Genomic DNA, 67540 nt, shown 5'->3' with positions numbered 1-67540 from the left:
GCTCACCGTGGCCCCAGTGCAGGGGGGGGAGCAGAAGGCTCCCTCCCGCCCGTGTATCCAGGCGCCCCCAGCACAAGGCCCCCAGCGTGTCCACGCTCTGCTCCTGGAGGAGCTGCTTTGCGGACTGGCTCCAGGTGTCAGCAGAATCCGGGAGCGGGCAGCGGGGAGGGGGGTTCCCAATGTCCCGGGCCCGCTGCACTCCTTCTCCTGCAGCGCCCCCGCGTCCCGCAACCGAGCGGAGCCGGGCAGGGGCCCTGGCGGGTCTGGGGGGTCTTGGGGTGTTTATCTCCCAGGCTTCCCGCTGGCTGTCCTGTGTCTGCACCCCCACCCTCATTGCCCCACACCCCTGCGCGCCCCAGCCCAGTACCCCACACACTCTGCGCCCCCAGCCCCAGTACCCCACACACTCTGCGCCCCCCAGCACTTTCACCCCAGCCCCACACCCCTGATAACCCCCCGCCCCACTTGCCCACTGTCACCGGCACAGTCCCAGGGCGAGAGCCAGCGCCCTGGCTCCTGGGCCGGGCTGGGCCGGGCCGGGCCGGCGCAGAAGAGCCCAGCGGGGCACTGCCTGTCACCGTCACACGTGGGGCTGCGGGCGGGGATCGCCCCCGGCGCTGGGCGGAACCGGGCCGGACCGGGCTGCCGGGGAGAAGCCGCGGATCTCGGGTGGACAAGTCAGCGCTGATCCCCCCTGCCCACCAACAGCCAACTGGGGGGACACAGCGTCCCTCCGTCCCCCCCCCCCGGGGCTCCCGGCATCGCTCCACGTCCCCGCCCCCATTTCCCCCCACCGGGGTTCTGTACGCCTCTTTTCCTCCCACGGGGGGCCCCCATTCCTCCCCGCTGGATCCCCCATTCTCCCTGCACCAGGGTTCTGTGTGCCCCTTTGCCCTATACCAGGGTCCCCCAATACCCTCTTGTGACACGCCGTACCCCTGTACACCCTTATGGTGTGATCCGTGTGTCATGCGTGCTCACGCTGACAGTGCAGCTGTGCATGGTGCAATGCAGCGTGGGCTGTGTCAGGGGTTCAGGGACGCTCACGCACACTGAACGTTACTGTGGTGGCCGCGTGTGTCCTGCCGTGTCCCACCCATGTGCAGATACGAAACCCGGCCGTGTCACATCCCCGGAGGTGTGTCTGACAGGGTCGGAATGAACACACGGCTTTTTACCCCACACCCGCAGAGACCTGCAGACGGAACGAGGGGCTGGCCTGGCACCTGTGAGCACTTGGGCTCAGGTGGCAGAGATCAAGCCAGGGGGCGTTGGGGAAACTTGTTAAAAGCGGAGGCGGCTGTGGCCCAGGCTGTCCCCTGGAATACATCTTCTAAGCAACCCACAGACAGAATCTACCCCCAGGGAGCGGGGCCTGGCTACAGGAGACATCGCCCCCAGCCTGTGTGGTGAGCTGGATACAGACTGATTGTTAATCTGAGGTTAAACTGCACGTTATCTAGTAGTTAATTGTGATTAGCTCCTGGATTTATTAATAATCTGACTCGGATTCACTTAAAATCTCGCTACAATCAAACTTATTTTGATAACACGGTGCCTGTGGGTGGGTGTGTGCAGAGGGACGGAGCTGGGTTAGATCCATGTCTTTGATAAATTGACGGAGGCGTGTAAATGAGTGTGCAGGGTGCAGCACTGAACCCTGCCAGACGGCAGTTCCCGGGGTTGCATTAGGACTGGGGGTGTTTGCTGGGGAGTATCCCATGAGCGGCTGGCCAGACGGGCTCCTTCACTAGGAGGGGGACCAGTTACATGCAGGAGGCTGGGCATGGGCCGACCCAGGAGTGGGCGGTTCACACAGCAAAGCGGGGTAAATGGGGGCCCAGGAGTGAGGAATTGGGGTGACACAGCTACACACCAGTCTGGAATGCAGGGGGGGAATGTCACACCGCCCCCACTGGGGGCTCTGTGTGCCCCATTCCCCTGGACCAGGGTCCCCCAATTCCCCCCATACCTGGGGTTCTGTGTGTCTCCTTCCCCCCTTACCAGGATCCCCCCATTCCTCTCCCCACCAGGGTAGATGGGCCCATTGTAATCCAGGACAGTGGGGACGGGGCAGGCTGGATACCAGGGTCGACGGGCCCCTCGATGTACATTCCCGTACGTGTACGCCAACACTCCTGTTCCCAGCAACGGCGCTTCCCCCCAGCTCGGGGGAGCTTCCGGCCGCGCTGAGGGTCCGACACCTGCTTGTCTCCTTGCGATCACACGCCGAGACCTCCCCCCCTCGGCTGCCAGAGCCCCTGGTCGCTGATTGGCTGGATTCCCTGTGTGGGGCACAGGCTGCTGTGAGAACGGAGGGGCTGAGAAAACCACCAGGGTTTCTCCCACGCCAACCACGTGCCGCCTCTGCTGGCTCTAGGGCGAAAGGGTCCGCCCCGGGTGTGGGGCCCGCTGCCCCAGGGCTGGAGGGGGGCTGGGCCTCGTGGGGGAGGGGAAGGAGCTCGGTGGGGGGTTGGGCCGGAAGCGAGTTGGGGGCCGACGCGTGTGAACGGCCGGCGGCGTTGATGGCGGGAGTCTCGCTGAGCGAGCGCGCGCGCTGCGTTTGTCTTGGGCGGGGAACGGCGCGAGAAGCGAGACCCGCCCGGGGCCGTGTCAACGCGGGAAGAACCGAACCGTGCAAACCCGGCCCGAGGTGGGGCCGCCGGCTAAACCGAACCGTGCAAACGGCACCGACCGAGCAGGCTCGGGTTCCTGCACCCCCGTGCCCGGGCGCCCGGCTGCTGGGAACAAGCGAACGGAGCCTCCTCGGCGCCTTCTCCTCCGCGCTCCGTGAGCGCGTTGCTGCTACAGCTTCCCACGGCCCCGCGGCTGAGGACCGGCTGCTTGTGGCGCTGGTTTGGTGCTCGGGGGTTGGCGAACTGCTCCGCGCTTGGTCAGGGCTGATTCCCCCCGGCTGACGTGTTCCCCTCCCCACCAGTCCCCCCAGGCATTTCGGTGACCTACGGAGACACCCCCGACGGCTCCGCCACCCTCTCCTGTCGTGCCAGGGGCTTCCACCCGCGTCCCATCCACGTCTCCTGGGTGCGGGGCGGGGAGCAGATCCTGGTGCCCGCGGATTCCAGCGGGATCCTGCCCAACGCCGACAGCACCTACCAGATCCGGCAGTCCCTGGAGATCCCCCCGCAGTGGGGCCACAGCTACGCCTGCCGGGTGGAACACAGCAGCCGGGGGGAGCCCACACTCAGCACGGGTCAGGGGGCGAATGGCGAAGGGGCCCCACGTCCCAGTCACCAGGGATGTCTGCCTGCGAGCCAGTGCCCAGCGGGAGTTGGCGGGCTGCAGCCCATCCATCTCGTCCTGCTCTGCACCGGACAGCTGCACGCTCTCACCGGCGTGAGCGGGTCAGTTTGCAAATCCGCTCCGGTAACCCCCCGTGTAGACGTCCTGACGCTGGTTTAACCTTCGCTGCTCTCCGGGCAGCTCGTGTCTAGGACGGCCCGGGAGCCTCTGTCGCTCCCGCGTGGGGAGTCCGCGCAAGAAGCGGCTTCTCCGCGGCCGATCGGTTCACCTGGCTGCCAGCAAAGCTGTGCTCGGAGAACCTCGGCAGGTGTCTGGACCCGCTCGTTGTGACGCGGTTCGGTGGCAGCTACGCTCCGGTCTGGGCCGCAGCCGGCCGGGTACGTGGGGCGGCTTTAGTGGCTGGCTGGTGCCTCTGCCAGTGTTTATATTGTGGTGATGTTGTGGGGAAAGTCACCATGGGGTGTCACACCGAATCAGGGGCCCGCCCGGCTATGGGGCACGGGGGCCGTACCTCCGCCCCCCGCTCTGCCCTCCTACCCCAGACTTTCCGTGCACCTAAATACTCCACGTTTTGTGCACCCCCCCCCACACACACACACACCTCGCGGGATATGACAGACCCACGTGACATCAGCAATGGGCTGACACGATTCCTGCCCCGTCGCCGGAGTTTGTCTGACGCGAAGCCTCTGCTCATAACCCCGCACGTGAGCGTCCGGCCTGAGCTGCCTGCGAGGAAGGGCTGCGCTGCTCCGGGTTTTTCAGGAGAGCTGGTGCCGGCAGCAGGAGTTCCCTTGTGCCTCAGTTTCTCTACCTGGAGTCAGTGCCTGGGACAGTTCCTTGCTGGGACTGGCCAGTGGCAGCGGGGCTGAGATTTCAGACGGAGGGTTTCCCTGGGTGCCACCGGTGACCGGCTCTGTCCCGGGAGAGGTGTGAAAAGACTCCGCTCTGCAAACACCGAGACCCCGCGTCTCCGGTTCCTGCTCTGTCTGGTATCTGCTTCCACGCCGCAGATGCGGAGAATTCACCTCACGTTGCTAAAAATGGGGAAGTCGGGCCCGACCTCCGATTCTGGGGCCCCGAGGGAGCCCGGGAGGAGCTGGGCCGTCCAGGGCTGCGGGGCAGAGCCTGGCTCGTGGTTGCAGGGCGGAGTTACCCTTTGGAGCATCTGGTTAGCGAGGAGGCAGCAGGGACGTGTCCCTTTCTAACCCGTGGGTGTAAATACACCCGCGTCCCGTAGCGGATGACATGGGGAGTTGGGGGTGGAGACGGCTCGTCCCCTTCGATACCGAAACAGCAGCGAGAACGTCATGTTCAGAGCAGAATAAACTTGTGGTGTCACCTTTTCTCCACCTGCCCCACCAGTCTTCCCCGAGGTCTCGGTTTCCCGCAGCGATGCCCCTGACGGCTCCGCCACCCTCTCCTGCCGCACCAGGGGCTTTCACCCACGGCCCATCCGCATCTCCTGGGTGCGGGACGGGGAGGAGACCGCGGGATCCTGCCCGCCGCCAGTGACTCGTTCCAGCTCCAGAGATCCGTGGCCATCCCGCAGCCAGGCGGAGACGGGCACAGCTACTCCTGCCGAGTTGAGGACCGCAGCCTGCAGGAGGCGCTAGCGACCCCGGGTACCGGCCTCTCTGAGGGGGACGGAGTGGGGACCCCCGCTGGCAGCGCCCCGTGGGACCCCTGCTGACACCGCCCCACGAGCGGGTCTGTAGCGTGAGCTATTGCTGAGCAGGTCCGGCTCCATCTCCTTCCCCTGGGGGGGGACGGGACCTGAGCGATGCCCACCCACGTGGCAGCGATTGCCAGGTGACAAATTGCGGGCGCCTCTGCCCCCTGCCCCCCATCTCACCCCATTGGCGGCACCCCACAGCCAAGCCCCCCGGGGACTCCGACACCAGCCAGATTTGCTCCCCAGCTGAGAGAATGAGACGTCTCGCCCCCCCCCCCCCCGAAAGGAGCCTGCCCCAAACTGCTCCGGGGCGGGGGACAGCTCTGCCCCCAAGGCAGCGACACAGACGGGGAGAGGCCAGCATCAGCCGGGCGGTAAATCCCCCCTGTTCACCCCAGTAACCATCTCTCCTCGTCCCCGCAGCACCCGGGGAGACGGGGGGCCTGGCCCCCGGGATCCTGGCCGCCCTCATCCTCACGGCGCTGATGGTGGCTGGTGCTGCAGTGGCTGGTGTTATGCTGTGGCGGAGAACACACCCGGGTAAAGGGAGAGACTGGGGGGGGCAGAACCTGTTGGGGGGGCACGGAGAGGCAGAGAGGGTGACAGTCTCCCCTGGGGGGGCGGGTTGGTACCATGCCATGGGGCTGGATCCTGCCTTGGCAGAGACCTTGGATGATGAGCTGGGCTGGGGCGGGTGGGGCCAGGATCGCTGGGGAGGGAGTATCATTGGCTGGCTGGGGGGTGCGTGGAGATGGGTCATGGGGAGGGGGGGTAGGAATTGCTGGAGTGGGGGACCCCCAGCCAGCTCAGCTCCCCCCGTGCCCGGTCGTGACCCGCTCACACGCTCTGCTTTTATTTCAGACTCCAGCAGAAGCAGCTACACCCTGACGGCCAGTGAGTGACCCCTAGGGACACGGGGCCCAATCCCTGCCCCCTGGGACTGCCCCCCGCAGTGCAGTGTGGGTACACAGGGGGTCCCAGCGGGGGGGAGCCCAGCACTGATTGAAGGTGGGCTCTCCCACCCCGGCACATCTGCACCCGGCCGCCACCCAGAGGCTGGGGCTCCTGAGACAGGCCCTGCGCCCGGGCTGCTGGACCAGCTCACCACCCCCATGGAGACGCCTCCCTATTGCCCAGCAGGGGCGGCCAGTCCCTCTGTGCCCACCCCGACTCCAGGCCGGCTGGGGCTGGGCTTGGCGTTATCCGCCGTCCATTCGGCAGGGCCCCCGAGACTCGGTCTGGGGCTCCAGGAGCTGGGAAGCCCTGCTGGGGTGTGCGGGGGGGTCACATCGTGAAATCTGGGAACATGGAATAAACCTCCCTCCGTCTCCCCAGGAGCAGATCCCACCTGCAGCCAGCGTCGGACCACGCCCGTGTGACAGGCCGGCCGCCCAGCCAAGCAGGCTGGGAATAAGGCCTGCATTGTCCCCCGTGCGGGGGTAACCAGTGGCACAACTTCCCCGGGGTGCCGGTGGAGTCTCCGTCCCAGGCCGGGTGCACATCACGACTGGCTGTTTTCTCAGAGCTCGGCTGTGGGGATTGTGCTGGGCCCTTCGCTGCCCTGTGCTGGGCCCCGTCTGGGCCTTGAACCTACGACTCTGAGTCCAGCCCCTGGCCTGCCAGGAATCACCCAGCGCAGAGACCCGGGGACGCGGCTCACGGATCTTTCGCCTGACCCTGCGACTGCCCAGGGCTCCTGGTTGTTCTCGGGCCGGCTCGGCTCCCCGCAGCTCGCTGGGCTAGTGCAGTTCCCGGGGGGCTCAGCTGGGGCGAGCTTTGCGGGTCTGACTCCCAGCTGTGTGGGGAGCCCCTGGGACTCTGCTGAACAGCCCCTCCCCACGGCACTGCCCTTCCTCCTGGCCAGCCACGGGGAAAGGCCCTGAACCGGGGACAGCCGGGCTCTGTTTGGGGGGGAGCCACATAGCAGCCCTAGAGAACCCGGGGCACCGTGCCAGAGCTGCGCATGGAACTGGCTGAGGGCGGGACGTCCCTGGGCTGCTTCCCATCATCCCAGCCTCCCCCTTCCCCCCCGCCCAAATCCATCATCAGGCACACGGGGGGAGGAGTCTAATCCCTTGAGGGGCAGCCCCCCCGTGCCAGCTAGCTAGCAGGCTGTGCGAAGGGCAAGGGGGCTAGAGAAGAGCTGTGTCTGCACTAGCTGGTGGGCGGAGTCCCCCCGTGTCACAAGCCCGGCGTCAGGCCCTACAACTCGTGATGTTTTTTATAAAAATACAATAAAGTGGGGAGTTGTTTCCTCGTTTTGCCTCCAGCTCGCGCTGCCTTTCGATCACCCGCCGGCCGTGGGCTCCAGCGTCTCTTCACAAACTCAGCCTGGAAACTTGCGGTTTTAAAACAAACTCCAAGGGTCTCCCCCTATCCCAGGACTCCCTGAGCTGGGGCTTTAAGGACTAGTGAGAGGCTGGTGGGGAAGCCAGGAGCGTGGGCGACACGAGTCTCCAGCCGCTCCCGCTTCCAGCCACCCATGCCCCTGGTTAGAGGTCAGCCCACGGGCAGGAGGCTGTGCAGATGGGGATTAACCCCCTAGGCGCTGGGTCCCTCCTGCAGCACTTAGTTTGCGCCAGGGCTGAGCCCCGGCCCCTCTGGGCCTGGCAGTTCAGAGCCGCGGCGCCTCTGGCCCGGCTGCGTCAGTGATGAAAGCAAAACCCCTGCTGGAGCCGCGGCCCCGCTTTCAATGCAAAGGAGGCTCTGGGCGCTGCAGGTGCTTCCCGCCCGGGGCCCCAGGGGAGTTGGCAGCGTTTCCCGGACGCTGGGGGAAACCATGGGAGCCGGTTCTGCCAGACAGACGCTGCCAGGCGAGAGCCCTTCCCTCCTGCTGATTGGTGGAAGCAACGGGGGAGGTCCATGTCTGGAGCCGGAGCCGGGGAGGGCTCTTCTTTCTGGAGGGGGGAGACCCCCGGACCCAGCCCAGGATCCATGGCCCTGGGTGTCGCCTTGGGGCTGTGCTGGGGGCAGCAGTGGCTGGTGGTGAGTAGAGACGGGCGAAGGGGATCAGGCACAAGCCGTCCTAGCAGCACTGGGGGGCGGGGGCGGGGGCGACAGACAAGGGAAAACCAGCTAGAAACCTTTTCCCAGGCCTGCTTGTTCCTGTGCCAGGGGCTCTGCCGCTTACCTTGCCTCTGTCTGCGGCTGCAGGCTCCCACTGCTGGGCTGTGCTGGTCCGAGCCATCACCAGCGAGGACGGATCCCACGGGTACGCCATGATGGGGCGGCTGGATGACTTGAAAATGATGGATTACAGCACGGCCAGCCGGGCAGTGAAGCCCACCCGGGGGTGGATGGCAGAGGCCGTGGGCGTGACGTATTTCCAGGAAAAGACCCAGGATTTCCTGCAGCACGAGAAAAATTCTAAAGTGGCAATGGACCACTGGATGCGTCTGAACAATCACACGCGTGGTGAGTGTTTCTCCCCCTCCGGACACGGTGATCACGCTCGCCTCTGGAAATCGTGTCCTACGGCTGCCCGGGGGGTGTCTCTGCAAGGGTCACACACACTCTTGTCCCACTACCTAGACTTGTGCAACACACAGGGGAAACTGAGGCACACACTGTATTCAGATGAAACAGCCAGAAAATTCCCGCTTCGTCACACCCGCTAAGGCCTGCTGCACTGGCTGGGCTGTGAGGGGGCAGGGCACATTTGTAAAAGAGACACTGCAGCCGCACCGGGGTGCTGGGCTGGATGCAGAGATCAGGGGGTCCTGGGTTACGCAGGAGCTGAGACGAGACGACCGGAACGGCCCCGTCCGGCCTTGAACTCTGCGTAACGTTCAGGCCGTGCTTTGCTGGCTCGGGCATTGGCTGGAGGAGGGCGCGGAGATCAGGAAAGGGCTGGCGGCAGCTCCCACCATCTGGGGTCTCTCTCAGGGCCCAGCTCTTGGAGTCCTGGGAGCACGGAACAAGCTAATGTGAGTTTCTGGCCCACGCAGGCAGAGCAGAAGAGCCCCAAAATGTGAGCCCGAACGGTGCAAAACCCGCCCCTGGTAATAAACAGAACCCGGTGTAGCACGCTCTGTGATCGCAGGGGCCGAGGGTCTTGGAGCACTTCTGTTTGGGAACACCCACTTGTGACGATTTACAAGGGGAGGAAAGTGCCCAGTGCGTGTCAGGAATGTGGCTGCTTTGTGAATCATGGGGCAACGAGAGGGCAAGTGAGATTTCTTGTCTTTTCATGTAGTATAATTACTGTTGATAGAATTGGTGTAAGGATTTTATGATGTTAGTGAGTGAGTATACAATGGGGTGCCAATGTAATGGGATACGGAGGTAATGATTTTTAGAAAGTAGGAATCAGGAGTGAATGCAGTTTGAGTCAGTGAAGTAATTGCTGAGATAATAGTTCTCAACCTTCAAGGGCAGGAGGGAGAGAAGATGCTCTTGTTTAAAGAACTTTTACAACCCAGATGGCCGAAGATCAAGATAACCCCGGAAAACAGGGGAGTTAACACCCACGGACAGGAACAAAGTGTGAAACAGGAGTGAAGGGATGATGAGAACGCTGTCACACGTGCGATACCAAACGTCATTGATGATTACATCAAAGAAGGAGGCAGGATGCATAGACCCAACTGGGGATGGATAAGTATAAAAATGGGGTGAAGAAATCTAGACTTTGGGCTCATTCTGCAAAACCCCAAGGAGCATCGTGTCACGACCGACAGAGCCCGGCTCCACCCTCGTGTCTGAATCACCTGGCCAGTGATTTCAGCTTGGGCAACGCAGGGACTGGTAATTATACCTCTCCTGCAGAACTGTGTGTGTGTGTGTGTGTGTGTGTGTGTGTGTGTGTGTTAGGCAATTGCTTTTTAAAATGTTTTTTCTTTTTTGTATTCATAATGAACGCGGCATACTGCCTTATCCCCTGAATAAGATCCTGCTGTTTATTTTATAAGTGTAATGGGGGGGGTCCCCACGAGGGGAGAAGGGACCCCAGCATTGACTGGTTGCAGGCACCGATTCCCCTCCCCCATGGAGCCACGCTGGGCTGCATGAGTTCCCCATGTCACCCCAACGGCACGTTACTGGCTGGACCAGCCGTCCGGGAGCTGCCGGAGTGTGAGAAAAAGCCAGAGCCGTCAGGGGCACACACGACCCCTCCCCCGCCAGGCCAGGGTGACAGGCTGCGTTTGGGGTTCGATCCCCGTGTCTGTTGCCAGCCGGGGGCAGGTGACTCCCCAGCACAGGTCGTCTCTCTCCCCGCCCCAGCTGGTCAGGCACAGACCAACCGCCTCGCTGGCCAGGGAGATGTCTGGCTGGGATCCCCCCAGATGACTTTCTTCTCTCCACAGCAGCTACTGGAGAAGATTCTGGCTCAGGGGCAGACCCCAGGGTCTGAGCACAGACAGACCCTGCCCAGCTGCTGTCCCCTGACTCCCCCCTGCTCTTGGGGACAATCGTCACAGTAATTTCCTCCTCTGGGTGTGGGGGCCCCAGGCTCCTGCATTGCGGGTTTGCGTTCTCACCTGCAGCGAGTTGATTCCAAGTCCCCGGTCACAGGAGCCTTCTCCAGCCAGGGCTTCACCTCCGCTTCTCTCCTGGGCATTTCTGTATCAATCTACATCCTTCTGTGGCCATCACCGTAGTGTCCAGGCACCTCCCAGGCATGTAAGAACTGAAGCTTGGTGTGGGCCTGGGCGTCTGTACATGTGTGAGAGTGAAGAGCTGGCCCTGGAGACGCTGGGCGAGGCGGCGGGGTGTGAACGCAGTGAGGTTAGCGCTTGGTCTCACTTCATGGGGCAGGGAGTTCCACAGGCCCTGGGGAACGGGGGGTTCCCAGCATAATTCACATGACTCCCCCTGCTGGTCGACAGGGGCATGGTTCTAGGGGAGCAGGGCTGTGAATGTCCATGGGCTCTGCTGACGGTGCCGGGTACCGGGGAACCGTCGCACCTGCTGGTACCGCTGCCGCAGCCTCTCTCCGGACACGGGGCTTGGCCCCGCAGGCAAAGAGAGATGCCCTGCTCCACTCTGCCCCTCGCCCAATGTGGGGCTGAACTCTGGGCGCTCGTCCGGGCAGGTACGGACAGGGGTGACCGGCGCCTGCCTCCACGATGAGGTACAGGGGCCCCCCGCTCTGCTGCCGGATGTTACAATCTGGGGCGGATGCCTCCGCTGGTCGGGAGAGCTCGTCAGCATGGAGAGCTCGTCAGCGCGCCTGCCCTCTGCCCACCAGCATCACCCGAGCCAGGTGAGAGCCTAAAGAGTCAATAAATGTGGGACCCAAGGGATTGCCTCACTGCGGGAACCCACGGGCCCATCTAGCCCAGTCTGTGGGCACCGCAGCAGCCAGCGCCAGCTGCATGAGCAGCAGAGGCACTGTTAATCATAATAAATTGTTTTAGGGGAGCGCATGGGAGCCCCAGCCAGCGTGCCAGGCACTGTACATTTTATACTAAGTGAATTATGGTAGCGTTTAGCAGCCACGACCACGGCCCAGGCCCCCAGTATGTGGGGCGCTGGACAGACATGGGCCCTGCCCCAGTAGCTCTGGCGAGGGCAGTTATGAGCTGACCCATCCCCAGGGGCACTAACCCCCTCCCCCATCAAGTAGCCACTGACTCATGCCCGGGAGCATGGGGACTTGTATTCCTCGCAGCCCAGCATGATGCTCAGCGAGCTCTCGGCCTCACCAGCGCCCCAGCTGGCACCTGGGAAGCCCTAGGTGTCGGCGACAAGGGGATAGTGCACTGAACTGGCACTCAGGAGAGCCAGGGGCTATTCCCAGCTTGGCCAGCGGGGTCACCTTGGGCCAGCCGTGGCCCTGCCCCGTGCCTCAGTTTCCCCATTTGTGCTACGGGGGATGATCTGCCCTCCTTTGCAAAGCACGTTGCGGTCTGTGGGGGACGAGCGCGACGTACGAGCTGGGGCTCCTCGTGGGGGCGTGATGCTGGTTTACGCAGCAGGGCCTGTGTTGGCAAAGCAGGATTCCACCAGCGATGGGGGGGCTGCACGGTCCTGGCGGCGGCGGTCGCGTGCCCATGTAGCATCGTCCCCGCCTGTATCCGCGCCAGCTGGGACCCGCACCGCGGGGGGGGCGTCCCCAGCTCAAAGCGGGGCCTGCTGCGCCCGGGTTTTGTCCGATAAAGCTGCTGGGAACTGAAGCTCTGTGGAGTCCTGGATTTTTGGGGTGACGTCGCTGCAGGGCCACCCCAGCGGGAAAACGCAAACACCCCGTTCACGCCGCCGGGGGGCCGGCCTGGGGCAGGGGATCTTACCAGGGGCGCTGGCAGCGTGTCTCAGCCTTCTACTTCGTGATGTGTTGCTTGTGCATTCCAATATAGGTGTGTGCACGCCACCGTGCACGGGTTCCTGGAACTTTTTTCCCCTCAGCAGACCCCCCCAGGCTTGGTTCTGGTGCTCCTGGAGTACTGTGCTCATGCCGTGGTATATGGGGCACCGTCGACCCTGTGGGCCCTCAGTCCCTTCTTTCTGCCCGTGATGGTTACTGGAACGTCTCCTGCCTCTCGCAAGTAGCTTTCCCTTACTGACTTTGTTGTTGTTAGTTTACTAGATAAGTAGAGTAGTTTAGGTTTGAATAGAAGCCCTTAGGGCCGGACCATGCCCGGCTCACCTGGCTTTAAGCGTGCGACAAAGCTTTTCTGATTAGTGACCCTTGAGCACTGCCTCAGTTGCCTGGGAGAGCAGCATCAGAGGGAGAAATGCAAAATCTGCAAAGCCTGCAAGCTGAGGACTCTGAAGGAGCGGGATATCCAGCTGAAGGTGATATCCGTCAGGAGGGCGAACACCCTCAATCCTCCTCCTCCCCCCCCAGATGAGGCGGCTTCTCAGGACCACAGGGCTCCACTGACAGACTTCAGGGCGCACCAGGAGCTCCTGAAGTGGGTGGCCACCAACCTCAACCTGGAGGTCAGGGAGCTCTTGGAGGAGGAGGATCCCCTCTTTGGTGTGCTGGGGTCAGAGGGACCATCACGGGCGGCCCTGCCCGTGCACAACAGGATCCTCAAACTTGCCAAGGCCCTGTGGCAAGCCCCTGCCTTGGTCACCCCCACATCTAAGGGTGCTGAAAAAAAAGTACTCTGTACCTGCAGAGGGGTTTGAGTTTCTGTTTACCCACCTGGCACTGGGGACCCTGCTGGTGGACGCAGCAAATGAGAGGGACAGGCAGGGGCACCAAAAACAAAGACGATAAAAAACTAGATTTGTGTGGGAGGAAGGGGTACTCCACCAGGGCCTTGCAGGTCCGTATAGCGAACCACCAAGCCCTTCTAGGGCGCTATCACTTTAACCTCTGGGGCTCCATGCGGAGGTTCGCAGAGCGGTTGTCCCAGGACCAGGCAGCGGAGTTTGCCACGGTCCTGGAGGAGAGTATCGCGGTGACAGGGCGGTGCTGCAAACCGCCAGTGATGCTGCAGACACTGTGAGCAGGAACATGGCCTCTGCGATCACTATGCGGCGGTGCTCGTGGCTGCAGTCGGCGGGCCTGTCACAGGAGGTGCAGCAGTCCATACAGGACCTCCCCTTTGGTGGGTCAGGCCTGTTCTCGGACAAGACTGACGAGAAGCTGCATGCTCTTAAGGATTCGCGAGCCACGCTGCGTTCCTTGGGCCTCTACACCCCCCCAGGCCTCGAGGCGTCAGTCTCAGCCGGCCGCAGCCATAGCATCAGCAGCAGCAACAACAGCCTAGGCCATCGCTATCACCCGCTAGGCGCAGAGAGAGGAGCAGGGGGTGCGGGAGACGCAATCGATCCAGCTCGTCTGCAACCTCCCAGCAAGGGCCCTGCAAGGGGCCAAGTCACGAGAAGGAGTTTTGATGGTGCGCCCAAGGGTGGCACTCGTACTTCTTTCCTGGATCTGTCCCTCACATTCCTGGACAGGCTAAGACCATTCTACGCTGAATGGGAAGGCATAACCTCCGACTGGCAGGCCCTCGCAGTAGTTCTCCGGGGCTATGCCTTCCAATTTACAGCCTTCTCTCCAAACACCCCCCCCCCACACTTCAGAGACCTCTCCCACGAGCAACTCTTCTTACAGGAGGTGAACACCCTCCACAGCCTGGGGGTGGTGGAAGCGGTCCCCCCACACGAGATAGGGAGAGGATTTTATTCCAGATACTTCCTCATCCCCAAAGCAAAAGGGGGCTTGAGGCCCACATTAGACCTACGCTGACTGAACAAGTTTCAGGCGTCTCAGGTTCCACATCGTCTCCCTAGCCTCCTGCTCTGGATCCAGGAGATTGGTATGCCACCCTTGATTTGAAGGATGCATATTTCCATGTTTCCATCCTTCCCAGCCAAAGGCGCTTCCTCCAGTTTATGGTGGCTGGGTCCCACTGCCAGTTTACAGCCCTGCCCTTTGGCCTCTCGTCTGCTCCCAGGGTATTCACCAAGTGCGTGCCCGTGTTGGCGGCCCACTTGAGGCACAGAGGGGTGCAAATTTTCCCGTACCTGGATGACTGGCTGATCAGGGGCAGGTCCCGGTCCCACGTTCAGGACAGTGTGTCCCTCACCTGTGCCACATGCACCAAGCTGGGGCTGCTCATCAATGAGCAGAAGTCGCATAGAGTTTATTGGGGCCACCCTGGATGCTTCCCAGGCCAGAGCCTTCCTCCTGCAGCCTCGGTTCGAGGCTATGGCTGCAGCTGCACCGGCGCCTCATATACTGCGGCATGAGTGCATGGGTCCAGGGGGCACCTGAGCCGACCCTACGGGGTCTGCTATGGGGAAAAAAGTTCCGGGGACCCATACACGGGGCACGCAGTCACCTATAGTGGAATGGATATGAGCAACACATCTCGAAGAACAACAGTTACTGGTGAGTCACCCTGTTTTCCTGTGCCTCTGGCTTCTCCCCTTCCTTGGCGGCTGCATTGGCCACCTGCTCCCCACTCATGGGGCGCTCTCCTCTCCCCTGGGTGCTCTGCTGCAGGGGCCACAGGTTGGCGGAGCCCGAGCATGCAGCGCTCTGCAGGCCTCTTGCTTTCCCAGCCGGCTGAAAAGGAGTGAACCTCGCAGAAGGTCCGAAGAGGAAAAGCGGAAAGTGGGGCCATGGCTCTGGCCTGGGGAAGGAGTGAAGGGCCCCAGGCAGGGGTGGGGGAGAAACCCCTGCGGGGGCTGTGCAATAAAGTCCTGGGAGAGGTGACAGAGAGAGGCTGATCCCCTGCGGGCACGGCCCTGGGAAAGCTCCTGTCCAGCCCTGGTGGGGGAAGACACAAATTAATGGTGGGGGTGAGGAGAGAAAAGACTTGTATACAGGGGCCCCACAAAATCTAATAGCCCCAGGCCCACAGGAGAGTTAATCTGGTCCTGGTCAGGAGAATCCCAAAGCCTGGGGCCCTTGTGAGGTGTGTGACCTGGGTACTAACACCCTTGCTGTGCAGAGCCCAGCACAGCCTAGGGCTGGGGGTTCAGAGGGGCTGGCGAATTCGCCTGCCAGAAGTAACAGCTGCACGTATCTGTGAAGAGTCGACGGGCTGCAGGGAGACAGCACAGCTGGGTGGGAAGGCGCTGGACAGACCGAGTGAAGTTTTACCCATGAGGGGAAGTAACCATTGGAACAACTGACCAAAGACCATGGTGGATTCTCCATCCCTGGCAGTTTGTAATCCAGGACTGGCTGATTTTCTGTAAGATCTGCTCCAGGAATTACATAGGGGCAGTTCTCTGGCCTGGTTCTCCAGGGTCAGCCTGGTGATTGCAGGGCCCTGCTGCTTTGGGCGCTATCAAACCGGCTCAGGTGGTGGGGGTTCAATCCCAGCACTGCTATCAGCTGCCTGGGGATGTAAGGAAATCACTCACATTGTGGTGTGCAGCCCTTTGAATGCAGTCTGTATATGGGCCACACAGACACAGCCAGATCTGCACTGATAGATGTAATTGACCCAGCCTTTCTCCCATGGGCTGAGTATGAATTGGGTGCTCTGAGGAGTCTCCCAGTATCACAGATCCTGAGTGTTCAATAATTATGAGTAAGGCCCCAAAAATCCTGAGTTCAGCTTTAGACTTGTGAGATTTTAAAAAAAATGAATTTGTGAGGTTCTTTTTCTGACCTGGTTTCTGAGCATTTCAAACCATTCTCACTTCCCAGCTTTTCTTCACACGCACACACGCGCGCACACACACACACATGGGCTAGGAGCTTGTTTGTTACACTACAAGAGGAGTGTCTCCCTCTCCCATGAGCACAGGACTCCAGGAGCAGGGGCTTTAAGACCAGGCTCCCTGTCTGCAGGCGGGATGTGCTGCTAGGAGATCTGCTCTAGCCCAGCCCGCAGTGATGCTGTGACCTTTGCCAGGCGGGGGACAGACAGACAGACAGACAGACGGACGGGTCCATCTGGCCCGGCGCTCGAGGGAACTGGGAGAGTGGGCGAGGCCGGTCCCCCAGCTGCACGAGGTTGCGGGGGGGCTGACCCGGGGCGCTGGGTCCCCCCCGCACAGCAGCAGCGAGCAACGCCTGCCTGGGACGCTGCCGGGACTCGCCCATTGCTCCTCGCCCGGCTCTGCTGCAACCTCGAAGAGCAAAGTTTGCCTGGATACTGTGACGTCACATCCCGCCCGGTGTCTGATTGGCCGCACGGCCTGGTCTCGGCCCCGCGTGGGAAAGGGAAAGTAAATAGGGCTCGCGGGGTGGGGCGGAGTGGCGCAGCAGCAGGTCCGGCTGTCTGGAGCTGGGGGGTTTCTCTGAGCCAGCGCAGGAGCCATGGCCCTGGGTGTCGCCCTGGGGCTCTGCTGGGCGCTGCTGGGGGCGGCAGCGGCTGCTGGTGAGTAGCTGGCGAAGGGGCCGGGCACAGACGGTGCGGGGGGTGCAGACAGGGCAATGCGCTGCAAACACTGGGGGGCGGGATGAGCTGCCAGCCAGAACTTCATGCAGGGCCTGACCCACTGCTAAGGGCTCTGCTCCTTAACTGGGTTTCTGCTCTGTTACTTCAGACTCCCACAGCTGGGACGTGCTGGTCACAGGGACCCACAGAGAGGACGGGTCCTACTGGTTCTTCATGATAGGGAAGCTGGATGACTTCAAAATGATAGATTACAGCATGGACTCACGGGCGGTGAAGCCCTCCGGGGAGTGGGTGATGAAGGCCGTGGGCGAGACCTATTTCCACGAAAAGACCGAGGATTTTCTGCACTATGAGAAGAGTACTAAAGAGGTAACAAACAGATGGACACGGCTGTACAACCAGACAAGCGGTGAGTGTTTTATTAGGTAGGAACCTCGGTCTGTCTGTGTCCGGAAATCAATTCCTATGACACAGGGGGAGGTGTCTGGGGAGGGGAAAGCTCTGGCTGAGGTTTCAGCTGAAAAAAGCACATTATTGCGGATGCATTGGCTTGGCTGTGATGGGACTGCATGTCAAGATGGGTGTATTACTGAGAGTTAAACTACACACAGCCCAACCAGCTCAGCCAGTAGCTCTGGGCTGGATGCAGGAATTGTTGGAAGTGAGTCTCTGGCTTGTGTTGCACAGAGGGTCAGACTCACTAAATGATTGCAAGGTGCCTTCCAGCCTTGGAACCTACGAATCTGCTGAACGTTAAAGATGCACTTATGTGCTTTGCTGACTTGGACAATGCAGAAACTGGAAAACACAGCATAGCCAACTCTCCTGATTTTATTACACTATCTGGTGTCTGGCAACATCTGGCATCTTTCTCAAAGCCCCAGCTCCTGGAGTCCTGGGAGCATGGAAGTATCTCAGCTTTTCATCTAAAAAGAACAAAAGTGAGTTTCTATCCCTCGTGGGCAGGGGAGAAAAGTCGGAAAACATGACCCTGAAAGGTGCAAAATCCAGAGGGCAAATAAAAAACTCCCAAATGTAGTAATTTTTAAATAATTTCATGATTTGGGGAAGGGACAAAGGGAGCCGACTCATGATCTCCGAGCGCTTGTGGCTGGTGATCTAGTTCTGTTCCTCTCCTCCCCCAGAATTCCACACAATGCAGGTCCACGTGGGCTGCGCTCTGGATGGGGACACCTCTGTGGGGAAGAAGTTCCAGTACGCCTACGATGGGGGCGACTTCATCAGCTTCGACGTTCAGACGGGCACATGGGTGGCAGCCGTGCAGCCGGCATTTATTCAGAAACACCTGTGGGACACTGGGCAGAACTGGAACCGCTTTGCCCAGTGGTACCTGCAGAACGAGTGCCTGGAGACCATGCAGAGCCTGGTGCGGGTGGGGAAGGAGACCCTGGAGCGGCAGGGTGAGGCTGAGTTGCGGGGCTTCGCAGAGAGATGAGGGTGGGATCTGTAGGTCCCCAAGTACCCAGCCAGTCTTGGCTCTGAAGTGTTCAGTATCTGGCTCTGTTTCATGGGGGTCAGAGCCTTAGATTTTCCCTAGGTCTGCCCAAAGCTGAAAGTGATCTAAGCGGCCATGTGAGGGGACCATCTGGGGACCTCTTGGACCAAATGACCTCTTGTCTATCACATAATCTCTACACCAGACCCTGTTGTGGCTCACCACAACCTCCCATGCACACAAGCGTTAGATCATTAAAACTAGCGTCTCCTGAGCGTGGCTGTGTCTCAGGAAGCCCTGGACCAACTGACCCCACACCTGCCCCATAACTCCACCCTGGCTCTGATACTCCGCAGCAGCTCTCGGAGCGACGGGCTCTGGCTGTGACCCCAGGGATCGCTGCGACCCCGGCTGGCAAACCCGCAGCGCCGAGCTGACGGCAGAGCGTCCCCCGTCCTGCCGCACGTGCCCATCTCACTCTCTGGCGCCTCCGTTTAGCTCGACCCGGGCTGGGGCTCCCAGCGCCCCCATAACGGTTACATTCTGGCTTCCCCAAGGGGCGGCGGTGGCTGGGGGCGAGCTGGCGTCCGTCCCGCGGGATGGGCTGGGTCTGGGGAGGGCATAGGCAGGGTGCACAGAATTCGTTAGAAGCACTGGAAAATGCTGGTGTCACGTGGTATTTGGGGGGGTCTTTGTGTGAGGAACCCCTCAAACACCCTCCGGTTTGCACCACCCACCCCAGCCCGAGACCCACCGGGGCTCAGCAGGGTTCCAGCCACTCTGAGTTGGCAGGTGGATTTGGGGGCACTGAGGAAAACCAGCGACTCTCAGCCTGGCGTCTCAGGGCTGCTCCCAGCCCGCTGCGATGGTGGCGCTCGCTGGCCAGGGTCTCGCCCCACGGCCACCCCAGCTGGACGTCCCCCCAGGCCTCCAGTGGGCAAGTCTTGGGAAGGGGCGGGGGTGCCCGACCTGGTCCAGGGGGGCACGCCATGGCTGGGATACGATGGCACCAGCAAGATTAGTCGGCCACGGCTGCACCTGTATCTCCTGCCTGCCACATGGTCACAGCCCTGGCATGTGGCTCATGCTCTGTGTCTCCCCTAGTGCCCCCCGTGGTGTCAGTTTCCCGCAGAGACACACCCAGCAGCTCTGTCACCCTCTCCTGCCGCGCCAGGGGCTTTTACCCACGTCCCATCCACGTCTCCTGGGTGCGGGATGGAGAAGACATCCTGGCGGAGAAGCACTCCAGCGGGATCCTGCCCAACGCCGATGGCACCTACTACACGCAGTCGTCCCTGGAGATCTCCCCGCAGCAGGAGGACAGGCACCGCTACGCCTGCCGGGTGGAGCACAGCAGCCTGTCAGAGCCCACGCTCACCTGGGGTAAGGGTGGGGTGACTGGCAGGGCCCGGAGGTGGGGGAACAGCCCTGTGGGAATCACAGAGATGGGGTGAGGTCCTGCAGCAGACAGGTCATTATCCCTGCCCATCGTCAGTGTGAGCTGTGCTAGTCTGGGTATTCGTGTGACCTACAGAAATGGCCGATCCCTCAGTGAATCTCATTACATTCCTGGCTGTGGTGATATCCTGTGGTGGTGAGTTCCACAGGCTGATGTTACAAAGGAAGGGCCAGTGGCTGTGTGGTGGGCAGTACCTGGCAGAGTGCCCAGCTTCTGTGCCCTATTCCCGTCTATCTCCCGGCTTGGCTTTTCCTCTCTCCTGGAGGCCAGGTCTCTGCAGGGGTGTTTGGGAGACGTTCAAGGCAAAGGCCTGTGGCTGCCCCAGGAGGAAGGCCCCAGTGGGTGCTCCCCTCGATGACCTGTGCCATTCTCCATCCCACAGCCCCTGGGAAGAAGGGCCCCCTGTCCCCCTGGGTTCTGGCCGCCATCGTCCTGGCCGTGCTGGGTCTGGCTGGAGCCGTAGGGGCCAGCGTCATCCTGTGGAGAAGAAAATCAGCAGGTAGGAGCTGGTCCCCATGGAGCCGGGATGTGGGGGGGTCTGGGGAGTGGGGCAGCCCAGCCAGCCCAAGGGGGAATGACTCCTGCCACTGCCCCCAAGTGAGGCCCATGGCCATGGGGTAGGGCCGATCACCATAGCCCGGTCCTCCTGGGGGCAGAGTGGGCTCTGTCGTTGGCCAGGTGCCGTGTACCCTGCTGGGGGGGCACTGGGTAGGGCTGGTCTGGGCGAGATGCAGTGAGGGGTCACGGGGAACCCAGTGTCTGGGGAAGGGGGGTCGGGGTCACAGTGGGGGAGGGGTTATTTTGCTCCCCTGCACTGATCCTCGTTCTCTGCTTGTGTTTCAGGCTCCCCCAAACCCGGCTACGCTCCGGCAGCCAGTGAGTAAACCCTGGGCACGGGGCCCAGACACCGTTTGTGATTTAACGTGTGTGAGACATTGGGGCCCTGCCGGTAAACACCTGCCAGTGACTGTTTGGGAACACCCACTTGTGACGATTTACAAGGGGAGGAAAGTGCCCAGTGCGTGTCAGGAATGTGGCTGCTGTGTGAATCATGGGGCAACGAGAGGGCAAGTGAGATTTCTTGTCTTTTCATTTAGTATAGTTACTGTTGATAGAATTGGTGTAAGGATTTTATGATGTTAGTGAGTGAGTATACAATGGGGTGCCAATGTAATGGGATACAGAGGTAATGATTTTTAGAAAGTAGGAATCAGGAGTGAATGCAGTTTGAGTCAGGGAAGTAATTGCTGAGATAATGGGTCTCAACCTTCAAGGGCAGGAGGGAGAGAAGATGCTCTTGTTTAAAGAACTTTTACAACCCAGATGGCCGAAGATCAAGATAACCCCGGAAAACAGGGGATTAACACCCACGGACAGGAACAAAGTGTGAAACAGGAGTGAAGGGATGATGAGAACGCTGTCACACGTGCGATACCAAACGTCATTGATGATTACATCAAACAAGGAGGCAGGATCCATAGACCCAACTGGGGATGGATAAGTATAAAAATGGGGTGAAGAAATCTAGACTTTGGGCTCATTCTGCAAAATCCCAAGGAGCATCGTGTCACGACCGACAGAGCCCGGCTCCACCCTCGTGTCTGAATCACCTGGCCAGTGATTTCAGCTTGGGCAATGCAGGGACTGGTAATTATACCCCTCCTGCAGAAGTGTGTGTGTGTGTGTGTGTGTGTGTGTGTGTGTGTGTGTGTGTGTGTGTGTGTGTGTGTGTGTGTTGCTTTTTAAAATGTTTTTTCTTTTTTGTATTCATAATGAACGCGGCATACTGCCTTATCCCCTGAATAAGATCCTGCTGTTTATTTTATAAGTGTAACGGGGGGGTTCCCCATGAGGGGAGAAGGGACCCAGCACTGACTGGTTGCAGGTACTGATTCCCCTCCCCCAGGGAGCCGCGCTGGGCTGCATGAGTTCCCCACATCACCCCAACGGCACGTTACAGGCCGGACCAGCCGTCCGGGAGCTGCCGGAGTGTGAGGAAAAGCCAGAGCTGTCAGAGGCACACACGACCCCTCCCCCTCCCCCGCCCCCACCAGGCCAGGGTGACAGGCTGCATTTGGGGTTCGATCCCCGTGTCCGTTGCCAGCCGGGGGCAGGTGACTTCCCAGCACAGGTCGTCTCTCTCCCCACCCCAGCTGGTCAGGCACAGACCAGCCGCCTCGCTGGCCAGGGAGACGTCGAGCTGGGACTTTCTTCTCTCCACAGCAGCGACTGGGGAAGATTCTGGCTCAGGGGCAGAACCCCAGAGTCTGAGCGCAGACAGACCCTGCCCAGCTGCTGTCCCCTGACTCCCCCCTGCTCTCAGGGACAATCGTCACAGCAACTTCCTCCTCTGGGTGTCGGGGCCCCAGGCTCCTGCATTGCGGGTTTGTGTTCTCGCCTGCAGCGAGTTGGTTCCAAGTCCCCGGTCGCAGGAGCCTTCTCCAGCCAGGGCTTCACCTCCGCTTCTCTCCTGGGCGTTTCTGTATCAATCTACATCCTTCTGTGGCCATCACCGTAGTATGCAGGCACCTCCCAGGCATGTAAGAACTGAAGCTGGGTGTGGGCCTGGGCGTCTGTACACGTGTGAGAGTGAAGAGCTGGCCCCGGAGACGCCGGGCGAGGCAGTGGGGTGTGAACGCAGTGAGGTTAGCACTTGGTCTTACTTCATGGGGCAGGGAGTTCCACAGGCCCTGGGGAACGGGGGGGGGGGAGGGGTGTCTCCCAGCGTAAGTCACACGACTCCCCCTACTGGTTGACAGGGGCATGGTTCTAGGGGAGCAGGGCTGTGAACGTGCATGGGCTCTGCTGACGGTACCGGGGGAACCGTCGCACCTGCTGGTACCGCTGCCGCAGCCTCTCTCTGGACACGGGGCTTGGCCCCGCAGGCAAAGAGAGGTGCCCTGCTCCACTCTGCCCCTCACCCAGCGTGAGGCTGAGCTCTGGCCGCTCGTCCAGCCAGGCACAGACAGGGGTGACCGGCGCTCGCCTCCACGGCGAGGTACAGGGGCCCCCCACTCTGCTGCCGGCTGTTACAATCTGGGGTGGATGCCTCCGCTGGTCGGGAGAGCTCGTCAGCATGGAGAGCTCGTCAGCGCGCCTGCCCTCTGCCCACCAACATCACCCGAGCCAGGTGAGAGCCTAAAGAGTCAATAAAGGCGGGACCCAAGGGATTGCCTCACTGCGGGGACCCACGGGCCTATCTATCCCAGTCTGTGGGTACCGCAGCAGCCAGCGCCAGCTGCATGAGGGGCAGAGGCACTGTTAATCATAATAAATGGGCTGACCCATCCCCAGAGGCACTAACCCCCTCCTCCATCAAGTAGCCACTGACTCATGCCCTGGAGCATGGGGACTTGTATTCCTCGCAGCCCAGCATGACGCTCAGCGAGCTCTCGGCCTCACCAGTGCCCCAGCTGGCACCTGGGAAGTGCTAGGTGTCGGCGACAAGGGGATAGTGCACTGAACTGGCACTCAGGAGAGCCGGGGGCTATTCCCAGCTTGGCCAGTGGGGTCACCTTGGGCCAGCCGTGGCCCTGCCCCGTGCCTCAGTTTCCCCATCTGTGCCATGGGGATGAGCTGCCCTCCTTTGCAAAGGGACAAGCGTGACGTACGAGCTGGGGCTCCTTGTCCGGGCGTGATGCTGGTTTACGCAGCAGGGCCTGTGTTGACAAAGCAGGATCCCGCCAGCAATGGGGCGGGCGGGGCTGCACGGTCCTGGCGGTGGTGGTCGCGTGCCCATGTATCATCGTCCCCGCCTGTACCCGCGCCAGCTGGGACCCGCACCGCGGGGGGGCGTCCCCAGCTCAAAGCGGGGCCTGCGGCGCCCGGGTTTTGTCCAATAAAGCTGCTGGGAATTGAAGCTCCTCAGAGTCCTGGATTTTTGGGGTGACGTTGCTGCAGGGCCGCTCCAGTGGGAAAATGCAAACACCCCGTTCACGCTGCCGGGGGGCCGGCCCGGGGCAGGGGATCTTACCGGGGGCGCTGGCAGTGTGTCTCAGCCTTCTACTTCGTGATGTGTTGCTTGTGCATTCCAATATAGGTGTGTGCACGCCACCGTGCACGGGTTCCCGGAACTTTTTTCCCTCAGCAGACCCCCCAGGCTTGGCTCTGGTGCTCCTGGAGTACTGTGCTCATGCCGTGGTATATGGGGCACCGTCGACCCTGTGGGCCCTCAGTCCCTTCTTTCTGCCTGTGATGGTTACTGGAACGTCTCCTGCCTCTCGCAAGTAGCTTCCCCTTACTGACTTTGTTGTTGTTACTTTACTAGTTAAGTAGAGTAGTTTAGGTTTGAATAGAAGCCCTTAGAGCCGGACCATGCCCGGCTCACCTGGCTTTAAGCGAGCGACAAAGCTTTTCTGATTAGTGACCCTTGAGCACTGCCTCAGTTGCCTGGGAGAGCAGCATCAGAGGGAGAAATGCAAAATCTGCGAAGCCTGCAAGCTGAGGACTCGGAAGGAGCGGGATATCCAGCTGAAGGTGATATCCATCAGGAGGGCGAGCACCCTCAATCCTCCTCCTCCCCGCCCAGATGAGGCGGCTTCTCGGGACCACAGGGCGCCGCTGACAGACTTCAGGGCGCACCAGCAGCTCCTGAAGTGGGTGGCCACCAACCTCAACCTGGAGGTCAGGGAGCTCTCGGAGGAGGAGGATCCCCTCTTTGGTGTGCTGGGGTCAGAGGGACCATCACGGGTGGCCCTGCCCGTGCACGACAGGATCCTCAAACTTGCCAAGGCCCTGTGGCAAGCCCCTGCCTTGGTCACCCCCACATCTAAGGGCGCTGAAAAAAAAGTACTCTGTACCTGCAGAGGGGTTTGAGTTTCTGTTTACCCACCTGGCACTGGGGACCCTGCTGGTGGACGCAGCAAATGAGAGGGACAGGCAGGGGCACCAAAAACAAAGACGATAAAAAACTAGATTTGTGTGGGAGGAAGGGGTACTCCACCAGGGCCTTGCAGGTCCGTATAGCGAACCACCAAGCCCTTCTAGGGCGCTATCACTTTAACCTCTGGGGCTCCATGCGGAGGTTCGCAGAGAGGTTGTCCCAGGACCAGGCGGCGGAGTTTGCCACGGTCCCGGAGGAGAGTATCACGGTGGCAGGGGCAGCGCTGCAAACCGCCAGTGATGCTGCAGACACTGTGAGCAGGAACATGGCCTCTGCGATCACTATGCGGCGGTGCTCGTGGCTGCAGTCGGCGGGCCTGTCACAGGAGGTGCAGCAGTCCATACAGGACCTCCCCTTTGGTGGGTCAGGCCTGTTCTCGGACAAGACTGACGAGAAGCTGCATGCTCTTAAGGATTCGTGAGCCACGCTGCGTTCCTTGGGCCTCTACACGCCCCCCAGGCCTCGAGGCGTCAGTCTCAGCCGGCCGCAGCCATAGCATCAGCAGCAGCAACAACAGCCTAGGCCATCGCCTATCACCCGCTAGGCGCAGAGAGAGGAGCAGGGGGTGCGGGAGATGCAATCGATCCAGCTCGTCTGCAACCTCCCAGCAAGGGCCCTGCAAGGGGCCAAGTCACAAGAAGGAGTTTTGATGGTGCGCCCAAGGGTGGCACTCGTACTTCTTTCCTGGATCTGTCCCTCACATTCCTGGACAGGCTAAGACCATTCTACGCTGAATGGGAAGGCATAACCTCCGACTGGCAGGCCCTCGCAGTAGTTCTCCGGGGCTATGCCTTCCAATTTACAGCCTTCTCTCCAAACACCCCCTCCCACCCTGTCCCTCTTCAGAGACCCCGCCCATGAGCAACTCTTCTTACAGGAGGTGAACACCCTCCACAACCTGGGGGTGGTGGAAGCGGTCCCCCCACACGAGATAGGGAGAGGATTTTATTCCAGATACTTCCCCATCCCCAAAGCAAAAGGGGGCTTGAGGCCCACATTAGACCTACGCTAAGTGAACAAGTTTCAGGCGTCTCAGGTTCCACATGGTCTCCCTAGCCTCCATTATTACTGCTCTGGATCCAGGAGGTTGGCATGCCACCCTTGATTTGAAGGATGCATATTTCCATGTTTCCATCCTTCCCAGCCACAGGCACTTCCTCCAGTTTATGGTGGCTGGGTCCCACTGCCAGTTTTCAGCCCTGCCCTTTGGCCTCTCGTCTGCTCCCAGGGTATTCACCAAGCGCGTGGCCGTGTTGGTGGCCCACTTGAGGTGCAGAGGGGTGCAAATTTTCCCGTACCTGGATGACTGGCTGATCAGGGGCAGGTCCTGGTCCCACACTCAGGACAGTGTGTCCCTCACCTGTGCCATATGCACCAAGCTGGGGCTGCTCATCAACAAGCAGAAGTCGCATAGAGTTTATTGGGGCCACCCTGGACGCTTCCCAGGCCAGAGCCTTCCTCCCGCAGCCTCGGTTCGAGGCTATGGCTGCAGCTGCACCGGCGCCTCATATACTGCGGCATGAGTGCAGGGGTCCAGGGGGCACCTGAGCCGACCCTACGGGGTCTGCTATGGGGAAAAAAGTTCCGGGAACCCATACACGGGGCACGCACTCACCTATAGTGGAATGGATATGAGCAACACATCTCGAAGAACAACAGTTACTGGTGAGTCACCCTGTTTTCCTGTGCCTCTGGCTTCTCTCCTTCCTTGGCGGCTGCATTAGCCACCTGCTCCCCACTCATGGGGCGCTCTTCTCTCCCCTGGGTGCTCTGCTGCAGGGGCCACAGGTTGGCGGAGCCCGAGGATGCAGCGCTCTGCAGGCCTCTTGCTTTCCCAGCTGGCTGAAAAGGAGTGAACCTCGCAGAAGGTCCGAAGAGGAAGAGCGGAAAGTGGGGCCATGGCTCTGGCCTGGGGAAGGAGTGAAGGGCCCCAGGCAGGGGTTGGGGGAGAAACCCCCTGCAGGGGCTGTGCAATAAAGTCCTGGGAGAGGTGATAGAGCGAGGCTGATCCCCTGCGGGCACGGCCCTGGGAAAGCTCCTGTCCAGGCCTGGTGGGGGAAGACACAAATAAATGGTGGGGGTGAGGAGAGAAAATACTTGTATACAGGGGCCCCACAAAATCTAGTAGCCCCAGGCCCACAGGAGAGTTAATCTGGTCCTGGTCAGGAGAATCCCAAAGCCTGGGGCCCTTGTGAGGTGTGTGACCTGGGTACTAACACCCTTGCTGTGCAGAGCCCAGCCCAGTTTGGAGCTGGGGGTTCAGAGGGGCTGGCGAATTCGCCTGCCAGAAGTAACAGCTGTGTCTGCGAAGAGTCAACGGGCTGCAGGGAGACAGCACAGCTGGGTGGGAAGGCGCTGGACAGACCGAGTGAAGTTTTACCCATGAGGGGAAGTAACCATTGGAACAACTGACCAAAGACCATGGCGGATTCTCCATCCCCGGCAGTTTGTAAACCAGGACTGACTGATTTTCTATAAGATCTGCTCCAGGGATTACATAGGGGCAGTTCTCTGGCCTGGTTCTCCAGGGTCAGCCTGGTGATTGCAGGGCCCTGCTGCTTTGGGTGCTATCAAACCGGCTCAGGTGGTGGGGGTTCAATCCCAGCACTGCTATCAGCTGCCTGGGGATGTAAGGACATCACTCACATTGCAGTGTGCAGCCCTTTGAATGCAGTCTGTATATGGGCCACACAGACACAGCCAGATCTGCACTGATAGATGTAATTGACCCAGCCTTTCTCCCATGGGCTGAGTATGAATTGGGTGCTCTGAGGAGTCTCCCAGTATCACAGATCCTGAGTGTTCAATAATTATGAGTCAGGCCCCAAAAATCCTGAGTTCAGCTTTAGACTTGTGAGCTTTAAAAAAAATGAATTTGTGAGGTTCTTTTTCTGACCTGGTTTCTGAGCATTTCAAACCATTCTCACTTCCCAGCTTTTCTTCACGCGCACACACACACATGCGCACACGGGCTAGGATCTTGCTTGTGACACTAAGAGGGGAGCGTCTCCCTCTCCCATGAGCACAGGACTCCAGGAGCATGGGCTTTAAGACCAGGCTCCCGGTCGTGCAGGCGGGATGTGCTGCTAGGAGATCTGCTCTAGCCCAGCCCGCGGTGATGCTGTGACCTTTGCCAGGCGGGGGCAGACAGACAGACGGACAGACAGACGGGTCCATCTGGCCCAGCGCTCGAGGGAACCGGGAGAGTGGGCAAGGCCGGTCTCCCAGCTGCAGCAGGCTGGGGGTGCTGGGGGCTGACCCGGGGCGCTGGGTCCCCCCCGCACAGCAGCAGCGAGCAACGCCTGCCTGGGACGCTGCTGGGATCCGTCCCTTGCTCCTCGCCCGGCTCTGGTGCAACCTCGGAGAGCAAAGTTTGCCCGGATACTGTGACGTCACATCCCGTTCTGTGTCTGATTGGCCGCACGGCCGGGTCTCCGCCCCGCGTGTGAAAGAGAAAGTAACGGGCTCGTGGGGCGGGGCGGGGCAGCGGCGCAGCAGCAGGTCCCGGTGCCCGGAGCTGGGGGTTTTGTTCCTCCCTGGACTGTGGGGTTCGCTCTGACCCAGCGCAGAGCCATGGCCCTGGGTGCCGCCCTGGGGCTCTGCTGGGCGCTGCTGGGGGCGGCAGCGGCTGCTGGTGAGTAGCTGGCGAAGGGGCCGGGCACAGACGGTGCGGGGGGGGGTGCAGACAGGACAGTGCGCTGCAAACACTGGGGGAGGCAGGGCTAGAAATGACTCGCCAGCGAGAACTTTCTGCAGGGCCTGGTGAACTTGTATTCTGGTGCCCAGATCCCAGGGCTCCCCACAGGCTCCCACCACCCCAGGGCCCCGCTCCCCCCCCCCCACAGTGCGTATCGGTGTTGAAAGAGGAGCCCCAGCACCCATGAAGCACTGGCTGGGCAGCCGCAGAGTGGCAGCTGCTGGCTGGGCGCCCAGCTCTGCAGGTAGAGAAGTACAGGTGGCGGGGGGTGTGGTGTGTGGGGTGTGCTGTGTGGTGTGGGGTGTATGGTGTGTGGTGTGGTGTGTGCTGTGTGGTGTGTGCCACCCGTTGTGCTACTGCTGCTGGCAGCGCTGCCTTCAGACCTGTGCGCCGGGCACCACCTGCCACTCTCCGGCCACCCAGCTCTGAAGGCAAAAAACCAGAGCACCCCAGCGCAGGGAGGGGCAGAGGGGGCAGCAGTGACCCGCTGGGATGCGCCTCCTGTGACCTGCCCTGTGTGCAAACGTAGTGCGGGGTAGGGGGCTGCGGGGCTGTCTTGTTTCTGCTCTCACACGGCCTCTGTCTCAAGGAGACTCAGCTCCGGCTTCCCAGGGCTGGGGTGGCATCCCAATGCCTAAACCAGCAGCTCCTGCTTTTACACGCTGGGGTGCTGCAGGGGAGCTGAGTCCATGGATGAGTGTCACATTCGAAGTTTGCTCCTTTTAGGATGTTGTTTTTATTAATCTTAATACTCTCACCACGTCATCATTGACCTGTATCACCATCGTGTGGGTGCAAGTCACTGTGCTGTGTGTTAGTTATTTACATTGCAAACACTCACCCGCAATACGTATCAGTAAAGAAGTGGTATTACTTTTAGGAAGGAGATCTGTCTTTTTAATATTGTACTTGCTGTGGTTCTCTAGAAGTTTTAATTGTATCACTGTTGTATTTAGATAAACATTTGTTTTCTTGGAGTAACACATCTGGCATATAAATGGAAAACAGGAAAGTTTCATATTACTGTTCCAGTCATTAGAGGAAAACAGACGTTCATAACTCTGAATCATATGTTTACATAGTTGTTTTTGAAGACATGTTTGATGAATCTTGGTTCTTGATTGTATATTTGTATACAATAATAAAGTTTTGAAAATTAGAAGAAAACCTCTTTCTTGCTATAGGAGGAAAAACTGAAACTTGGACGAATGAGGCTAAAGAATGGGATAAAGTAATACCAGGGAACAAATTTATTGTAAGAACACAATAGGTCGGCCTGCTGGGGCGACTGGCGCTGTACATAAAAGAAAGCAGATCATCCAATGAAGGAAAACTTGCAAATGAACAAAATATAAAATGGAATGTCTCTGAATCGTAACGCCACGCTTCATTAATAGCAATATAGCAGTAGGGATATACTCCCACCCACCTGACCAGGATGGTGATAGGGACAGTGAAATGGTAGGCCAGATTACAGACACTATAAAAATAAAGAATTGAATAAAAATTGTGGATTTCAACTAGCCCCGTATTGAGTGAGTGTGTCATCTCAGGGTGGGATGCAGAGAGAAAATTTCCAGGAACCTTAAATGAAAGCTTCTTGTGGCAGCTAGTCCTGGAGCACACAAGAGGAGAGGAAATCTTTGCTTCAGTGGTAAGTGGAGCATGGATGTGGTGCAAGTGGTGAATATAGACAAACTGCTTGGTAATAGTGGCCAGAGCATCATAAAATGAAACACCCATGTGGGAATTAAACAGCAACTTGAACCCCAAATTATAGGTAGATTACTAAAAGTGAAATATGTGAATGGTGAATGAACTGAAATCCTATTGAGGAAAATAGAAAGGAGTTTACATGGTGGCAAGTGACGTGTAAAAATAGAATTGGGAAGGAGAAATAGGATTCTGAAGAATAGGTAAACTAAAAAGAGAACAAAGGAAAAAATTTAAAAGGTCTATCAGAAGCAGGAAGAGTTTTGCGGCAGTACTGCGGGGTCACAGGTTTTGTCTGGTTTTGGCATCTTGTGTGACAGAAACACGGACAGGACCTGGGGCAGTACTGCGGGGGTCACAGGTTTCGTCATCTGGCATCTTAAATGCCAGAAACAGAGACGGGGCACCAAATCTGTCGGACCGCAGTTTGTGGCACAACACCGGCCCCAGAGCTCTGAGCTGCTGGGGGGCACCCTCAGCTTCAAGCTGCTGCAGGCAGTCGGGACCCCCCGCAGCTCTCACCAGCGCATGTGGTGGGGGAGACCCTGGAGCTCTCAGCCTCCGTGGCCATCTGGGGGACCCTGCAGCTGCAGCAGTGGTGGGTTCTGGACCCTCCTGCCACCCCAATTTTGTCTCAGTTACTTTCAGTGAAAGTCAGGGACAGGTCACGGGCTTACATGAATTTTTCTTTATTACCCGTGACCTGTCTCTGCCTTTTACTAAAAATAACCATGACAGAGTCTTAACCATAGCCATGAGAAAGAAAACCAAACCATAAATGAGCCTTTCTTGCTGGTCTGTTAATATTTTAAAACAAATAGGATAAAGACTTATTTTATCCGTTTTATTTTTGTATTTGTAATTTTTAGGGAAAGCAGGAGGGAAGTAATCTAAAACAGAAGGTCACTCTTGCATACATTCCAGTAAAATAGGATGGACACTGCATCATCTACTACAGGAATTTCCACTATCCATAGCTGTGGAATTGGCATCTCAAGAAATTAAGGCTTAAAAACATAATCACAACAACCAGACAAACAATACAGAACACACAGCACGTGCTTCACCAGGGCTCTGCTATTATAATTATATAACTTAGCAACCACTTAGCAACTTCTATGTTAGCTACGAAATAAAAAGAAATAATAAAAATATATAAACAAGTGCAAGAACCTGGCATAAGGGGTATAAATTCTGGACTTGGACACATGTCGTCTGTCTGCTATTAAACAGCCTTTACAAAAATAATAATTGTATCAGTTCCAGTGCTTATTCTGAAGAAATTATCTTTATTAGGAATTAATTTGTAGGGAAATTCCTCCTGTGCAAACCGACACATTCTAGCTTTAACAACACGACACACCTGCGATGTCTGTCTCAGAATCGGCAGGAAAACATGCTTTATCTCTCACAGCACGTGCTATATCTAGCCAACAGGAGTCTGGCACCTGTGATTTTACTTCCGGATGCAAAGACTGTACAGTAGAACATAGAATCGTTCTTTATTCTTCATGGCAGCAGCAAAACATTTAGTGTTTGCAGACAAATCAACACAAACATAGTGCTGCTCCAAAACTGAACTGCTGCGCTACAGCAGAGCTGCGGACAGATCCTGCAACCTTCATGAGTTCAATGAGATTCGGTGTATGAGTAAGGGCTCCTTGCAGAGTAAAGGTTTCAGGATCAAATCTTTGGCTCCTGCTGATAGGTTTTTGCCGGCTCTCAAGAATAAAGTAAGAGAAGGAGAGAGAGAACTCAGGCAGACAGGGGGAGATGGACCCATCTTGTGCTAGTGCAGAGAAGTTGAGAGATGGTCGACAATGATGAAACTGAGCATGATTTCAGGCATCTAATATGAGATGCAGGTCTGAAATGGTGTGTAAAATACACAATGAATGAATGAATAACGCCTTCGCTCCCAGCCCCTGCACTCCCCTCCTGTGCTCACCCGGGGAAACTGACCTGCATGCACGGAGCTGCTTGCAACATCAGGGCTCCCTGCATCCAGGTCACTTTCTGCAGTTGGGCTGCATACGAGGAGGGCAGAGAGCAGCAGCTCCTGGTGCTCACCTCACAGCACTGCCCAGGTGGGGAAAGTGGCCTGGATGCAGGGAGCCCTGGCATTGCTCCTCGCTCCCCTCGCAGCCTCCTAGGGGGTGTGGAGGAACGTGGGGTGGGGAAGCAAGCAGCATCTGTGCATCACCGCTTGCCCCCCTTCCTTCTGCTGGAGGAAGCAGAAATCTGGGCAACCCCCAAGTGTCACCTCTGCGAGTGTGCAGCGCTCCTTTGTCCCCCGGCAGTGCACCCCTTTGCAATGGTGCACAGCACCCCCCGGGCAGTCACCCATGTGGCCCACCGCTAAGGCTGGCCCTGGCTCCTTTAACCTTCCAGCCTCTCAGCTCCATTCTCCTCCATGGGTCGGGCTCTGCCAGAAATCCCCACCATGCCAGCCTAAGAACCACCCCCCAGCCCATAGGGGTGATGTCAAAGCAGGGTCGCTGAGCACAGGGCGAGGAGCCGGCCCGCTCTATGGGAGCAGAGGAGGCACCGGCACAGGAACAGACAGCCTCGCTTTTACACTGAGACTAATTTATTATTAACAGACACAGCTGCCTACGTCACGGATTGGATTTTCTTACTATAATGAGTATTTCCGTGTACAAGAGGGAGCCAGAACTGGGGTGAAAATCAGTAAACACCCAATAACGTCTTCTGTAAAACCTGGGAATTTTTCAGTAAAAACTGACAACGAAAGGCGTTGCACACACACATCTCCCCCTCTCCTCCCCACACATACACACGTGCAGACATCACACACACACGCCCCACATGCACACCGTAGACATGCACCCAGGCCACACACGCACCAGGTTCTGCTGTAAGCAGTTTGCACAGCCGCCCTTCCCATCCTCAGGGCATTTGCCCATGGCGGGAGCTCTTTAGGGGGCAATGAACCCTGCTGCCAATATCTGAGCCCCTAAACAAGCTGCTGCCTTTCAGAGGCGTGGGCTGAGCGATCGTCCCTTCCTGATTCTCCCTCAGCTCCGCGCAGTGTGAGTTACTGACAGATCCCAGCTCGTCCCTTGCCCAGGATGGGCTTGAGGGCAGGGGGACGTGGCAGGGGGTGAAAGCTCATTGCTGTTCCCCACTGGGATGACCCTTGTTATACTTGTAAAAGAAAAGAGTAGCAGGATCTTATTCAGGGGGACACGGCGATACACCGCATTTACTGTACATGGAAGAATATCAAAAAGCAGCCACATTCACACACACACTCATAAAGTTCTGCAAACTGGTTCTTCATTGGGCCAAATTCTTCATTGGGGGGGGAGGGAGAATCCCTCCAAAAATGTAACGTTTTCATTTTTTTCTTCAAAACTTCTTTGTTTTGAAACTTCTTAATTTTACCCCCAAAATAACAAAAGAACCCCTGAGAAGCATTGAGACGTGCTTGGGATCGACACAAAACCTCCCGTTTGGAGTCAGTGAAACGTTCGTTTGACTTGGAATTATTCTTTCCCCAACTCTTCGACACCGAAACATTTCAGTTTTGGTTCGACCCTGTCCATGCTTTTCTTGGTAATTGCCAGAAAACCCATTATTCACACAGCTGAGCTCAGGGCGTGGCCGAACCGTGACCTTTCAGACGGCCACGTCCCTGGCTTGGTTTCTGTCTCCATCTGATTTTTTTTTCTTGTGCGTGTGGCAAAGTTTGGCCAAGAATAACCCCGCTGCTCCAGAGAACCTGTCAGGCTGCGGCCGGCTGCTGGAAGGCACCCTGACAGCGGGATGGGACCTGGGCGCTCTGTGATGAGCCCCGGTGCTACAGATGCTTGGAGCAGGACCCTTACATTTGGTAGGGGGCAGCCCTAGGGTCAGGGCGGGGCCGTGTGCTGGCCACAAGACAATCCATGAAGCTGTGGCTGAGCTGTGAGTCACAGGATAACAGCGCGGTGCACCACAAAGAAAAGCCGCCTGCGTCCGCACTGCAGAGTCTGCATAGCCACAGGCAGCAGCGAGAGGCTCTGGCAGAGGGGGGCAGCGGGACACCGCACCGATAAACAAAGCAGCGTAGACGTGGGAGGCCGTGCTCGGGTCTGCAGAGAGCTGTGTCCCCCCAAGGGTCCGGCCTGTCCGTACTCGACTGGCCTAGTGCCTCACCGTCTGCACGGCGAGCGTCCCCGGGCGAGTGGGCTGTGCCGGGCCCATGCACTACGTGCTGCCTGCATTTGTTATTTCATTTAAAAAAATAATCCATGCCCCTGTCGTTAGAGCCTGGATCGCTCGGCAGCCGAACGAGGGGCAGAGTTAAGGGCCTCGGCCAGTCCCAGCCTGGCTCCCTAACCACCAAACCATCCCTCATCCCCTGCAGGCCCTTCAGCGGCTCCGGCTGTGTTCTCTGGCCCAGCGAAGGCTGCTTCGTGCCACTCTGCAGAGGGAGTTTTCGACCCACCACGTGCCGTAGTGCACCAGCGGTCGCCCAACTCCCCCTCGCCCCAGGGGCTTTCTCTCTCCCGACTGGCAGCTGCTCCTCTGCCTGTAACGTCCCCTTGCCCCAGACCGAGCTGGCCCATGGAGGGGACTGGCAGGTTCAGCCCTTCTCTGGCCGCGCCCTCCGTTTCTGTACCGTCTCAGCTCCCGTTTCAAAAGACCATAAAAATCCTGGCCCTTCCGGTGGCAATAAAAATCTCCCAGTTGTGACTTCAGCAGAGGGGGCTTCTCACAACAGCCCAGGGAAGGATGAGCTGCCCCCATTCATCTCGATGGGGTGTGTTAACTCTGAAGCCTAATGACAGCAAAGGAACATGTTGACTTTGCTCAATATGTCGCTGCAGAACGTTTTAGCAGAAGCTTCTGGTTATTCTGGCATTGTGGGTGAGGCCTGGGGCCAGCCCCACCCCCTGCCCCACTGCTTTGACCCCTGTGGCTGCTGCACCCCCTTTTCCAATGACTCTCTCCTAGTGACAGGGCTTGGAATCAGGGGAGATAAGAATAGGGGTGTTGCTGGGGGTGGGGCCTCAGCCCGACCCACTGGGGCAAGCCCCACCTCCCCAGGGTGAAGGGATCAGAAGCTCTTTAAATGGACTTTCTTCTCGGTCTAGAGCCGCACGGCCTTGACGTCTTGATCACTGCGCTGACCGAGCAGGATGGGACGTACTGGTTCTGCCTGCTCGCCCAGCTGGACGGCCTCGCGTTCGCCTCTTACAGCACGGACACCCGAGCAGTGAAACCCCTGCAGGAGTGGACGGTGCAGGCGCTGGGCACGAGGTATTTCAAGCAGAAGATGGAGGAGTTCCGGGTCTACGAGCCCATCTTCAAAGCGATAACTCACCGGTGGATGGCGCAGCACAATCAGACCGACGGTGCGTGCAGCCCCCAGCGCAGAGCCCCCGCTGCGCCCGCAACCCTGGGGTGTGGGAACCAGCACGGGAGTTCCAGCCTGATTGGCTGCCCTTCCCCACTGCCCCACCTCCAGGAGAAGAGTAGCCAATTAGAGCGCTTCCTCCCCATAGAGAGCTCAGGGCAGCTCCACCCCCTGCCCGCCCCCACCCCCATGAGCAGTGGGTCAGGCTCCTCCCCCTCCCTTCCTGCAAGCAGTGGGTCAGGCTGTACCCTGCTGCCCCCCCTTTACCCTACTCCTGCAACACCAGGCTTGGGAGGTTGGGGTGCAGAGAACCCCTGGACTGGTCCTTCCCCCAACAAGCTGGGCAGAGTTTGTGTGGGGGGGGAGGGCAGAGCCTCCATAGCTGCAGGGGGGAGGGGGAGATGTGTGTTGGGGAGGGGAGCCAGAATTGACCTGGGGAGTGGGGCAGCTGTAAGGGCTGGGGACACCGAGCTAATTGATATGGGGCTGGAGGGCACCGAATTAACATGGGGCTGGAGGTGCGTAGTGAATAGCTGGGCTGGAGGACAGGCAGAGGTGGGGCTGGGGGCGCAGCTGGGAGCCCCCTCTCAGACAGGTGCAGAGCACCTGTACACCCCCCCCACCTCGCCAGAAAGCACCGTGATAGTCTGGGGTCTGTCTCCTGAGGTTTGAGTGTTGGGGCGCCTGTCCGGAGACAGGGACCCTCCCTGTCTGTCTGTCCCCCAGATCAGGTACCTCCCAGCCCCCGGCAATGCAGACCTGGGAATTCTTCGGCTCTGGCCAGGAGGCTCCGGGCTAGGTGCTTAGCTGCCTGGTTAGCTTCCTCCAGAGAAACCCAGACGGGAGGAGTCTCGGCAGAGACCCTGCCTCGCGTGCGAACCCCATCCTGCCCGTGGCCCCACAGCCGTGGGGTAGCTAAAGCAGCAGTAGGCAGAGATGTACAGTCAGGTCTGTGGGCGCAGGCTGGCTGGGAACCCTGCCTGGGGGTGACTGTGCGGTGACTTGTCCCGGTCTGTAACTACCCACCTGGGGCGGAGGTTTGAGAGCAGCCGGCTCTGGGAAGCTCAGCGAGAGCCAAGGGTTGGTGGGCGGCTGAAGTGAGACAAATACACGGGCTAGTTTTTAACTGAGGGTAACTCACGGGGGGGCAAAAGGGGGGATTCTCCTTGGAGGCCGGACGCCTCTTTCTAGACTTCGATCCGGCGCGATGGGCTCTCTGCAGGAATGCTGGGTGCCCCAGTCCCCATGTGTGGCCTTGGCCCCATCACTCTCTATCTCTGGGCCTCAGTTTCCCCATGGGATAATGGCCCAGCCCTGTTGCGCAGGGCGATGGGGGATACGTGCGTTAGGGGTGGGGAGGGGCCCAGACACTGCTGTGATGTACCGACGATTAAAAAATATCCTGCATCATTTTTCCTCCCTCTCTCCGCCCTCAGGAATCCACACCGTGCAGCTGCACATCAACTGTGTGCTGGACGGAGACACGCCCGTGCGAGGGCAGTTTCACTTCGCTTTTGACGGGGAGGATTTCCTCCGCTTAGAGAGAGAACAATCCGAGTGGGTCCCGCTGGCGCCAGGAGCATCCAGCGAGGTGCGCTTCTGGCACGCTGGTCACTCCTTCACCCTCTTTGCAAAGCAGTTCCTCCAGGAGGAGTGCGTGAACACGCTGAGGAAGCTGGTGCAGGGAGGGACGGAGGCTCTGGGACGGCGAGGTGAGTCTGACCAGTGCAGGTCCCTGCGGCCCGGCGTGTCTAGAGCAGCCCGGCTGGGCTGCCAGAGGGGATGGAGTGGCTCTTCAGCTCAGAAAAGACCCAGGAGGATCAGGAGCTTTTACCATTTGTCTTTGTTACCCGTCCAAGAATTTAGAAAGCCAGCGGGCTGCAGAGCAGAGCTTGTGTTCTCCCTGTGCAAGGACGGGGGACCTGCTGTGGAACTGAAAGGGGGCAAATTCACATCTGATAAAAGAAAAGAACGTTTCCACACAATGTGGAATTAGCCTGTGGAACTCACTGCCACAGGATGTCACAGGCCAAGCACTGACCAATAGTCACAAAGGGCCTGGACGCTTCTGTGACTCACAGCAAGATCCCGAAGAGTTATTCCAGCCCACTGCCAGCATTATCCCACCGGGCGCACAGGGCCTGAGCCGATCTCTGATGATCACACACCAGGATGAGCCCGAACGTGGGGGCAGATTGTCCCACACCTGCTTCTGTGGGCTCTGACCCAGCCGGGGCTGGTCGCTGTCACAGACAGGACGTCCTGGCTCTGACCCCGGCTGCCCGTTCCCGTGTCCCTGTCTCCTGTTAGTGAGATATTCCAGCTACGCCGGCCCCAGGCCCCGTTTCTGACCCTGCGTCGCTATGGATCTGAGGTCTGTGTTCACGCTACGGGCGTTTGGCCCTGGAGTAAAAGTCTCCGGCATTGTCCTTAACTCCATGTGCCAGGAGAGTGCAGACACGCGGCATCAGCTCTGTGCCCGAGGTCGCCCACTCTCACCTCTGGCCGCTGGTGCTCAGGGATTTGCAAACTGCTCCGCACTTGGTCAGGGCTGATTCCCCCCGGCTGACGTGTTCCCCTCCCCGCCAGTCCCCCCAGGGATTTCGGTGACCTACGGAGACACCCCCGACGGCTCCGCCACCCTCTACTGTCGTGCCAGGGGCTTCTACCCACGTCCCATCCACATCTCCTGGGTGCGGGACGGAGAGGAGATCCTGGTGCCCATGGATTCCAGCGGGATCCTGCCCAACGCCGACAGCACCTACCAGATCCGGCAGTCCCTGGAGATCCCCCCGCAGTGGGGCCACAGCTACGCCTGCCAGGTGGAGCACAGCAGTCTGGGGGAGCCCACGCTCAGCACGGGTAAGAGGGGCGAATGGCGAAGGGGCCCCACGTCCCAGTTACCAGGGATGTCTGCCTGCGAGCCAGTGCCCAGCGGGAGTTGGCAGGCTGCAGCCCATCCATCTCGTCCTGCTCTGCACCGGACAGCTGCGCACTCTCACCGGTGTGAGCGGGTCAGTTTGCAAATCCGCTCCGGTAACCCCCGTGTAGACGTCCTGACGCTGGTTTAACCTTTGCTGCTCTCCGGGCAGCTCGTGTCTAGGGCGGCCCGGGAGCCTCTGTCGCTCCCGCGTGGGGAGTCCGCGCAAGAAGCGGCTTCTCCGCGGCCGATCGGTTCACCTGGGTGCCAGCAAAGCTGTGCTAGGAAACCTCGGCAGGTGTCTGGACCCGCTCGTTGTGACGCGGTTCGGTGGCAGCTACGCTCCGGTCTGGGCAGCAGCCGGCCGGGTACGTGGGGCGGCTTTAGTGGCTGGCTAGTGCCTCTTGCAGTGTTTATATTGTGGTGATGTTGTGGGGAAAGTCACCATGGGGTGTCACACCGAATCAGGGGCATGCCCGGCTATGGGGCAGGGGGGCAGTACCTCCGCCCCCCGCTTTGCCCTCCTACCCCAGACTTTCCGTGCACCTAAATGCTCCACGTTCTGTGCCCCCCCACACACCCACACCCCGCGGGATGTAATAGACCCACGTGTCATCAGCAACGGGCTGACACGATTCCTCCCCCGCCGCCGGAATTTGTCTGACGCGAAGCCTCTGCTCATAACCCCGCACGTGAACGTCCGGCCTGAGCTGCCTGTGAGGAAGGGCTGTGCTGCTCCGGGTTTGTTCGGGAGAGCTGGTGCCGGCAGCAGGAGTTCCCTTGTGCCTCAGTTTCTCTACCTGGAGTCAGTGCTGGGGACAGTTCCTTGCTGGGACTGGCCAGTGGCAGCGGGGCTGAGATTTCAGACAGAGGGTTTCCCTGGGTGCCACCGGTGACCGGCTCTGTCCCGGGAGAGTGTGTACCGTGTCAGTGAAAAGACTCCGCTCTGCAAACACCGAGACCCCGCGTCTCCGGTTCCTGCTCTGTCTGGTATCTGCTTCCACGCCCCAGGTGTGGAGAATTCACCTCGCGTTGCTAAAAATGGGGAAGTCGGGCCCGACCTCCGATTCTGGGGCCCCGAGGGAGCCCGGGAGGAGCTGGGCCATCCAGGGCTGCGGGGCAGAGCCTGGCTCGTGGCCGCAGGGCGGAGTTACCCTTTGGAGCATCTGGTCAGCGAGGAGGCGGCAGGAACGTGTCCCTTTCTAACCCGTGGGTGTAAATACACCCGCGTCCCGTAGCGGATGACATGGGGGGGGGGGGAGGAGACGGCTCGTCCCCTTCGATACCGAAACAGCAGTGAGAACGTCACGTTCAGAGCAGAATAAACTTGTGGTGTCACCATTTCTCCCCCCTGCCCCACCAGTCTTCCCCCAGGTCTCGGTTTCCCGCAGCGACGCCCCCGACGGCTCCGCCACCCTCTCCTGCCGCGCCAGGGCTTTCACCCACGGCCCATCCGCATCTCCTGGGTGCGGGACGGGGAGGAGACCCCAGCGTCCGTGGACCCCCGCGGGATCCTGCCCGCCGCCAGTGACTCGTTCCAGCTCCAGAGATCCGTGGCCATCCCGCAGCCGGGCGGAGACGGGCACAGCTACTCCTGCCGAGTTGAGGACCGCGGCCTGCAGGAGGCGCTAGCGACCCCGGGTACCGGCCTCTCTGAGGGGGACAGGGAGTGGGGACCCCCGCTGGCAGCGCCCCACGAGCGGGTCTGTAGCGTGAGCTATTGCTGAGCACGTCCGGCTCCATCTCCTTCCCCTGGGGGGGACGGCACCTGACCGATGCCCACCCACGTGGCAGCGATAGCCAGGTGACCAACTGCGGGGGCCTCCTCCCCCTGCCCCCCATCTCGCCCCATTGGCGGCACCCCACAGCCAAGCCCCCCGGGGACTCCAACACTAGCCAGATTTGCTCCCCAGCTGAGAGAATGGGATGTCTCGTCTCACACACACACCCCCCCCCCCCCCCCCCCCCCGAAAGGAGCCTGCCCCAAACTGCTCTGGGGCGGGGGACAACTCTGCCCCCAAGGCAGCGACACAGACGGGGAGAGGCCAGCATCAGCCGGGCAGTAAATCCCCCCCCTGTTCACCCCAGTAACCGTCTCTCCTTGTCCCCGCAGCGCCCGGGGAGACGGGGGGCCTGGCCCCCAGGATCCTGGCCGCCCTCATCCTCACGGCGCTGATGGTGGCTGGTGCTGCAGTGGCTGGTGTTATGCTGTGGCGGAGAACACACCCGGGTAAAGGGAGAGACTGGGGGGGCAGAGCCTGTTGGGGGGGGGGGGCACAGAGAGGCAGAGAGAGAGTGACAGTCTCCCCTGGGGGGCGGGTTGGTGCCATGCCATGGGGCTGGATCCTGCCTTGGCAGAGACCTTGGGTGATGAGCTGGGCTGGGGCGGGTGGGGTCAGGATCGCCGGGGAGGGGGTGTCATTGGCTGGCTGGGGGGTGCGTGGAGATGGGTCATGGGGGGCGTAGGAATTGCTGGAGTGGGGGACCCCCAGCTCAGCTCAGCTCCCCCCGTGCCCGGTCGTGACCCGCTCACACGCTCTGCTTTTATTTCAGACTCCAGCAGAAGCAGCTACGCCCCGACGGCCAGTGAGTGACTGCCCCCCGCAGTGCAGTGTGGGTACACAGGGGGTCCCAGCGGGGGGAGCCCAGCACTGATTGAAGGGGGGCTCTCCCACCCCGGCACGTCCGCACCCGGCCACCACCCAGAGGCTGGGGCTCCTGAGACAGGCCCTGCGCCCGGGCTGCTGGACCAGTTCACCCGCTCCCCCATGGAGACGCCCCCCTATTGCCCAGCAGGGGCGGCCAGTCCCTCTGTGCCCACCCTGACTCCAGGCCGGCTGGGGCTGGGCTCGGCGTTATCCGCCGTCTGTTCGGCAGGGCCCCCGAGACTCGGTCTGGGGCTCCAGGAGCTGGGGTGGGGGGGGGTCACCCCGTGAAATCTGGGAACATGGAATAAACCTCCCTCCGTCTCCCCAGGAGCAGATCCCACCTGCAGCCAGCGTCGGACCACGTCCGTGTGACAGGCCGGCCGCCTGGCCAATCAGGCTGGGAATAAGGCCTGCGTTGTCCCCCGTGCAGGGGTAACCAGTGGCACAACTTCCCCGGGGTGCCGGTGGAGTCTCCGTCCCAGGCCGGGTGCACATCACGACTGGCTGTTTTCTCAGAGCTCGGCTGTGGGGATTGTGCTGGGCCCTTCGCTGCCCTGTGCTGGGCCCCTTCTGGGCCTTGAACCTACGACTCTGTGAGCCCAGCCCCTGGCCTGCCAGGAATCACCCAGCGCAGAGACCTGGGGACGCGGCTCACGGATCTTTCGCCTGACCCTGTGACTGCCCAGGGCTCCTGGCTGTTCTCGGGCTGGCTCGGCTCCCCGCAGCTCGCTGGGCTAGTGCAGTTCCCGGGGGGCTCAGCTGGGGCGAGCTTTGTGGGTCTGACTCCCAGCTGTGTGTGGGGAGCCCCTGGGACTCTGCTGAACAGCCCCTCCCCACGGTACTGCCCTTCCTCCTGGCCAGCCACGGGAAAGGCCCTGAGCCGGGGACAGCCAGGCTCTGTTTGTGGGGGGAGCCCCATGGCAGCCCGAGAGAACCCCGGGCACCGTGCCAGAGCTGCGCATGGAACTGGCTGAGGGCGGGACGTCCCTGGGCTGCTTCCCATCATCCCAGCCTCCCCTTCCCCCCGCCCAAATCCATCAACAGGCACACGGGGGGGGTCTAATCCCTTGGGGGGCAGCCCCCGCTAGCTAGCAGGGCGTGTGAAGGGCAGGGGGGCTAGAGAAGAGCTGTGTCTGCACTAGCCGTGTGCGGAGTCCCCCCGTGTCACAAGCCCTGCGTCAGGCCCCACAACTCGTGACATTTTTTATAAAAATACAATAAAGTGGGGAGTTGTTTCCTCCCTGTGCCTCCAGCTCGTGCTGCCTTTCAATCACCCGCCGGCCGTGGGCTCCAGCGTCTCTCCACAAACTCAGCCTGGAAACTTGCGGTTTTAAAACAAACTCAAGGGTCTCCCCCTATCCCAGGACTCCCTGAGCTGGGGCTTTAAGGACCAGTGCAAGGCTGGCGGGGAAGCCAGGAGCGTGGGCGACACGAGTCTCCAGCCGCTCCCGCTTCCAGCCACGCGGACCCCGGCCCTGCCACCCGTGCCCCTGGTTAGAGGTCAGCCCACCGGCAGGAGGCTGTGTAGGTGGGAATTAACCCCCTAGGCGCTGGGTCCCTCCTGCAGCACTTAGTTTGCACCAGGGCCGAGCACCGGCCCCTCTGGGCCTGGCACTTCAGAGCCGCGGCGCCTCTGGCCCGGCTGCGTCAGTGATGAAAGTAAAACCCCTGCTGGAGTCGCGGCCCCGCTTTCAATGCAAAGGAGGCTCTGGCCTCCTGGGCGCTGCAGGCGCTTCCCGCCTGGGGCCCCAGGGGAGTTGGCAGCGTTTCCCGGACGCTGGGGGAAACCACGGGACCCAGTTCTGCCAGACAGACGCTGCCAGCCATAGCCCTTCCCTCCTGCTGATTGGTGAAAGCAACGGGGGAGGCCCCATGTCTGGAGCCGCAGTCCGGGAGGGCTCTTCTTTCTGGAGGGGGAAGACCCCCCGACCCAGCCCAGGGTCCATGGCCTTGGGTGTCGCCTTGGGGCGGTGCTGGGGGCAGCAGTGGCTGGTGGTGAGTAGAGATAGGTGAAGGGGATCAGGCACAAGCAGCTCTGTGGGGGGGGGAGGGGTGACAGACAAGGGAAAACCAGCTAGAAACCTTTTCCCAGGCCTGCTTGTTCCTGTGCCAGGGGCTCTGCCGCTTACCTCGCCTCTGTCTGCGGCTGCAGGCTCCCACCGCTGGGCTGTGCTGGTCCGAGCCATCACCAGCGAGGACGGGTCCCACGGGTACGCCATGATGGGGCGGCTGGATGACTTGAAAATGATGGATTACAGCACGGCCAGCCGGGCCGTGAAGCCCACCCAGGCGTGGATGGCGGAGGCCGTGGGCGCGACGTATTTCCAGGAAAAGACCCAGGATTTCCTGCAGCACGAGAAAAATTCTAAAGTGGCAACGGGCCACTGGATGCGTCTGAACAATCACACGCGTGGTGAGTGTTCCTCCCCCTCCGGACATGGGGATCGCAGTCGCCTCTGGAAATCGCATCCTACGGCTGCCCGGGGGGAGTCTCTGCAAGGGTCACACACACTCTTGTCCCACTACCTAGACTTGTGCAACACACAGGGGAAACTGAGGCACACACCGTATTCAGATGAAACAGCCAGAAAATTCCCGCTTCGTCACACCCGCTAAGGCCTGCTGCACTGGCTGGGCTGTGAGGGGGCAGGGCACATTTGTAAAAGAGACACTGCAGCCGCACCGGGGTGCTGGGCTGGATGCAGAGATCAGGGGGTCCTGGGTTATGCAGGAGCTGGGAATGGCCCCGTCTGGCCTTGAACTCTGCGACTCTGCGTAACGTTCAGGCCGTGCTTTGCTGGCTCGGGCATTGGCTGGAGGAGGGCGTGGAGATCAGGAAAGGGCTGGCGGCAGCTCCCACCATCTGGGGTGTCTCTCAGGGCCGCAGCTCTTGGAGTCCTGGGAGCACGGGATGAGCTAATGTGAGTTTCTGGCCCTCGCAGGCAGAGCAGAAGAGCCCCAAAATGTGAGCCCGAACGGTGCAAAACCCGCCCCTGGTAATAAACAGAACCCGGGTAGCACGCTCTGTGATCTGGGGGGCCGAGGGTCTTGGAGCACTTGTGTCAGCTGACCTACGTCTGTTCCTCTTTTCCCACCAGGGATCCACGTGATGCAGGTCCACGTGGGCTGCACCGTGGACGGGGACACCCCCGTGGGGGGGACGTTCCAGTATGCCTACGACGGGGACGACTTCCTCAGCTTTGACGCCGAGCGGTTCACGTGGGTGGCGGCCGTGCAGCCGGCCTGGGTCCAGAAGCACCTGTGGGACGCTGGTCAGGACTGGTGGGACACCAGTGTAAACTGGAGCCACTTCGCCCGGTGGTACCTGCAGCACGAGTGTCTGGAGACCCTGCGGAGCCTGGTGCGGGTGGGGAAGGAGACCCTGGAGCGGCAGGGTGAGGTCGCGCTGTGGGGCGGAGGGGCTCGGCGGGTCCCACCTCGGCTCTAACTCAGATTCTTTGCAGGCAGGAGAGAGCCCGAGATTTTCCCTAGGTCTGATGCTCCACAGCAGCTCTCGGAGCGATGGGCTCTGGCTGTGACCCCAGGGATCGCTGCGACCCTGGCTGGCAAACCCGCAGCGCCGAGCTGACGGCAGAGCGTCCCAAGGGCACCCCTGGGCGCAGCAGGCAGCAAGGTGCACGGCCGCCGTTCTCAGAGCTGCCGAGGGAGACTCGAACTCAGGGCCCACGACTGCCGCTCATGCGCAGCACGTCCCCTGGAGGGGCCCAAGTGCCACAAACCCCCTGGCCTCAGCCTGGCCACCGTCCTGCTGCACGTGCCCATCTCACTCTCTGGTGCCTCCGTTTAGCACAACCGGGCTGGGGCTCCCAGTGCCCCCCATAACGGTTTCAGTCTGGCTTCCCCAAGGGGCAGCGGGGGCTGGGGGCGAGCTGGCATCTGTCCCGCGGGCTGGGCTGGGTCTGGGGAGGGCACAGGCAGGGTGCCCAGAAGACATTAGAAGCACTGGAAAATGCTGGTGTCACGTGGTATTTTGGGGGGTCTTTGTGTGAGGAATCCCCTCAAACGCCCTCCGGTTTGCACCACCCACCCCAGCCCGAGACCCACCGGGGCTCAGCAGGGTTCCAGCCGCTCTGAGTTGGCAGGTGGATTTGGGGGCACTGAGGAAAACCAGCGACTCTCAGCCTGGCCTGTCAAGGCTGCTCCCAGCCCGCTGCGATGGAGGCGCTCGCTGGCCAGGGTCTCTCCCCACGGCCACCCCAGCTGGGTGTCCTGCCAGGCCTGCGGTGGGCAAGGCTTGGGGAGGGGCAGGGGTGCCCGACCTGGTCCAGGGGGGCACGCCGTGGCTGGGATACGATGGCACCAGCAGGATTAGCTGGCCATGGCTGGGCCTGTATCTCCTGCCTGCCACATGGTCACAGCCCTGGCATGTGGCTCACATGCTGTGTCTCTCCCCTAGTGCCCCCCGTGGTCTCGGTTTCCTGCAGAGACACCCCCAGCGGCTCTGTCACCCTCTCCTGCCGCGTCAGTGGCTTTTACCCACGTCCCATCCACGTCTCCTGGGTGCGGGATGGAGAAGACATCCTGGTGGAGACAGACTCCAGTGGGATCCTGCCCAATGCCGATGGCACCTACTACACGCAGTCATCCCTGGAGATCTCCCCGCAGCAGGAGGACAGGCACTGCTATGCCTGCCGGGTGGAGCACAGCAGCCTGCCAGAGCCCACACTCGCCTGGGGTAAGGGGGGGGGTGACTGGCAGGGCCCGGGGGTGGGGGCACAGCCCTGTGGGGATCACAGAGATGGGGTGAGGCCCTGCAGCAGACGGGTCAATATCCCTGCCCATCGTCAGTGTGAACTGTGCTAGTCTGGGTATTCGTGTGACCCACAGAAATGGCCAATCCCTCAGTGAATCTCATTACATTCCTGGCTGTGGTGATATCCTGTGGCGGTGAGTTCCACAGGCTGATGTTACAAGGGAAGGGACTGATGGCTCTGTGGCGGGCAGTGCCTGGCAGAACGCCCGCCCTTCATGACCAATCCCCGTCCACCTCCCAGCTTGGCCTTTCCCCTCTCCTGGAGGCCAGGTCTCTGTAGGGGTGTTTGGGAGACGTTCAAGGCAAAGGCCTGTGGCTGCCCCAGGAGGAAGGCCCCAGCGGGTGCTCCCCTCGGTGACCTGTGCCCTTCTCCATCCACAGCCCCTGGGAAGAAGGGGCCCCTGTCCCCTGGGGTCCTGGCCACCATTGTCCTGGCCATGCTGGTTCTGGCTGGAGCCGTAGGGGCCAGAGTCATCCTGTGGAGAAGAAAATCAGTAGGTAGGAGCTGGTCCCCGTGGAGCTGGGATGTGGGGGGGTCTGGGGAGTGGGGTGGCCAAGACAGCCCAAGGGGGAATGGCTCCTGCCACTGCCCCCAAGGAGATGTCCATGGCCATGGGGTAGGGCCAATCACCATAGCCCGGCCCTGCTGGGGGCAGAGTGTGCTCTGTCGTTGGCCAGGTGCCATGTGACCTGCTGGGGGGGCACTGGGTCAGGCTGGTCTGGGTGAGATGCAGTGGGGGTCACGGGGAGCCCTGTGTCTGGGGAAGGTGGGGTCACCCTGCTCCCCTGCACTGATCCTCGTTCTCTGCTTGTGTTTTAGGCCCCCCCAAACCCAGCTACACTCCGGCAGCCAGTGAGTAAACCCTGGGCACGGGGCCCAGACACCCCAGTGCACTATGGGTGCGGGGGTGTAGGTCCCAGCACTGTGATGTAGGCCTGAACCAGAGCAGGCCCAGACCATGGATACGTATTTGGAGCTTAAGGGTCAAATCCTCACACTGAGAAAGAACAAAAATAGATGGGGATGTTCCGGACACACTGAATGTTTGTTCATGCCAGCCCAGGCTCCGCTATGATAACTGACCGCTCCTATATATGAGTGTGAACAGCCTGCCTAAACCGTTTGTGATTTAACGTGTGTGAGACATTGGGGCCCTGCCAGTAAACACCGGCCAGTGACTGCTTGGGAACACCCACTTGTGACGATTTACAAGGGGAGGAAAGTGCCCAGTGCGTGTCAGGAATGTGGCTGCTGTGTGAATCATGGGGCAACGAGAGGGCAAGTGAGATTTCTTGTCTTTTCATTTAGTATAGTTACTGTTGATAGAATTGGTGTAAGGATTTTATGATGTTAGTGAGTGAGTATACAATGGGGTGCCAATGTAATGGGATACAGAGGTAATGATTTTTAGAAAGTAGGAATCAGGAGTGAATGCAGTTTGAGTCAGGGAAGTAATTGCTGAGATAATGGGTCTTCAAGGGCAGGAGGGAGAGAAGATGCTCTTGTTTAAAGAACTTTTACAACCCAGATGGCCGAAGATCAAGATAACCCCAGAAAACAGGGGAGTTAACACCCACGGACGGACGGGAACAAAGTGTGAAACAGGAGTGAAGGGATGATGAGAACGCTGTCACACGTGCGATACCAAACGTCATTGATGATTACATCAAAGAAGGAGGCAGGATCCATAGACCCAAATGGGGATGGATAAGTATAAAAATGGGGTGAAGAAATCTAGACTTTGGGCTCATTCTGCAAAACCCCAAGGAGCATCGTGTCACGACCGACAGAGCCCGGCTCCACCCTCGTGTCTGAATCACCTGGCCAGTGATTTCAGCTTGGGCAACGCAGGGACTGGTAATTATACCCCTCCTGCAGAACTGTGTGTGTGTGTGTGTGTGTGTGTGTGTGTGTGTGTGTGTGTGTGTGTGTGTGTGTGTGTGTGTGTGTGTGTGTGTGTGTGTGTGTGTGTGTGTGTGTGTGTGTGTGTGTGTGCAATTGCTTTTTAAAATGTTTTTTCTTTTTTTGTATTCATAATGAACGCGGCATACTGCCTTATCCCCTGAATAAGATCCTGCTGTTTATTTTATAAGTGTAACGGGGGGGGAGTCCTCACGAGGGGAGAAGGGACCCCAGCATTGACTGGTTGCAGGCACCGATTCCCCTCCCCCATGGAGCCACGCTGGGCTGCATGAGTTCCCCATGTCACCCCAACGGCACGTTACTGGCTGGACCAGCCGTCTGGGAGCTGCCGGAGTGTGAGGAAAAGCCAGAGCCGTCAGGGGCACACACGACCCCTCCCCCCCCCCGCCCCGCCAGGCCAGGGTGACAGGCTGCGTTTGGGGTTCGATCCCCGTGTCCGTTGCCAGCCGGGGGCAGGTGACTCCCCAGCACAGGTCATCTCTCTCCCCACCCCAGCTGGTCAGGCACAGACCAGCCGCCTCGCTGGCCAGGGAGATGTCTGGCTGGGATCCCCCCCAGATGACTTTCTTCTCTCCACAGCAGTGACTGGAGAAGATTCTGGCTCAGGGGCAGATCCCCAGGGTCTGAGCACAGACAGACCCTGCCCAGCTGCTGTCCCCTGACTCCCCCCTGCTTTTGGGGACAATCGTCACAGTAATTTCCTCCTCTGGGTGTCGGGGCCCCAGGCTCCTGCATTGCGGGTTTGCGTTCTCGCCTGCAGCGAGTTGATTCCAAGTCACCGGTCGCAGGAGCCTTCTCCAGCCAGGGCTTCACCTCCGCTTCTCTCCTGGGCGTTTCTGTATCAATCTACATCCTTCTGTGGCCATCACCGTAGTGTCCAGGCACCTCCCAGGCATGTAAGAACTGAAGCTTGGTGTGGGCCTGGGCGTCTGTACACGTGTGAGAGTGAAGAGCTGGCCCCGGAGATGCCGGGCGAGGCGGTGGGGTGTGAACGCAGTGAGGTTAGCGCTTGGTCTCACTTCATGGGGCAGAGAGTTCCACAGGCCCTGGGGAAGGGGGGGGTGTCTCCCAGCGTAAGTCACACGACTCCCCCTGCTGGTCGACAGGGGCATGGTTCTAGGGGAGCAGGGCTGTGAATGTCCGTGGGCTCTGCTGATGGGGCCGGGTACGGGGGGAACCGTCGCACCTGCTGGTACTGCTGCCGCAGCCTCTCTCCGGACACGGGGCTTGGCCCCGCAGGCAAAGAGAGGTGCCCTGCTCCACTCTGCCCCTCGCCCAATGTGGGGCTGAACTCTGGGCGCTCGTCCGGCCAGGCACGGACAGGGGTGACCGGCGCCTGCCTCCACGACGAGGTACAGGGGCCCCCCGCTTTGCTGCCGGATGTTACAATCTGGGGCAGATGCCTCTGCTGGTCGGGAGAGCTCGTCAGCATGGAGAGCTCGTCAGCGCGCCTGCCCTCTGCCCACCAGCATCACCCGAGACAGGTGAAAGCCTAAAGAGTCAATAAAGGCGGGACTCAAGGGATTGCCTCACTGCGGGGGACCCATCTAGCCCAGTCTCTGGGCGCCACCACAGTCAGCGCCAGCTGCATGAGCAGCAGAGGCATTGTTAATCATAATAAATGGGCCGACCCATCCCCAGGGGCACTAACCCCCTCCCCCATCAAGTAGCCACCTACTTATGCCCTGGAGCATGGGGACTTGTATTCCTCGCAGCCCAGAGTGATGCTCAGCGAGCTCTTGGCCTCACCAGCACCCCAGCTGGCACCTGGGAAGCGCTAGGTGCCGGCGACAAGGGGATAGTGCACTGAACTGGCACTCAGGACATCCGGGTGCTATTCCCAGCTTGGCCAGCAGGGTCACCTTGGGCCAGCCGCATCCCTGCCCCGTGCCTCAGTTTCCCCATCTGTGCCATGGGGGATGAGCTACCCTCCTTTGCAAAGGGACGAGGGCAACGTACGAGCTGGGGCTCCTTGTGGAGGCGTGATGCTGGTTTACGCAGCAGGGCCTGTGTTGGCAAAGCAGGATCTCGCCAGCAATGGGGGGGCTGCACGGTCCTGGCAGCGGCGGTCTCGTGCCCCTGTAGCGGCGTCCCCGCCTGTACCCGCGCCAGCTGGGACCCGTGCCATGGGGGGGCACCCCCAGCTCAGAGCGGGGCCTCCAGCGCCCGGGTTTTGTCCGATAAAGCTGCTGGGAACTGAAGCTCTTCGGAGTCCTGGATTTTTGGGGTGACGTCGCTGCAGGGCCGCCCCAGCGGGAAAATGCAAACACCCCGTTCACGCCGCCGGGGGGGCCGGTCCGGGGCAGGGGACCTTACCGGGGACGCTGGCAGCGTGTCTCAGCCTTGGCGGTACCAGGGACCGGGCTGCAGCCTGCCTAAGCTGTGCCAGGGCGATCTCGGGGACCGGGGCCGGTCTGGGGACCGGTCCTTGAAAAACTCTTCGCTAGTGGCCCCGTCTCTGCGCAGCCCATCAGCCGCTGTCTGTGCCCCACCATCTGGAGCCCCACAGCCAGAGCGTGCAGGGAGGGGCTGCAAACACGCTCCTTACCGGGGCTGGGGGCGCTGGGAGCCCAGACCCCTGGGTTCTCTCCCCGGCTCAGGCATGGGGGTCTAGTGGGTCAGAGCGGGGGGGGGGGAGCGGGGCTGGGAGCCAGGACTCCTGGGTTCGATATCGGGGGGGCGGGGGATCTAGTGCTACATTCCTAGCCCCCTCTCCAAATTCCCCCCCCCCATGTGGGGGGCATGGCAGCTGCCCACAGAGCCGTCCGTACTGCACCAGCGAGGATCTTTATTCGGGGGGGGGGGGGGGGTTTACAGATCACACCAGCCATCCTGTCCACGCACCCCACACGTGCTCGGCCCCCCCCCGATCGGGCACCCGCTCCCCTGACAGGAGATCTGCTGCCAGACTGGGGGTGGGGGGGCTAAGGGGAGGGTGTGAGAATTTTCTGCCTGCCGGGGGGGGGAGGGGAGTTGGCCCCAGGCTTGGCGGGGGGGGGGGCAGGGGTGTAATGGGGATCATGTGATGTCTCAGGTGGGTATCCTGGTCTTAGGTGACCCCTGGTGGGGTGAGTGGGATTGTATGGGGGGGGCAGGGGCTAGAAGTCGTGGGGAATCGGGCCCACCCCCTGTGCTGAGGGAGCAGGTGAGGGCAGGGGTCGGATCAGGTTATTATATCCCTGTATTGACCGCTGGTCTGTAGAGGATGGAGGGGGCAGCGTCTGTGGGGGTGGGGGGCTATACTGGGGGTCCTCTATCCCTTTATGGGCCCTCGTATACACAGCGGGGGGCAGTCCTGGGGGGCTCAGGGACTCTAAGTCGGGTGGGAGTAGGGATGTGGGGGCCTGTAATCTGGTCTGTATCTCCATCTATGGGCCACAGCGTACACAGCCAGGTGTGCAAGGCGTGTGTGTGCGCGTGGTTGGGGGGGGGGGCTGCATAGACTCAGGCTCTGAGTGGGGGAGATGGTGAGAACGGGGGAGGGGGCCTGTATTCAGGTCATTATATCTCTGTATTGGCCCGCTGGTCTATACAGACTAGACAGGCTGATTTGGGCTGGGGCCTGAGGTCAGTTATCAGGCCATTGTGTCGTTATTTTGTCCTACGTGATCAGGGACTCTGAGCCGGGGAAGGGGAGGGCTCTATAGCCGTGTATAGGCCCCAGGATATACAGCCGTGGGGGGAGGTGCTGGTCCATACGGGCTCCATGGGGGGATCTGGTCCGAGCCGTCCTCGCTGGGGTGCCCAGCTGGTCCTGAGCCACGCCCCTCGGTCACACGGATCCCGACTCCGGGGGTGGGGCGGCGAAGCTGTGTGTGACGGTGAGGATGAGCCGGGGTCCTCCACGGGGCGGGGGGATTGGCGCGGCTAGTCGCGGAGCCCAGGGGCGTTAGGTGCTGCCTGCAGGGTAAACACAGCGAGGGAGGCGTGAGTGAGCCGGACCGGACAGAGAGAGAGACAGACGTGACGGAGCGGCGGACGGACGGATGGAGAGACAGAGACAGCGGGAGAAGCGGATGGAGGGATGGACGGAGGGAGGGGGGTCCATGAGGGGACAGACGGATGAAGGGACAGCGGGAGGGGTGTGGGGCGGGATGGAGGGGGGATGTGGGACAGGACACACAGCCAGACAGACAGCTGTTACCTCCGGGATAGTTGTGCCCTAGGAGGGGAGAATAACCTGGAAAGGGGAAGGAAACAGTTAGTCAGAGGAGACCCTGCCCCCGCACGTACCCTGCCCCCGCGCGTACCCTGCCCCCGCCATGTACCCTGCCCCCTGCACGTACCCTGCCCAGCCAGCAGGGGCGCTAGGTAGGCACCTCACACACACACACAACACACACACACCTGGCTCCCGGGACGCGCACCTCACGTTGTCCCTGGGTGCCCATCTCTTTCAGGAACCCTGGGGACATCCCCCACATTGGGGGATTGGGTTGGGGGGCTCGGGACCCTAGGATCGAGGGACATGTGGCCCCCGCCCCCCATGCCAGGCCCCCCACTCCTTACCCGGGGCGGGCGCGCGGTACCAGTAGACCATGCCGGTGATGAGGAAGATCAGGCCCAGGCTCAGCACCACGACGGCCACGCTGACCTTGACCGTCAGCCCTGGGGACAGGCCGGGCCCTGGGGGGGCATCAGAGGGGAGTTAAAGGGGCTGGACTGGGGAGCCCCCCACAGTCCCCCTGCACCTGCAGCCGGAGCCCTACCCAGACACCCCACCCCCCAGATCTCCTTCACCCCAGGCTCTCACCCCCAGACCCCTGCCCCAGACCACTGACCCCCAGCACCCCTTCTCCTCCCCTGCACCCCCTCCTGCTGCCCCCCAACCACCCTGAACTGCCACTGCATGAGCTCCCCCCCCCCCCCCGGTTCCCCGGCCCACCCGGACTCACGCCACTCCTCCAGGTAGTCCTGGGGCAGGCTGGGGTGCTGCACGCGGCAGGCGTAGGTGTCCCCGGGCTGGGGGGTGACGAGCAGGGTGACGTGGGTCTGGTAGGTCCAGTCGCCGTTGGCCAGCGCCGCCGTCAGGTTGTCCTGCCGGGGGTCCACGAGGCGCCCGTCGTGCCACCAGCTGACCCGCACGGCCGCCGGGTAGAAGCCCCAGACGTGGCAGGTCAGACGCACGGCGCCCGCGGGGTTCGCCAGGGCGGTGGAGACAATGCGGACGTGAGGGCGCGCTGCCAGCGGGGGGGGGCAGGGGGTCAGTGTATGGACCGGTTCCTGGTACCCCCACCTGCCCCCCCCACTGGGAACAGACCCACAGGCCCCCCAGCCCCGTATCCCCCCATCAACCCCAGGGCTCCTCCCAGCCGGGGATTCCCCCCTACGGCCCCTCCCAGCCCCGTATCCCCCCATCAACCCCACAGCCCTTCCCAACCCAAGATCCTGCCCCCCATCAGCCCCATGGCCCCTCCCAGCCTGGTATACCCCCCATCTGACCTATGGGCCCCCCAGCCTGCTCTCCCTAGCCCAGCCCGGTGCCAGGGGCCCCGCAGCCCCCCACTCACTCATCCTTTGCGCCGTCTGGCCCCACAGCCGCTGGCCCTGGCTCTGGCAGGCCTGGCGCCCCCCCGCCATGCGCTGGAGCCAGCCGGGGTCCCGGTTGAGGAAGGTGGTCATGTTCTGGGCCACCTTGTTGAGCAGGCCCATGTCACAGGCCTCGAAGAGCCGGTCCTGCTCGTTGTAACACACCAGCGGGTTCTTGTTGAAGACCAAGGAGAAGCCGAACCAGAGCACGGAGCCGTTGGCCGCCAGGGGGCACTCGCTGGCCAGGTGCATCAGGAACCCGCCTGCGGGTAGCGGGGCGTCAGGAGGGGACTCGGGGCAGGGGCGGGGCGGGCGGGACATGGGGGGCCGGGAATATGGGGACAGGGAGGGTGGGACAGTGGCCATCGGGGGGCAGGAGTGGGGTGACGGAGGGCTGGCTCAGGGAGGGCAGGACGTCGGCGTGATGGGGACAAATGGGACCTGGTTCCACACTAGGCCAGGCCCCAGGGTGTAGACCAGGGAATGTGGGGGTTAAACCCCAACCAGGTGGTTCCTCTGTGACTGCGGAGCCCTGCTTTGGGCGTATGTGCTGGGAATAATGGGGGTTAAACTCCCATCCAGACACAGCCACAGCCCCCTAGGTTATAAACTGGGATTATACCCCTGTCCACACACAGCCATAGCCCCCAGGGTTATAGGCTGGGGTTAAACCCCCATCCACACACAGACACAGCCCCCCAGGGTTATAGGTTGGGGTTAGACCCCCATCAACACACAGACACAGCCCCCCAAGGTTAGATACTGGGGTATACCCCCATCCACATACAGATACAACCCCCTCGCCCAGGGTTATAGGCTGGGGTTAGACCCCCACCCACACACAGACACAGCCCGCTAGAGATATAGACGAGGGTTACAGCCCATCCACACACAAACGCTGCCCGCTAAGGATTATTCATGGGGGTTAAGCCCTACCCTGACATTTCCAGCATGGTGCTGACCCCTGGGGTGCAGCGCTTGGGAACGTGGTGGTCAGACCCATCGAGGCTGGTCCCTGAAGCAGGGAACCCCAGGGAGGTGTTGAAGGGGGCAGAGACCTATGGCTCCCCCAAGGCCCGTGTGACTGACGGGGGCCCTCACCTGCTGCGTGGTGGCTCAGAGCCAGGGACAGCAGCCACAGCACCAGCTTCATGGCGGCCCCTCTCGGTCCAGGGTGGTTCTGCGCTTCGGGATCCCCGGCTCGGTACCGGAGGGCAGGTCTCAGCTCGCTGGGTCTCAGCTTCCTAAAGCCAACTTTCCAGCTCCGGGGCTGTGCTGGGGCCGCCCGCCCCGGGGATCCGGCTGGACGATCGCTTGGGATCCTACCCTCCGCTGGCTCTGCTGTGGGATCCCGGCTCCACGGGGGGCAGGGGAGATCCCAGGTGCTCCGGGAGAAGGTCGCTGTGGATGCTGGGCTGCGGATTGCTCTGCTTCAGGATCCCAGGCGCTTCGGGGTGATCCGGTAATGGGGATCCCTGGCGTGGTGGGGGGGCCCTGGGATCTCAGGGGCTGTTGCAGGAGATCTCTCTCTCGCAGGGATCCCTGGGTCTGTGAGTGGATCCCTGCGTCCCGGGAGCAGAGTTCTTTCTGGGCTTTCTGGGGCTGTTGCAGCAGATTTCTCGCTGGGATCCCTGGGATCTGCAGGGGGATCTCTGGATCCCTGGGTCTGTTGCAGGATCCCCTGGGTCCCGGGAGCAGAGTTCTCTCTGGGATCCCTGGGTCTGTTGCAGCAGATCTTTCTGGGATCCCTGGTTCTGGGGGTGCAGTTTTCTCTGGATCCCTGGATCTGGGGGTGCAGCTCTCTCCCTGGATCCCGGGCTCTGCAGGGGGCTCTGGGTCCCAGGGGCTGGGGGTGCAAACCGCTCCCGGCTCCGGACCCCGCAGGCAAGGTCCCGGTGTCCCGAGCCCCGCGCCTGGTGCCGGACCCCCCCGCCCCGCCCGCCCGGGAGCCAATGGCAGCCGGCGCCGCCGCCGGCGTCATCAGTCGCTGGGTGGAGAGGGCTGAGCCCGGAGCCTGAGCGGCAGATGTGTCCTGCGCCGCGCCCAGCCCGCCGCCCATCACCGCAGCCTCGGGGCGGGCCGCGCTCTGTGCTGGGCTGATCTCCCCGGGCCTCCCGTGCATGGGGCTCTGCGAGTGACACCCCCCCCGCATTCCAGGTGGGGAAACTGAGGCACGGCGCGGCCATGGGGCACGGTGCCAGACGTGTGGCTGAGGGCTTGGCTATGGGGGTGGGAAGCGTGACGGGGGCGGCGGGGTGGATCCTGGCGAGGGGGCGGTTCTGGATAGCTGGGGGAGGGGATCCTGGCAGAGGGGGTAGCTGGGGGGAAGGGAGGCTGCCCTAGCCAGGACAGGGGTGCCCCCCCCCGTGTGTCCCAACCTGGGGATTTCACTTCCCCCGTGGGCCAGACTGGCCCAGGCGTGGCTGAAACCCCCTTTCTGCTGCTTCCCCTATTCTGGGCCCAGCTTCCCCTTGGCCCGGTGCCGGCTGCATTGCAACACCCCCCCACACACACATCTCCCCTAGCCCGCCCCCCACGCCATGGGGAAGTGGAGCCCGGCACTTCACAGGCCTCTGGCTGGGCCTGGCCCCAGGATCTCCGCGCCCGTCCCGGCTGCGAGGGGACCTGAAACCAGCTGGGCTCAAGGGCGGAGGAAGTGACCGGGCTGGAGACACTTTCACTTCCTCGCTGACGGAGACGCAGGATTGATTAGCCAGAGGGGTCTGGCCGGCTCAGGGGAGGCGGGGAACCGGACACGGGGCCTCGCCCTGCCAGGGGCGCTGGTCCCAATCCAGCCCAGGGTTGGGGGCACTGGGTGGCTCAGGGGATGGGGAATGGGGTTCTGATCCGTGTAATGAATTAGGTGGGTCTCAGCCCAGATCCTAGCGGGGCAGGTGCCCCCGGCATGGGCAGTGACCGGCCCCTTTGCCAGCAGCCTTGGCTGAGGGCTGGACTGGCCACAGCGTGTGAGCTCCCCTCTCACCCCCCCTCCTGTCCTGCAGGGACCCTGCTGGGGATGTGGGGCGTGGAGGGGGGGGGGACAGAGGAGATAGGCAGGACAGCTCCAGAAAATAGGCCTTTATTGGCAGGAGGCAGGATAAGGCACCGATACGCCGGGGCGACCCCTCACACGGGCTGGGGGTCGGAGTCTGCTCCTGGCACGCAGCACTGCTGGTGTTCTGTAGGGGGCAGAGCGCTGCCTTCCCGCCCCCCATGGAGATGCTGTCACTGCAGCACAACGCCGGGTTCCCACGGATGTGTCGTGTGTGGTGAGTGCGTCCGGTCTCAGCTCCCAGCTGACTGCGGCTGGTCCAGGAGCTGCCTTTCCCACGGTTCCCAAGGGCGGTGGGGGGCTGGAATGGGGGAGAGGCTCAGGGAACATGGGGCATCTCCTCCTAGTGCTTTGGGCGTTTCCAGCCACTCGGGGTTCACTCTGGGGGTGAAAACACAGAAAAAGGAGATTCAGTGGTTGGGACAGAAGCCAGAATCCTGGCTCCCAGCCCCCCCTGCTCTTACCCACCAGACCCCACACCCCTCCCAGAGCCAGGGAGAGAACCCAGGAGTCCTGGCTGTCAGCCCCCCCTGCTCTCACCCACCAGACCCCACGCCCCTCCCAGAGCCAGGGAGAGAACCCAGGAGTCCTGGCTGTCAACCCCCCTGTGCTATCCCACTACACCCTCCCACCCCTCCCAGAGCCAGGGAGAGAACCCAGGAGTCCTGGCTCCCAACCCCTCCTCCACCCGCCATCTCACAGGACCCCCCCATCTCCAGCTAGGACAGCACCCAGGAGCCGGGCATACCTGTGGTCATGGGCCGGCGGGCTTTGATGAGCAGGACGGTCCCCGTGGCCATGAAGAAGACGCCCAGGGCGATGGCCAGGCCGCACAGCACGGTCTCCAGCAGCTCTGACGGGACCGGGTTCTGGGGCACTAGAGACATGGCGGGTGGGGGGGGGGGAGAAAATACAGGGTGAGGCCAGGGCTGTGAGGGAGGTCAGGGGGCTCCCGGCAGCGGGGCAGGTGGTATGGGGAGGGGGGCGGGGGGGAATTGGGTATAAAGGGAATCCAGGTTGGAGGGGCTGGCATCAGGTCCGGGGGGCCTCTCACCCCAGTAGGCCACGGTGGAGAAGCTGTCCCCGGGCCGCGTGACGGTGCAGGTGTAGACGTCCCCCTCCTGCGGGGTGAACTGCAGGTAGGAGAAGAGCAGGAAGCCCAGGTCGGCGGTGGGGTAGGGGCTGGTGGTGCTGACGCCCTGGCTCACCGGCTCCCCGTGGTGCTGCCAGGACACGGACACCGAGGCCGGGAAGAGGTTGCCCACCTGGCAGATGAGGGTGTTGGGTTCCCCCAGCTCCAGGGGCTGGGCCGTGAACACGTTGGCCATGGGGGTGCCTGCAGGGGGAGGAGAGACGGTGAGGGGGGGGTCTGCGGGGGAAGGGGGCTCAGCGACCATGGGGGATGGAGCACGGGGGGTATGTGGGTGGGGGCCGCAAGAGAGAGGGGGCTGGGGCACTGGGAGGCCGCAAGTGCTGGGGGGCCTGGGGAGGGAGGCTGGGGGGGCCAGGATACCACAGGAAGGGGTACAGGCACCTGTGCAGGGGGTGCTGTGGGGTCCGGGGAGGGGCAGTATCAGTGATCCCTGGTGCCGGGGGGCCCCGGGGAGGGGCAGTATCAGTGAGTGATCCCTGGCGCTGGGGGGCCCCGGGGAGGGGCAGTATCAGTGATCCCTGGCGCTGGGGGGCTGCGGGGAAGGGCAGTATCAGTGATCCCTGGCGCCGGGGAGCCCCGGGGAGGGGAGTATCAGTGATCCCTGGTGCTGGGGGGCTGCGGGCACCAGGGGGCCACGGGGAGGGGCAGTATCAGTGATCCCTGGCGCTGGGGGGCCGCGGGTGCCGGGGGCCGGTACCTTTGGCCTCGGGCAGGACGCCCTCGCACATCGTGCTGAGTATCTGGCGCAGGTGCTGGCACAGCTGGGAGTCATTGCGGATCTGCCCCACGCTCTCCTGGGCGCCCAGCCAGGGCTGGAAGTCGGGCAGCCGGGGCTCCCAGCGCGCCCCCGGGAAGTCGAACCAGAAGAGCTGGTCCCCGTCGAAGGTGTCGGCCAGGCCCAGCGTGGGGCGGTCCGGCTCGCAGAACAGCACCCGGGACAGCAGGTGGGCCGGGGGCTCTGGGGGGGAGAGAGAGAGAGACTGACCCGCGTCAGCAAGGGGATGCACACGCACCCCCTGCACAAGCACCCCCTGCACACGCACCCTCCGCACACACAACACGCACCCCTGCACACGCACCCCCTGCACATGCACACGCTGCACACACAACCCCCCACCTCTCCCTGCACACACACACCCCCTGCACACATACAGTCACACATGCGCACACAGCCACCCCCCATTTTCTGGGCACACACAATTTCACACACACTCCTCATGCACACACACACTCTATTCACACAACCACCATATACACACAGTCTCACACACACACAGAGGCACATCCACATTCCTTACACACACATTGTCCGTTCACACTCACACGACAGCCACTGACACACGCAGTCGCCAGTCACACCCAGCCCCCCACCACATAGTGTTCCCATACACACATCCACAGTGACACTATTCCTCACACACAGCACACATTACAACCCGGATGTAAACACACTCTTCCCATACACACTCACCCTGTACACAGCCACAATCTCCCCTACACAATCCCTGTGCACACGCAATTCCCTCTGCCTATATTAAATGCCCTATATATACACAAAGTCTGTGTGCACACATAACGACAAAACACACCATGCCCCCAACACTCTATGCCTACACAATCACACACAACCAACCCCAAGCCCACACTTTGCACTCCCGAGTGCACAATCACACACACACAAATCTACCCCCCACATCACACTCCCATGTACATGGTTACACACACTGCAATACCCATGAACACATCTGACACACACCTGCTCCACTGAATAACACTACTACACATCCCATCACTGTGCATACACAATCCCCCATACATGATACAACACCCCCTACACATAAACACCCCACCCCCTGTACATACCGTCACTGCCCACGCACACACACTGACAGAGCACGGGTAGCTCCCTCACACACACAGTACAACAGGACACACACTCACACAACCCTCCCTACACACACACACGCAGACATGGCTAACTCCTGGGGAGCTCTCACTCTCTCACATGCACACAGAGTATAACACACCCTATTTGCACACAATCTCCAGGCATGCACAATTCCACACACACACAGCCCCTGACACACACTCACACCCCCCCCATACACACACACACAGTCCCCAGGGGCACACACAGTCAAGCATTCTTGGACACACAATCCCTGTAGGTGCACACAAGCAGACAATTCCCATATGCACACACACAATCCCCGTGTGCAATGCACACAATCCCCGTGCAAACATGCACTGCCGTGCAATGGTACGCACACACACACACTGGCCGTGCAATGGTACACGCGCACGCACACACACGCACACGGTCTGTGACGCCCGTGTCAGGGCAGCTCCTACCCTCTGTCCTGGCTGCGGCTGCCGCCCCCCCAGCAGCACCAGGGCCAGCACCTTCCCCCAGCACCCGGGCGCCTCCATCCCTGCCCGGCTGCGCTCTGCTCCCATCCCGGGGCGCCGGGGCATCCCCGGCCTGCTGCTGGCCAATCCCAGAGCGCCCCGCCACCTCCTGGCCAATGACTGGGCCCTGCCACCGCCGCGTCACCTGTTACCGGGGAGACGCTCCCAGCGGAGGGCCCGGTGGCAATGATAGGCAGCCGGGATACCAAGAGCAGGGGAGACGTGGGAGGGGCGAGGCCAGGAGGGGCCCTTGTGACCATCTGGTCTGACTCCTCTATAGCCCAGACCAGAGCCCTGCTCCGGATTCACTCCTGTGTTACAGCCCAGGCCAGAGCCCTGCTCCGGATTCACTCCAGTGTTACAGCCCAGGCCAGAGCCCTGCTCCGGATTCACCCCTAGAACCGGAGCAGATCTCTTCAGGGATGTCCACTCAGCAAAACAAAACCCATGGCCGTGCAGAGCCGGGATCTGCAGACTGGGGATTGCTGTTTTCCCTAGGAATTGAAATCACAGGGGCATTCGAATTCATAGAGGGGTGAGGGGTGAGATCATGAGGGCGAAGGTGGGCCGTATGTTTTCACCATTCGGCGCTAACTCTCGGCCTCGCGTTTTAAACGTGATAAAACACCAGTGACCAGCGGCCTTGGAACTGATGATGATGGAGTGTTGTTTTAAATCAGGAGGTGAAATGATCAGATCGGCCAATGTGGCTGAAAGCAACGCACCGACGCTGTCGGACCAAACGCAGCAGCGGGAGGCAGCTCCTCTTCGTTCATACTGTTCAGACTGCTCTGCTTGTCCAGGTACAAGCTGTTTATCAGCTCTGTGCGTTGAATCGTGTATTCATGTTTCAATTTCAATTCAAATTTACAACCAAAAACTCAATGGAATTTTTTTCCAACTAGAAAAGTTTGAAACCAACTAGATCTAGCTAGAAAATGGAGCCTCGTCACGGAACGGGTGGTTTTTACAGAGCGATCCAGGGCACTTGATAAACTGGGCACAAGCAAATGTGTGTTTTAATATCGCCAACTAGAACGTTACACCTCTAGGGACAAAGGATGTAGGCCATATTTACGGGGAAGGGGAGGCTGTGTCCTGGGAAGCAGGGACTCTGAGAAAAGCTTGGGGGTCATGGTGAATAAGCAGCTGAACATGAGCTCCCAGTGCCACACGGTGGCCAAAAGGGCTAATGCAAGCTTGGGTGTCTAGACAGGAATCCTGAGCAGCGACAGGGGGTTATTGTCGCTCTGTTTTTGGCACTGGTGCTGTTATTTGTGTTCAGTTCCAGACGGATGTTGGTAAATCCAGAGAAGAGCCACACGAAAGATTAAAGGTTTGGAAAACCTGCCAGACAGTGCTAGACTCCAAGTGACCGTCAAGTTAGCGTCACAAACAGAAGGTGATGGGGTGACGTGATCGCAGTCGATAGGTACCTACATGGGGACCAAAAACTTGATAAAATGCAGGACTCTGCAATCTAGCAAAGAGCTAACAAGACCTGTAGCTGGGGATTGAAGGCAGACGAATTCAGACTAGAAAGAAGGGTGCACATTTTTTAACGGAGGGGAATTACCCATGGGAAAACTTCCCAAGGGCTGTTGTGAATTCTTCATCATTGGGAAGGTTTTGATCGAGACAGGATGTCTTTCTAAAAGATTTGCGCTAGTTCAACCAGGAATTAATGGCAGGCAGTCCTATGGCCCGAGTACACAGGAGGCAGCCTTTTCCTAGAGGATCACAGTGGGTCCTTCTGGCTGAGAGTCCATGAATAATTCATCCCAGCTGCATTGTGGGAAATGAAATTCACTCATCACCAAGCACAAGTCTTCCAAAGTCATGAGTCAGTGCCCCCCCACCCCCTCCCCAGCCAAGTCCCCACTCACAATAATGACATTTTAAAATAGCAGGTATTGAGATCTTTTATTTCTCTTTTAGCTTTGTATTTTGAACCCTTTCTCCACACCAAGAGAGCTAGACACTTGGGTTTTTTAAATGAAAGCTGAGATTCTTACATAACAACATGACTCCAGGAGCTGGGGCTTTGAGAAAACCACCACATATCACAAGACTTGCAATAACATGGTGAGCGTTGGCAACAAATGTATTTTCTCTTGTATTGCCTGGACTTATTTCCTGGGGTACATTTTACCATTTCATGGCGCATTGAATTAGTGACTATTGTTTTGTTTCACTTTGCTTTACATGGCCTCAAACGGCATTGCATTATTTCACAGTGCATTATTTCATTCCGCACGACTGTATGTTTCCCATTGCATTATTAGGCCCTGAACCTGTCATAGTCTTCAGTAGCCTTGGTCCCAGCGCTACACCGCCACCGCTGTGCTAAGCAGGGACTTTTGGCTGGAGTTCCTGTGGCTCTCGATGTTGAGGGGCTTAAACCCCACTGCTGCGAACACTGACCTATGTTTAACTCTAAGCACAAGAGTCCTTGCCCTGGTTACTCGTGTGAATAAAATCACGTATTTATTTGTCAGCAGGACTAGAACCATTTTAAACGGCTTCTACTTTTGCCTTCCACCATTTCATGCTGTGTTATGTTTGCTTTGCATTAGCTCACGCTGCATTTGCTCAATTTCCCAGGGCCTCGTGCTGTCTGTGCTTTGCACTAGTGATTAGTGAGCAAACGGATATTTTGCAGCGCACTCCCGCACATTGCACTTTTCAGTCGGATAGCGCAAGCGCTGCACGCCCACTGCACTATTGGACAGTGGTGGATGGAGTAGGGGCTTAGTTCTTTTTGCATCCCGCTAGTGTTGTCGTGTGACACACCCTGCGCGCCCGTATTCCCCAGCTGGGCCTGCTCCCCCATTTCTTTGCACACTCGCTCCCGGCAGAGGTTTCCCGTCACAGGCACTGCAGGATTTCACTTGCATTTACTGCCGCATTGCTCACTGCGTTACTCATCTCTGCCCTTGCAGAGAGCACGAGGCTGCCCCCCCCCTTTGCAGCGCGCCCCCCGCATCACGTTGCATGAGCAGCTGCATTGTGGGCCGTTGCAAACACTGCACGCTCCCAGCCCCCCCCACCCCCGCACACTGCAGAGAGCAGCGCGGTCCGCGCCTCTTTGTCACTCCCCTCCCCCCGCCGCAGCGCGCTCGCGGCCGGCCCCGCCCAGCCCTTCCCGGGGAGGGGGGAGGGGAGAGGCAGCCGGCTGTGCCGCGGGAGCCCAGTGCGCATGCTCCCCGGGCCCCTCCCTGCCCGCACATGCGCAGTGGGCACCTGGTGCGGCCGCCATGCTGACATTAACCCAAGCAGGAGCCGGGGGGGGCGGGGCCGCCCCCCCATATTCGAGCCCCGCTTCTCGGGCCCGGGCGCCGCGCGCCCCCCAGCGACTCTCCAGCAGCGAGCGGGGGCCGCGTCCCCCGAGGGGCGGGGGCAGGCGAGGAGAGCGAGTCGGAGCGTCACGTGAGCGCGGCGGCCAATCAGCGCGGCGGTGACGTCGGTGGCGGCTCCCTCCCTCCGCCCCGGGATGTGCTTGGCCCCCACCCGCGGCGCCGCGGGGATTACGGCCGGGCTCCGCCGGGGCCGCGGAGATGGCCCCCCGCCACCCCGTTCCCGGGCCGGGGCCTGCCCGTCCGCCCGGCAGCCAATCCGGTGAGTGCTCGGTGTTTGCCCCTTTAAGGGCTGGGGGGAGGGGGAGAGCCACGTGGGGTGCGGAGCTGTCAGTCAACCGTGTGCCCGCCCCCTGCTGGTCTCTGAGCCAATGAGGGCCGAGGATGGTGGTGATTGACGGGCGCGGAAAGGCTGCGGTGGGCCTCGTGCTAATCGAGGGGTCACGTGGTCTGATAGTGCAGTGGGGGCACCCCCATTGTGTGGGGCCGAATAAGGGAGGGGGAGCTGGGGGGTGCACGGTGCGGCAGTGAACAACTTGGAGGGGGCAATTAGCATAAATTAGCATATGTCTTAATACCTGAGTTAAACGGGGTGGAGGGGCCAGTCTTGAGAGGGGCAGGGAGGGAGCGTTGGTGGGGCTCACTGGGGCAGGGGGAGCCTAGGTGGGGTCAGGCAGGGGGGCAAAGGGGGCTGAGGGACCATGGAGTGGGGATTGCTGTGGGGCAGGGAGAGCCTGGGGTGGGGTCAGTCAGGGCAGGGCAGGGGGGCTGAGGGAGCTAGGGTGGGTATCGCTGGGGGAAAGGGGGCTGAGGGACCATGGGGGGGATTGCTAATTGCTATGGGGCAGGGAGAGCCTGGGTTGGGGTCAGCAGGGCAGGGGGGCAAAGGGGGCTGAGGGACCATGGAGTGGGGATTGCTAATTGCTATGGGGCAGGGAGAGCCTGGGGTGGGGTCAGTCAGGGCAGGGCAGGGGGGCTGAGGGAGCTAGGGTGGGTATCGCTGGGGGGAAAGGGGGCTGAGGGACCATGGGGGGGGGATTGCTAATTGCTATGGGGCAGGGAGAGCCTGGGTTGGGGACAGGCAGGACAAGCGGGCGGGAGGGATCCCTGGAGGGGGATTACTGGGAGTTGGGGAGCCCATGAGGGCTGGTGAGTAGGGTGTCCCCTTAGCTCAGGGTTGGTGGTGGGGCTCCCAGGGGGTGGGCGTTATCTCGCCTTGCGGTCTGGGTTTCACCCTGATCTGGGGAAGGGGCCGTGCAGTTACAAGGGAGGGGGCTGGTTTCACCTGGGCCCAGGGCGTGTTGGCCTTGGGCAAAGGGGATAAGCAGCCCTGGGGGCGACCCAGACGGGGTTTGGTGCCGGTGAGGGGCTTGGAGAGCTGGGCCCAACCACAAAAGATCCTAAAAACCAAATATTAGGACAAAGCAGCGGTGTGCAATCACTGAGTGGAGTGTAAACAACCCGGAAAAATGGGGTTCAGCTCTGCCTGGCCCTTGGCAGCTCTTCACTGCTGCAGAGCCGGGGGGATGGTCAGTGGGGCTAGCGATGGGGCTAAACACCCCACTTCCCTAGGGTCGCCCCCCACATCCGCCTCTAGCCCCGCGGGAGCGATGGCTGCAGTTACGGCAGCAGAGCGGTTCCCGTGATGATATATTGAACTCCTTTCCTGATGCGAATCATGCAGCAGCAGGCGGCTGGGCCGTGAAAACGCTGTGTCACGGCTGTGGGAGGGAGCAGGCCTGCAGCTGGAGGTGGGACAGGACGGCCTCGCACAAGGGCCTGGTGACTTCAGGGGCTGAAATGACTCATGCGCCTCGCCGTCTCCCTCTGGTCCCACCCCGGGGGCATTGCCTGATCCTTGCAGGGGGCTGTGAGGGCCTGGGACCTGCGCTAAGACGGCTAGGGCTTTCCGTGTAAAATGGCCGCTGCAGACAGACCCCACGGGTGGGATACGCACACCCTCCCCTGTGTGTGGGACTAACCCCCCTTCCCGACATCACTGATCCCCCATACCACCCCCTTCCCATCTGGGGGTTCAGCCCTGATCCGAAGCGTGAGCGGGGAATTTCCATCGCACTGGATCAGGGCGGAGGAAATGTGGAGAGACAAGGGGCGGGGAGGGAGCCCACGCCCGCAGGAAAAGGGGGTGAAAAACCACCAGACGCCCCCACAAGTCACCCCGTAATCGGTCCCCTTTCCCCGCCCTCCAGAGAGCTTTTGGGAGGAGATTTTCTGCCTATATTAAAGGGGGGCGGAGGGTGGAGGGAGCTCCAAAGATGGCGGCTGCCTGCACCTTGGAGACAGCTTGACAACGGGGGGAGGGGAGACAGAACCAAACCCATTTCTAGGCCGAAACCCGTCTTTCCTGGAGAGGGAAGGGGGCCGTGTGCTTGGTGGGAATCCCTGGTGGCTTCTCTTTGCTAATCACTGTGATGTGGGGGGCCCTGGAGATGCCCCACGCCTGCCCCCTCTGTGGGGAGCTCTAACCCTGTGGGGAGCATCCCTGCTCCGTTGTGTGATGGGTCCTAGGGTGAGGTGGTGCCCGTGTCAGTGTCAGGGAGAATGGCACCATGAGCGTTCACACTGAGGGGTGCTCGGCGCCAAAGGGGGGTGGGCAGCGGTCCCTGTTTGGGGGGTTTGTGCTCCAGGCACGGGGAGCGGTGCTGGCCAGGGTTGGCATTGAGTGCGGGGGCTGGGCGGGAGTTTCTGACCCGGGTTTTGGTGACGTGAGGTCCCTGGTTTCTCAGGGTGCTGGGGGTGGGGGTGTGGGGAGATGGGGGGGGGGCGGTGCTGTTGCCATCTGTGCTGATGGGGAGCTGGGGGGTGTTGGCATTGGGGGGTCTGGATGCCTTTCTGGTGGGATTGATTTCAGGGGCCCCCGACTGGGGGTCTGGGGGGGCCGGCGCTGCTGGCGTGTGAGCGGAGGGGCTGCACCGAGGGCCAGGGCAGTTCTGGGGGCACCCGGTCGGGAAGGTTTCTGATAGGATTCTGGGTGCCAGCCCCCCTTGATCGGGCTCCCTGTATCTTGCGCTGTGGGGGAGGGGATGGGGAATGTCCGTGTCTGCACCGAGGGGTGTCCGGCTGGGGGGGACGAGGTTTGGGGGGCATTTTTGTGACGGGGTTTTGGCGCGTTTCGCTGTGCAGTGGGGCGCGGGGGGGCGGGCAGTGGGGAGCCCCAGGCGCGGTGTGAGGGGAGCAGCGGGCTCATTGTCCGCCTTCTTCTCTGCTGCAGCTCAAAATGGCGCTTCCTCCTCTTCCCCTCCCCCTCCCCCGCGGGGAGCAGAACAACAACCTCCAACTGCCAGTTCCAACGGTCGCCCCGCCCCCACGTGACTCGGCAGCCAGTTAGCCAGCAACGAATGGCAGCGCCGGCCAATGGCAGCGCGCGCCGCCTGGGCCGGCGGCTCGAGCGCCCTACGAAGGGGCGGGGTGGAGGGGGTACGTGACTGACGGTAATGGAGACCCATCAGAACGCGGCGCCTCCCAAGCCTCCGTCCAATGAGCTGGCGAAGGGCAAGCCCGGACGACGGGATGATGTCAGAACTGTCGCCACCCAATCAGAGGCAAGCTGGTGTCTATATAAGGCCGGCCGGGGGCAGGCCGAACGGCGCCATTTCGCTGAAGCGGAGGAAGGAGCTGGTCGAGGCCTGGTCTGCGAAGGGGGCGGACTCAATCCGGATCCATCCTCCGCCGGGCGGCCCCCAGCCCCCGCCTCCGTGCTACCGACGGGTTCCCAGGACCCTCCCGGCTTCCGTAGAGACCCTTGCCTGCGGCCTCGAGGGTGCTTGTAGAACGCCCCATCCCCCGGCAGGGCAGCCAAGATGGAGCCGGGCCGGTGATCCCAGTACAATCCAGTGCCATCCGCCTCCCGGACGGGGACCATCCTTCCGGGGACCGGCCTCTGCGGACAGAGGAGGCTCCGAGGAACCCAACGGGCCCTAAATTGAGCGGATCCCGCCAGGACTTGGAGCCCGTCGGGGGCTCCGAAGAGGGGGTCCCCACCCCGCATCCCCCTCCCTTCAGCCGCCGCCGCCGCCATTTTCTCTGCTTCCATTCATGTAAATCCCGGTGGATGGTGCCGAGTCCCCGCTTCCTTGGGCTGCTGCGCCCCCACCCCCGTGCCGGTGCTGCCGCTTGCCTAGCTGGAGCACATCTGTCCGCAGCTGTGCACGGCCCGGCACCCGGCTCGGCTAGCCTGAGCGCCTGCGCCTGGTTCTACTCCGCCGGCGGGGAGGGGAGGGGGCGTCAGGCTGATCCCCCTCCCCAGCGCCTCCCCCGCTGTCCGCTGTGTGGGTAGCCGCCCGCCCTGGCTGGGTGATGCTCGGCGGCGGGTGCAACGCGGGCATGTGTCGCTGATCCCCGGCCCGTCCTGCTCCCGCTCCCGGCAAAGTGGGGGGGGCGGCCGAGGACGCAGGATCTGGAGGCGGAGGCGGACCCTGGAAAGCAGCAGCTGCAGGCATGTTGCAGAATGTGAATCCCCACAACAAGTAGGTACCCGCGCCACCCCC

At 60.9% G+C, this 67540-nt stretch overlaps 4 protein-coding genes and 1 pseudogene across 4 annotated transcripts; 3 read left to right on the top strand and 2 right to left on the bottom strand.

Annotated features, from left to right (window-relative positions):
- The first annotated feature begins 16545 nt into the window (after positions 1-16545).
- Positions 16546-21303, top strand: LOC137145840 (class I histocompatibility antigen, F10 alpha chain-like). The gene is made up of 6 exons (XM_067536781.1): positions 16546-16674; positions 16844-17104; positions 17841-18116; positions 19256-19534; positions 19993-20109; positions 20454-21303. Exons 1-6 carry the CDS (start codon positions 16614-16616, stop codon positions 20492-20494), a joined length of 1035 nt encoding a protein of 344 aa, XP_067392882.1. The 5' UTR covers positions 16546-16613; the 3' UTR covers positions 20495-21303.
- Positions 21304-27998: 6695 nt separating this feature from the next.
- Positions 27999-42087, top strand: LOC137145843 (class I histocompatibility antigen, F10 alpha chain-like; annotated as a pseudogene).
- Positions 42088-43037: 950 nt separating this feature from the next.
- On the top strand, positions 43038-46298 carry LOC137145842 (major histocompatibility complex class I-related gene protein-like). Its single transcript, XM_067536783.1, has 5 exons — positions 43038-43248; positions 43934-44230; positions 45253-45531; positions 45991-46107; positions 46288-46298. Exons 1-5 carry the CDS (start codon positions 43053-43055, stop codon positions 46296-46298), a joined length of 900 nt encoding a protein of 299 aa, XP_067392884.1. The 5' UTR covers positions 43038-43052.
- A 4052-nt stretch (positions 46299-50350) lies between these two features.
- Positions 50351-54927, bottom strand: LOC137145839 (HLA class II histocompatibility antigen, DM beta chain-like). Its single transcript, XM_067536780.1, has 6 exons — positions 54164-54927; positions 53044-53325; positions 52429-52713; positions 52043-52159; positions 51678-51713; positions 50351-51433 (listed from the first exon to the last, which is right to left on the bottom strand). Exons 1-6 carry the CDS (start codon positions 54213-54215, stop codon positions 51423-51425), a joined length of 783 nt encoding a protein of 260 aa, XP_067392881.1. The 5' UTR covers positions 54216-54927; the 3' UTR covers positions 50351-51422.
- A 1204-nt stretch (positions 54928-56131) lies between these two features.
- On the bottom strand, positions 56132-60452 carry LOC137145836 (class II histocompatibility antigen, M alpha chain-like). The gene is made up of 6 exons (XM_067536776.1): positions 60402-60452; positions 59620-59821; positions 57965-58225; positions 57169-57450; positions 56863-56991; positions 56132-56495 (listed from the first exon to the last, which is right to left on the bottom strand). The coding sequence occupies exons 1-6, from the start codon at positions 60450-60452 to the stop codon at positions 56491-56493; spliced, it is 930 nt and encodes a 309-aa protein (XP_067392877.1). The 3' UTR covers positions 56132-56490.
- Positions 60453-67540: the final 7088 nt, after the last annotated feature.

The sequence above is a fragment of the Emydura macquarii genome, unplaced genomic scaffold (assembly GCF_026122565.2).
Source record: "Emydura macquarii macquarii isolate MOO-44397 ecotype Brisbane River unplaced genomic scaffold, CSIRO-AGI_Emac_v2 contig_3661, whole genome shotgun sequence".
Classification (NCBI taxonomy): domain Eukaryota; kingdom Metazoa; phylum Chordata; order Testudines; family Chelidae; genus Emydura; species Emydura macquarii.
The sequence above is the reverse complement of the archived record's forward strand: the minus strand, read 5'-3'. Positions and strand labels throughout refer to the sequence as shown.

Bases quoted from the DNA above. Each gene is read 5' to 3' on its own strand.
- LOC137145842 (XM_067536783.1), top strand. From the start codon at position 43,053: ATGATGGGGCGGCTGGATGACTTGAAAATGATGGATTACAGCACGGCC. The intron at 43,249-43,933 runs GTGAGTGTTCCT...TTTTCCCACCAG, and splicing joins TCTGAACAATCACACGCGTG to GGATCCACGTGATGCAGGTC. The intron at 45,532-45,990 runs GTAAGGGGGGGG...CTCCATCCACAG, and splicing joins AGAGCCCACACTCGCCTGGG to CCCCTGGGAAGAAGGGGCCC.
- LOC137145836 (XM_067536776.1), bottom strand. From the start codon at position 60,452: ATGAACGAAGAGGAGCTGCCTCCCGCTGCTGCGTTTGGTCCGACAGCG. The intron at 57,451-57,964 runs GTACCGGCCCCC...CTCCCCCTGCAG, and splicing joins CGTCCTGCCCGAGGCCAAAG to GCACCCCCATGGCCAACGTG. The intron at 56,992-57,168 runs GTGAGAGGCCCC...CCATGTCTCTAG, and splicing joins CTCCACCGTGGCCTACTGGG to TGCCCCAGAACCCGGTCCCG.
- LOC137145839 (XM_067536780.1), bottom strand. From the start codon at position 54,215: ATGAAGCTGGTGCTGTGGCTGCTGTCCCTGGCTCTGAGCCACCACGCA. The intron at 52,160-52,428 runs GTGAGTCCGGGT...ATGCCCCCCCAG, and splicing joins GGACTACCTGGAGGAGTGGC to GGCCCGGCCTGTCCCCAGGG. The intron at 51,714-52,042 runs GTAAGGAGTGGG...TCCCCTTTCCAG, and splicing joins GTACCGCGCGCCCGCCCCGG to GTTATTCTCCCCTCCTAGGG.
- LOC137145840 (XM_067536781.1), top strand. From the start codon at position 16,614: ATGGCCCTGGGTGTCGCCCTGGGGCTCTGCTGGGCGCTGCTGGGGGCG. The intron at 17,105-17,840 runs GTGAGTGTTTTA...CTCCTCCCCCAG, and splicing joins GCTGTACAACCAGACAAGCG to AATTCCACACAATGCAGGTC. The intron at 20,110-20,453 runs GTAGGAGCTGGT...CTTGTGTTTCAG, and splicing joins GTGGAGAAGAAAATCAGCAG to GCTCCCCCAAACCCGGCTAC.